We start from the raw sequence: 66,299 nt of genomic DNA, 5'->3' as shown, positions 1-66,299 counted from the left end.
TGCAGTAGGCTAATTTAAAGCCATTGAACGTCTCTTGCTTAGTGTTAGCAATAAATTCTGCCATTTAGGTGCTCCTTAATTAACATGGGAAAAATAAAACAACCCATTGCTGTCTAAAGGAAATCTTTGAGGTAACTTAAGTAGACTGAAAGAACTTTTCTAGGACAAAAGATTTTTTAACAGCTACAGATCTAATTAATCCTTTTGTATTATCCTTCTCATTTACTTGTTGCTTGTTGCTAGGGGAATGGGCAGGGAAAAGGCTGGCAAGGGGCTGTGCGTTCATGCTGCTAATGGCCTGGTGTGTCTGTATTGGCGGTGTCCTGCTCAGCGTTACTGCTGGAATCGATCCCCTGCAGCTGATAGAGGTTACTGCTGGTCCTATCCTCTCTTCTTGAGGTCTCCCTGGGTCCGCCTGGGAGAGGAATACGAGCTCCAGGGACAGTCCTTCTTCATGCAAGACAGAACAGATGGAGACCACATGAAAGAATTACAATCTGCCTAGGACCCAGCACGTCCTTACACAGACGAGTACAATAAATCCCTGTGTAGTGCCTACATGCACAAGAAAGGCTGTCAGATCATGTTTACGCTTTGAAGAGATCCTAAAACCAGCAACCAGCAGAATTTGCATTTTAGGCTTTGTTTTGATGCAGAAAATGTGCATCCAAGCATCTGGTTAGTCACCAGACCTTTCTGTGAGCTCCACAGGATGAAGGAGGGAAAAAGAAGCACGGGATCCATTAAAAGCAAATGATGGGAGAAAAGCAGTCAGTTGCGGTATTAATAAAGCATTGCTTGCCATCAAAGCTGGATTATTTCAACATCTAATCAGCTTCATAGCATAAAGAGACTCTGGAGCAAGCATGATTGATGACTCAGATTCTACTAGAGCTGTTGTAATGAGAGGAGAAATGTGTAATCCTTTCTGTGGCATTATCCTAAAACTCAGAGGCACTGGAACAAGCTTGGGCATAGAATAAGTGTAAGTCTGAGCAACAACTTTCTCTGCATACATAGGGATCCAGTACCTGTGATGTTCAGAAATCCTGCCCACAAGTCTACCATAATGTCACCTGGCAGTTATCCTGCCTCACTTCAGACAGCTGTGGCTTAAATATCTCATCTAAGCCAGCTCTCTAGCAGCCTTCCCCAGCAGCTAATAAAGATGAAAGTCCCCTGGAGGTGACCCAGACCACCAGCCATGGACACCATCTCAGGAGTCAGGGACTTGCAGATCCACACTGCACAGCACCTGATTTTACTGCATGGGAGTTGGAGCCTGGAGGCAGAGGATAGAGAAAAATGTGATGGGGAAAGGGAGGCACCAAAAAGTTGGAGTAAAAGCTGTTTCCAAACTTTGGTCCCTCTAAATCATTGCATATCCTAATATATCTTGGTTGACTGTATCTTCTTTGCAGCTTTTAATGCCCGTTTCTTTCTACTTACGAGTTTTTTGTCATATTTGCATTTGAGTCACTTAAATGTTTCCTTTTATCTATTGTGTATAAATTTCCTTATGGACGTCACAGAACGGTAGCTATACTCAAAGTAGAAGGACACAAAGAAAAGCATCAGAAGGCACAGATAAAGCCACTCGCTGATGTATTCAAGCTGATTTATTACCCATTGTCAGATTTAGAGGTTCAAAATTATGTTAAAACAATTTACAGTGACACTTAGAGCTGCAAAAGAGAAATCAAGGATGCTCTGCCAAATCTGTGTGCCATCGTCTATCATTTATCAGTCTGATCCAGTCAATCATCTAACTTAATTCACCATCTTTGTAAAGGCAACTATTATCTTAAGGTCTAAATGCCACATCTGTATAGACTCGAAACCCATATTTCAAAGTTTGTCTGGCATGGATAAGTAATTGCATGCTAGAAGGACTGGCTTCTCCACTGGTTTTACCGGGAGTTTATCATTTTCCATCAGGTTTTCATCTGAACTAACTGTAAATAAATTAGATCAGTATACATAATATTTAGAGAAGGAGTGTGAGGCTGGAAGGCACTGCAAATTAAGCAAAATACATACCAAGCTAGAAAGTGCTTTTATAGGCAGCCTAGCGGGAGATAATGCATACACATATTAATTAATTGTGACTGTAGGCACCGAGCAATAACACAAGTGCTGGAATAGCTCAAGGCATTCACAGCTACGCTTCCTGGGGCACAGAGATTCCACTCCTCACTGAAGTTTTGACAGGGAGGAAAGGGGAAGCATCTAATTTTATACAAACGGGGGCTCTGAAGTATTTCAGTGGTGTTTGTTGTTTCATTACCGTGGATATATAGCAAAGCATTGTCAAATCCAGGCCTCTTAAAATCGAGATTTAAACCGGTCTTCCTTCTTGCACTGTTATGGTTCCTGGGAACCTCATCAAAAAGCAGGACCCTTGTGCTCAGCGCTGGCCAAGCCCTAGCGGTTTGTTGCAGACACAATATCAGATCTCACTGAGATATTAGATTTGATGCACAGATTTCCTGAAGAGATCCAGGTGAGTGCTAGGAATTGAATGCATACATGGCAAATCAATCCTTTCTCTGTCTAAATTAAGAAGAGAAAGAAGGAAACATAGAAAACATGTCCCAAAGGGACAGTGAATTAGCAGAATCAGTACCAAACCAAACCTAAACAAGCCTACATTCAAAATACACCTGCCCCTTAAAGCACGCCTCTTCCATTCCCTCACATATGTCTCCATCCATAGCGACAAGGCAAGCCTATTTTACCTGACATTTGTAAGAAGTATTTTCTTACATATTTTTTTGCCAAATGCTAGATCTGCTTATAGAGATAAAAATGCCAACTGTTTTCAAAGGACTGGATTTGCTCTTCCCATCCAAAAGCCGAAAAAGCCATGGTGCAAACAAGTATTACCTGGATTTCTTGGCAACCCTGAAGGCAGAATATGACATTCTTAATGAGACTCCTTATGCTCTGCCATCCCACCAAGCCCAAAATGAGGGCTCATGTTTATTCCTTGGGTGTTTGCTGCAAAGGCTCCATTCCAGCTCCTATTACAATCTCAGGAAGGACGAGGAATGCAGAAGGGAATTGTACCAGGTCTTGCAAGAGTAATGCTGCCATTGTACTCCTGCAGAAGGAGAAAATACACAATAGTTCACCAGCGTCTTCCACCTGTTCATTTTATCTTGACTGGCTTTGAGATCTTGCCAGGTATGCATTAACCAACTAGAGGAGGCTACCTTGCAATAGTGTCTTTACATCTCTTTGGATGTTAGAGGAAATAGCTAGAGATGCTGGAGCAAATAGCATGAATTAATTCAAATCTATTTTGCAACAGGCTCTGGCACGAGCTTTGGGGCACCAAAGGAAAGCTGAGCTCATACACTAACTAGTATTTGTAAAGTGTGTATCTATGACTTTCACACATGTCCTATACAGATATACAGCATTCATTTTAAAAGGATTCAGATTTTCTGGAAGATTTCCAAAAATTGCATGTCAGCCAAGTAGGTGTTTCATTGAAGTTAAAGCACAGTCTTGGTAGGTGCATTTTTTTCCCTCCCTCATTGCCCAGAGTGGCCTTGTCTAGTATTTCACCATCCCTGAATGCAAAGACTGGGATGGACTGACTGTGGGATCTTTCAGGAATAAAGGATAAGGAGCAAAAACTTACACTTTAAGATTTCTGGAAAAAGCCATATACAGCAGGGCTATATTACTTAATGTCCAGAAATTAAAAAAAAAAGAAAATGCAGAAAAAGCCCATAGTGTAATAGAGATAGCTCCGACCAAGCAAAAAAAGAGACCTACCTAAGTAACCAGTCATCCCCTTTTTGTCCCAAGATAGAAAGGGGACCAACATTTGCAGCCTGTAACCTTTGGTTCCTCAGACACAATCCTGTGAACACCTTTCTATCATGATGCTTTAAAAATATGATAATTATTGAGGAATACCTTGCCTATTATTTCCATACATTGTTATTGTCTGTGCATTAATTAGCATAGTTCCACTAGAGCAATTCTCAAATGTCCAAAAGCCAGCAAAGCTATTATTGAATTTAATGCAAATTAAAACAATTCTATATAATAATAATAATATGTTTTATTTACTGAAAATCCTGCATAGCACAGCTGATGTCCAGGTTTTGCATCAAACGACTCCCCTCCATCCTGCTGTAACTGTTAGCATTGCTGAGTATCTGGCAACCATCTTCTTCCGTAGCATCCACTCTTTTGTGTTGTTACTTATTGAATTAGACATCCTGAAGTGAGACTGCTGTGTCAGATGCACCCAGGACGCCGGGTGAGTGCTGGGATGGATGTCATACTCACTAAGATGACTAAATTACCTTGTCGGGGAACATTACGGATAAGGTTGAAGTCACTTCTTAGGAAATGCAGGATGCTTTGTAATGCACTTCTGCAGGGCTAAAATTCCTTGTGTGCATGTCTTCATGCTCTCAGTTTGCACTTTCCTACAACCCAAAAGCCCTCTGGACAGGCGGATTGCGAGGTGATGGCGAAGCCAGCTGCAAGCTGGAGGTACAGCAGGGCTGTATGTTTGCACAGGTGGTTAAACCCCAGAACTGAGACAGAAGGACTCGGTGTGCTCTCATGGTTGAGCTGATCTGATACTTCATTGCTGCCGCTGGAAGCTCTCATCTTCCTCCTGTGTCTGCCCTGGTGCTCATGAGCCTGTTCATCAAGGTGGTTTAGCTCAATGACCTGGCAGAAAAACTTGACTGGTGTTTCCAGTGAAGCCTCTGAATCGTAGGGAAGGCAGGAGCCTGCAGGCAGCACTGGGGAAGGGGAATGGGGGCAGTGGGGGAAGCAGGATCACCCCATTCAACAACGGGGAGTCCTGAGACCACTTCAATAGTATAGCTCAGCCAAACCCCAGTTTCTTGGCTGAAGAAACTAGCTCAATGACCTGGAAGCCTTTAAATGCACGTCAGAAACCATGTGAAATAGCTGAGTGTACTTGTCACTGAGTCACATCTGTGCACTTACATATGCAGGAGGGTTTCCCCCCTAATAACGCAGGGAGCTCATTTGCATATGCTGCTGGTTATGTCTCTAAAATATAATGAGGGTAAGAAAAGCAAAAGTCCTGCCTGGAATTTTAAGCAAATAGTTATGTGTCTCTCCTGTAACCTGCATAAGCTTTCCTCATTTGGGCAGGATTAAATCTACACCACTTAAGGAATCTCTGAAGGTAAATGGATCCGAAAGTAATAGTAATAGACATTTATTTCCCAGCAGATGATAGTTCTCCCCCCCAGCAGTGACAGCCGGTGATTTGTGGTAGAGATCACACCCTGCTCCCTGCAAGTGGTGGCGAACAACATGATGTTGTGTTACTGCCCTCCTGCAATAATGCAAGGACATGTCTAAATTGATCTCTGCTCGCTCCCATTTGGGAAAGTGCTTGAGCCAGTCCTGCAGCAGCCAGCGAGGCTGTCTGACTGTGGACTGACATGTTCCCAGTAAAAGAATTTATGCTGTAGACATGAATGCATTTTGCTAATGGAGATTATCCTTGGGCATGGGTAAAATCGCAGCAGATCTGAGCGTGGGTCAGCTTGTACAGCCGTCACTGACTGAGCTGTTTGGGGGAATTCACTCATCGTGTGCCTCTTCAGAGCACTTTACCAGGTTACCTCTGTTAGCAGTGGTCTATAGCACTTAATTCGTGAGCAGAATTAGATTTATGAGAGGTGTGCCAGAGACAAATTGGAGACTGTGCTGTCTGGCCAGGCATCGGCGGCCAGCCGGTATCAGACAGCAAAATAGTTGAGAGTGTCTGGAGGATGAAAACAGCCTCCCAAAACCCAGCTCGGCAGTCTCGCAGGCAGAGGAGGGGATGCCCCCGGTGCCGTTCCTCACCAGGGTTCCTCTGGCTGCCCTGTGACCCCCCCAGCACTGCTGCAGCCCAGGGCCCAGCTCCAGTCCCCAACCAGCCGAGTGATTTTTTGTTTTGTTTTGTTTTTATGCGTGTGTGTGCCCTCAGTTACTGCAACATGTGGGCTCTGGGCTTCAGTTGGATAAACAAACACGTGTTTCAGTTTTAGCAGCTTGCAGTGGATAACACTGGCAGGATCAGAAATAGAGGAGCACATAACGACCCAAAGTGCTGCCTCTCCTCTGAGCATGAAGCCTGGGACCAGCACAACGTGTGTAAACCGGCCACAACAGAGCTGGATTTCATAGGTTTCATGAAATTTCTGTGCCAAGGATCAGACAGCGGTAAATTAGACCCAGGCACTGATGTAGTGACATGCAGCAAAATCCAAGATAGCTTACTGTGGTCTCAAAAGAAAGAAAACAAAAGCCAAACTTTGTTTCCTTTCCTACCCATCCCAAGAAACAAGCAAAAAAAGGACTTTACGTGTCATAAAATTAATCATTTTCAAAATAATAAATTGAGGAACTATTTATGTTTAATTATCCATCCTGGAGGATAGAAAAGATCTGACAAGTTCTTAATGCTTCCACTACATGCTTTGGTAGACAGCGGGTGCTTTGGGGTGTACAGGGAGCATCTCTGTGCTTGTTTTGCAATGAGCCTCCCTTCTTGCGTCTGTCCCATCTTGCCAGCATTTCATTGTGCACTTCTCACGGCAGGGGACCTGCTGATTACTCTCCTCTAATTGAGTTTGGGTAATGAAAGTCACTGAAAATGTCTTTCATGTTGTATGTTGTCATATATCTCATTAAACCATTAGATTTGTTCTAGACCCCTTTAAAAAGAGGCCGGAGGGGAAAAAAGAGCAATTTGCTAATATTTTTCACATGTTTCCAGAGAAACTGCACAGCATAATTACAGCTGCTTTTGCATTATTTAACCTGCCTACACACCCTTGGGCTTTGAAGAGAGAAAGTCAGACAAGATACTGACGACCTGTTTTGTCACATACAGTTGTGTGAAGGATGAGGTTACTGAGGGGGACAGAGATTTTAGGAATATTCACAAATGCAAGTTTTCTTGGGTTAGTTGAAGATTGTCTGGATAGAGGAGAGGGCATAATGTGTTAATGCCAAGATCAGACCAGACTGGGACCCCTCCAAAGGAATGTTGTATCTAGCTCTCCCTTAGCACTTCACTGCTTGCTTTCACTAGCTCACCTTTTCATGCACAATTTACATCTTTCTGTGCTTGTATTTCATTTGTAACAATGCTATCTGCTAGAAAAGCTGCTACAGCAGCTGAAAGAACTCCCTGTTTTTTAAGGAGAAGACACTACAGCTCCCTACTGTCCACAGCCCAGCACAGCCAGCCCTCTGAGGTATTCCCTGCCGCTTGGCACTGCCTTTCCCTCACTGGGGAATGGCTCAGCAGGTGTCTGTCCCTAGTTGGTGAACTGCTTTAGGTGCTGGTGCTCAGCTCCAGCACTGGGCTCAGCACACCTCACATATCCAGCACCACAGCAAAATTATTAGCAGCTGAGATCGTGCCTGAGACCTGCATCCTGAATCCCTTCTGAGCCTGGCTTTGCTAGCTGCAAAGTAGCCGAGTGATTCATCGCCAGCCAGAAAAGGTTTTCACAAGCTGACGGCCAAGGCTGGCCCTTTGCTTTGGAAAGATCCCATCGACGGGGGTGTTGCGGTGCCCTGCTCCAACAAACCCCAGAGACACGGTGTGAATGCACAGCGATGCTCCTGGCACCCAGAACCCCAGCAGGTAGAAGCAGGAGCTCAAGTATGTGGAATTTAACTTTCCCTAATATCACCCCATTTGCTTTATGTCAGACTGTGTTTATCTTCCACTGCTCACATTTAAATGTCAGAGTATCGGCATGTCTAAATTCCTCTTCTCACAGATGGAAACTGTCGATTTTTAAACACAAAAGGCACCGGGGAATGTGATATACATATTACCCTGGCACAGAGTTTAACCTTTAAAGCCTGTTCTTTAAGAACCTGCTTTAGGATAAAGCCAATCACTTCAATAAAATGATAATTTGCTCCTATATAGCTCCTGGATCTTAAAGAAACTGTAAGTACTTTGCAAAATATAAAAGCAGCATAAAGCTGGATCTTAATAATATTAATTAATGTGCAAGATAATGGAGGAATAAAAGTTTATGCTTCCTTTGTGCTTTGGGGTCTTCCTGGCAGTGGCACTGCAAGGCAATAAACTGCAGGAGGGCTCAGGCAGCGCCTGGGCAGGTGACCCTTGGCACTCCTGATTTTCTCAAAATATGAAAAATATATATACATATAAAATAAAAATCAAAAATAACTGTGAACCCACTTGCTGGAATTTGAGCTCCTCACTCTGACTCTCTGGCTTGCTGCCCCTTGCATCTGCCGTGCACTTGGAGTCTCTCAGGCTGGAAGAACCACCAGAAGTTCCATGTCAGACTCCAACCAATGCAAGAACTGAACTTGACCACTTATTTTCAGAGTATTTCTATTTATTTATTTATTAATTTATTTATTTAACTCCAGCTGGGCACACCATAACTGAAAAATAAAATAAAGCTCAGTAAATGAGCAGATACTTTAGAAAAATCCGTTTGCTTTGGGATTTTTGTGAAAGTTGAAAGCAATTTTGCCATGATTGTCTCCCAAAAGCTCATGTGCCTTTTGGGTGATTGTGGCTGGTTCCTAAAGCAAGTCAATCTGAGTGACTGGGGGGACAAGGGAGCTGAGGGACAGTATTTTAAAAGACAAAATGCATTTAGTTGGATATTCTCTGCTTGTTTGGCTCATCACTTTACAGGGTGTGGGACATAAAAACAGTGCTTGCCACTTCAGTGTGACCTGAGGCAAAGCTAGGTAAGGTGTAAGCAGGATAGCTGGGATGGGGAAATTGTTCCCATGTATTTTGGACCCTTGCTACACATCCATCCTTGCCAAGAAACAAATACCAGGGATGTTTTACTACCACAATCTCAGGGCCATTAAAAGCCACCACTCAAAGGAACAAGATTTCACTGGCTTGGACATCAGGTAGAAATCTATATGGATTCCTTTAATTTGGGTAATACCTCTCTCTCTTCTTTAGAGAAATACGCCTCTATTTCGTGGTGGGAAAATCTCTCTCTTGCTTTCACTGATGGAGCCCAAGAGATATCTCTACCAATTACCATGTTATTAGCTCTTTTAAAGGACAAAAACAAATGGGCAATTGAGGTTTGATTGCATTACAGAATGGTCTTTTTTCCCTCTGTTTATTTTTGTCAGCTGGGTCTAGGTAATATATTCCAGGAAATGAGACAGTGGTGCTGTCTGGGGGCAAGTTTAGCTCAGATGGGTCTGCACTGGCTTTTTGTCTCAGCTCTGCTGAGACCCTCCAGAGTTTCATCCTCAGCCCTGCCGTGGCTGCCTGACTCGCCCTCGCTTTCATCTCTGCCAGCTTTGTTGTGAAGCTGTATTGAGAAAATGCAATTTCTCAAGGTATGGGAAAAGGGTTGCTCACATGCAGGAGTGGAAACAAGGTCTGGGATCAGTCCCAAGCTCTCTGCATTATGATGGGCAAGCAGCTTCAGAGACTCTCTGAGCACTGTGGCTCACATGCTGGCTGGTCCTGTACACCTGTGGACCCCAAGCAGCCTAGGGAAAGGGCATTGCATCCCCCTCTGCTGCTCCTCTAGGGGGCTCTGAGATGTTACACAGAGAGGAAGGAGGCAGATTCTGCTAAGGCTCATGCAAACCAGCAGGTATTAAAGGAAGGACCGACACGGTTCATCCCTTGCAGAGTTGGGTGTGAATTCAATGTGCTGCCTTTCCCACTGATCCCTGAAAAGCATTCCTGTAACTGCTCGCTGATGTCTGAGTGGCACAAGTAACCGCTCAATTAAAGCACAATGAAATGCTTCTTTGATACCCTTCATTAGAACAAAGCTATTTGGCAGGAAAAGGTGAAGAACGGGTAAAATAGTCTACTAATTGCATTATATTTCATCCTCCAGCACTGTAGCCTCCTCCTTTATAATTATAGTAACTCCGAGGTAGAGATTTCCTGAGATGAGCGGGACGAGTAGCGGCATGCGGTGCTGCTGAGGAAGCAGGAAGTTTTTGTGCTGGTGCTAGTAGCAGAAGGGCTGGGTGGGACAAATGCCCAGGGTGGCACGGCGTGGCTGAAATGCGGCTGTCAGCACAAGTGCAGAGCTCTGCCGGCACACAGCTGCGGCGGCCAGATGCTATGTAAGCTGATTTGCTGGGTAATTTTATGGATCGTCTCTAAAATATGGCTGTTGGGCAGTGATAAGCCTGCGACTTTATCTGCAAAACAGGGTTGTTATTTATCTAGATTGATTGGATTAGAAAGTCAAGACCTTTAATTAAAGAGTCCCGTAATCCAAAATCAAAATAATACAAGTTGCTGCCCAGCACAGGGACTGGGTCTTCCTTAAAGCAGCTGGGCCCTGTCTGCCCCCATGGGCCCGTTCATGCTCTTAATGCTTTCTGTCCAACTCCACGCACCGACTGGATTTTTAATAAAATCTCTGATATTGAATTCACCAGCTCACAACAGTGTACGCTCTGCAGACGGCTTTCTGAAGAGGTGATCACAGCTATTGCACGATTTCCAAGCATCCAGGTGGAAGTCACCCCCAAAAATGGATCCCTCCTGCCAAGTGCTTTAATGTACAGTGTGGTGGGAGCTGCATCTGCTCGTGTCCCAGCAGTGGCTGCTCTGAAGGGTGCAAGGTAACGGAGCAAAATGGACCTGTGCCTGCAAAGATTGCTCCAGCCCCTCGCGGAGCCGTCTGCCAGCACCTCCCTCTCTTCCCCAGCACAGGCAAATTCCACAGGGGAAAAAGAGCAAATCCTTGACCCCCTTAGAGCTAACACCGGGATTCGAAATCTGTCCTGTTAGCGTTCACAGCAAAGCACACTACTGCCTTGCTTTTAAAATGAGGACGGTGATGATTTTTTTACCCTTTCTTCCCTTTCTTTGAGCAGCTGGAATATTTTAGCCTGTCCCTTTATATATATATATATATTCGAGTGTTTTGGAGGAAATTTCAAGCTGATTACTTAGAGTCTGGTAAAGCAATAAAGTGGCTGAGAACAAAGTATGAGAGCAGAATTCCCAGCCCGGCGGCGGCTGTGAGGCTGCTGAAGCGCTCTGAGGTCCCCGGCCGGGCGGGAGCTCGCAGTGCCCTTGGCTGAGCTGGCAGGAAAAGGTCAGGGACTTCGCTGCGGAGGCGGGTTGCAATTCAGGCTGAGGTCACTGCAAGAAGCTTTAGCTTCCCCTGAGCACTGAGCAACGCAAAAAGCCAGCAGTGAGTGTGCACAAAGCCCAGCTGATCCTGGCAGAAGAAATAAAGCCCCAAACCTCTTTTGCAAGACGAAAGCACGATGCAGCCAGGGACTGCAGATGAGCTGCTGCTTTCACTATCTGCAATCCTTCCCTCTCCCCCCATTCTTCTTCGGTTTCAGCCCTCCCCTCCTCAGCCCTGAGATTTGTTTGTTTTTCCTTCTCTTCACTTTTTCGTGGGTCCAGGCCTAGGCGGAGGGTGTGCTGGCTTCCAGATGCGAACACAGATTACTGGATTAACTCCTCCACTGGCTCTTGGGCCTCGCAGAGGCTGGAGGTCGGGGACGTTATTAATTCACAGCCTTCTCCATTTGCTCACCGTGAAGGGGCTGGAGCTATTGACTTAGAAGATTCAGCGGGATCTTGCAGCCATATTACAGAGCGCCGTTCTGTAGGCAATAAATCAATATACATCTTTTGATGTCTCTTGTTATCAAACGAAAAAGAAGCATATGCCACACTTACAGATATGTACATGCGCCAAGGGGAAAAATGCAGTGTGTGTGAGATGCTCAAGCCTTTCCAGCAGCAGCGTGCCAGCTCTGGGACTCCTGCCCATGGGCCAGGTGAGCACGGTGTCGGCAGCGATGGAGATCAGCCCTTGGCCGTGTGGGACACTCTGCTCCCTGCAGGGGATGAGGCCCCGAACCGGGCCCAGGAAGCTCAAATACCAGGGAACACTTTGGATCACACAAGGTGATGGTAGTTTGATTACAACCTAGTGCTGGCAAAGCAAGAAAACTGTGTGGTTTTACACCGCGTTGCCTCCTCTAGAGGAGAGAGAAAAGATACCCGCTCGAATGTGTCTTTGTGCAATACCATTCTCCAGCATTTCTAACTGACAGTACTTATGCCATTGCTAGGAAACACTAACAAATAACTACCTTTTCATAGCTCCACATAGACGTATTCTAGTGGAAGGCAGATCCTTTTGAAGTTGAAATACTTTCAGATGTAGTCTTTTGGCTTTCAAGTGATGGGATGGACAATATCTCCTGGACGCGATAGAAAGAGTTTCTGTGCATCTGGAATTTGGCTGTAACATGAACTTATTGTTGTTCAATCCAGAGCAGAGGAGCTGATCTCTATTCTGACAAGAATATGAATAAAAAAGGCTGCACCAGCGACAACGTCTGTCCTCTCAAAGTCAAAGCACTCAGCAGAAAAAGGCCCAGATACCTTTGGATGAAATCAGTGGTTTTCTGATTTCTACTCATACTACAAAGAACAGTGACATGATGGAAATTGGGTGCCTTGCAGCTGTGAGTGCAGGTGACTGTGCTGACCGGGACATGGCTTGGTTTCATAAAGTAACATCTATATAGGCTGCTCAGCTGCTCTTAAAATGTAAATTCCTATGAACAAAATATGCCATCATATGCTTAGTTAACAATAAGAATATGCATTTTCTACTTGTTCTCTGTCCTCAGTCTAGACAGATTGTTAAATATCATTTTTTATTTTTGTATTTCTAGTATACTTATGTGGCAACATGAATCAACTGGCTATAAATAAGTTAAGATGGAAATCAGAAATGTAATTCTAGCAATCAAAGGCGCAAGGTTCAGGAACAGCCTCTCAGTGTGATTAATGAAGCAAAAATCTAACTAGTTTGAACAGGGAAGTTGATAAATACCAAAGAGCTATGTAACACACTTGCATATGGAGTATCCTGGGAGTTTCCTTTTGAGACGGTGCTGCTTTGTAATCAATAAATACAGAAATTGTGTTATATGTTCAGGGAAGCCATTCGTTACAGCTCCTTTTAAGGGAATTCTACACAAAAGCATAAAAAAATATGCAGTGGAGAGCAACGCTTGTTCTGGCCCAGGGCTCTGGCAAAACAAATGAGCTCGAGGAGTCAACCAAATGGGTTCGGGGCAACTGGTCATCCCCTGGAAAATGACTGATGCATTTTGTGTGGGTGTTTGTGCTGTTCTGCTTCTTCCTCGCCCTCCTACAACTGAGACATCTCATGAAAATTACTGCTTTAAGGTCTGGCCAAGAATGGACAAAGTCTGGGTAATATGAGCTGCCTTGGGCACCCCTTGGAAAACCTTGTCTATCAGCAATCCTCACGTAACAGGTTTTGGCCAGCGAGCTAATCCCTAATAAGGATTTAAGATTGCAAACTGAGTTGGTGCATCCCTACAGAACTGGTCTCTTCTTGGTGCTGCTTGTCAGCACAGAGCTTTTTTCCTCAAAGGCACCAAAGGTGTAGAAGGATCTAATAACATTTTGGATTCACTATCCAATTTTGCAAAGCTGTACTTTGCCCATGAACATCCATAAACTACGATTGCAGCCAGGAGCACAACACGTGAAACCTCCAGACCTCTTGCCAACTGTGGGGTTGTTGCAGGAGAAGCAGCCTCCGCGGAGCTGTTGGCAGTGGCAGCAGCAGCAGGAGGAGAAAACAGCTCGTCAGCAGCCCAGCAGAATTGAGAGAGTCCGTGCAAGCCCCTCTGTGTGCCAAAGCAGAGACAGACAAAGAAAACAGGGAATGCCCGGGTCCCAGATGCTGGCAGAGGCAGCAGGCAGCTTTTGGTTTGCATCTTCAGGTCTAAAGGAATGGTGCTGAGTACCCAATGAAAATGATAAATTGTGTGTCTAAAGAGTTAAAAAAAATGTCTTTTTCACATGCACCTGACAAATAGAATAAAATTTCCAACTCAGAGATGATCCAAGACCATTTTCCAATAAGAAGTAAACCCAGGGCTTAGAAAATGCACACACACAAAGCAGATGAAACTTAAAAGCATTTTCCCAGCACTGCAGTTAAAAAAAAAAGGTGACCTTTAAAGAAAGCCAGTGAGAGTTCATTTGCAGTAAAAAATAAATAAAATAAAAAATCTGCCGGGTTAATGCAAAAAGCCCTACCTCACAGACACTCTGGTTTAGTTCTGTTTTTAATAGCTGTTTCAGCATTAGGATTTAATACATATATATATATTTTGTAAGTGCTGGAATAAATGTCAGTCAAGGGATAAAACATCCTCTCCCTTTCTATTCTCCCCTCCCAATGAAGCGTAGCCGGAGGTTGCAGCTGCTCTCTGTCCTTTCCTTGCCACCACTTTCACCCAGATGAAGTTTAAGCTTTCATCGGATTTAGGGTGGTACCAGGGAAGCGGTGGAACATCTCCCTCTCTTCACTCCTCCAAAGGTCAGCTCTGGAGATGGGAAAAGGGACTAAAACTCCCGTGCACTGCCTGCTGGCATGTCTGCTGGTAAGGCCTGACAAAGGAACCTGGAATAATCCTGGTGTGGCCCAGGGAATGACTGCAGGGAAACCCAGTACCACTAGACAGGGAGAGCATGTGCTCTGAGCACTACTGGCCACCGCAGCCTGCACATGCTTTAAATGTGATCACCCTTGGTGTCTGTTAGAAGTTTTATTAATTTTAAAAGCCTTCTGATCTCTTCCAGTTAAGCTTTAATTACTGTTCATCATTTCTAGCCCATAGAAAGATCAAACCCAGTTTAGAGGCTTTTTATTCCTTACCAACCCTGCCCCCTGTCTTTGCTGGGGATTACGTTTCTTCTCTCTGCACACCCGTGAGATCATTGAGCATGAAGCGGCAGTCAGCTAGCAGCATTGACGGACCCAAGCTCCCAGTGCCCGTGGCAGGGTGCCAAACTCAGGAAATATGACCGCAGGGTTGTGCAGTTGGTCCTGCGAGCTTTCGAGTTCCTAACGGGAGGGAAGAAAAAAAAAAAAAAAAAAAAAAGAGGGAGAGACCAGCTGGTTCAATTACTCTTGTTTTAATTTGCCAGTTATGCAACAGGCAGGTACATGAGTACACTTCTGACCCGTCCTGATTGGTGTGAAGGCCACTGCCACCTTGGGCTCACAACAGCAAGAAATGGCAAAAGGATGGCACAGGCTGGGGAGCTCATGGGTTGCTTCGTTTGAAATGCGGAATTGCTTTTAAGAGCCAGGTTTCTCCCATCAGTGCCCAGTGGCTCTGACACTTTATCACTACACCTCCTTACAACCATGTGTGTGTTCAGCAGCCCCCCAGAAGCTCTGGAGGTGGGCTGATACCTGGTTTTCTGACCCAACCTGCCAAGCTCAGCTTCAGTTCTGGTCACAGTGGTTAAAGCCAGGGGCCTAAGTACTAAACCTACAACCTCCCAGCTTCCTTCAGAGGCCAATTGCTGACCGAGGGACTGGGGAACTGAGGTGCTGCCACCCTTCTGCAGCACTGGTTCTGAAGGGACTGGCCCACCAGCTCTCCCAGTACTCACCAGTGACTTGCCCACCTCTACCAAAGGGCAACAGTTCCAACTATCTGCACACATAAATCTGGGAAATAGGATTTATAAGTGTAAAAGGCTCAATTTACACCGATTTCCATGAGAGTGAGGTACCTAGCTACTTTTAAGTCAGATTCGTGCTACCTTTACTGGGAACTAACTGGTATTGTCTGTAACGGGATATAGTCAGGGATGCTGGGGGCTCTTACATCGGGTTTCAGACATGAACAGGCCCCTGCTGGAGGACCAGTGGATCTCCATCACTCCTCCTCCTTCCTCACAGAGGTTGGAAAGTAAAATATGCACGGCAAGAGCTGCTGCTCACAAGTGTGATTTCTACAGCGACTTGTCTGGGATGCACAAATCTTCTGCTCTGTTCTACAGCTGCCAGAAGATATCTTGACATGGAGTCACAGCTCTCTCTTCGAGCTTTCACCTCAGTCCAACAACAACTGCAATAAGGGGAAAAACAAATAAGCTGAGAAGTGTGCTGAGCAGCCAGTGAGCGAATGTGGGGGAAATATTTTTTACAGAAAGCCTAAGCAGTTTTGCAGAGCTCTTTTCAAGTGCATTTACTGAAATTTCCCCAGAGCCTTCCTAATGTAAGTACCGTTGGAAAGATCCTAACTAAGAGAAACAGCTCCTGCTGAGTGATAGTCTGTAGCTTTATTAGTGGAGATCAAAGAGAATAAAACAATTACTGTAATTTCCAAGGAACTGTTTTTCCAGGGGCACAGGAGATGAAGGTTATGAAAATGGGTCCTTGTGTGCTTAAGTAATGGGTAGGCATTTTGGTCTGTTATATTTTTACTGTCAGAGGGAGTCACCTCCATCATAAAATTCACTGGTCCAATTTGGGGATGTACTAATGAAAATGTGAGGTAACATTTTGGGCTTTTGTGGAGTGCCCCAGGTTTCAGAGCTGTGTGCATGTGAGCACCGGGTGACCCCGTGGCTCTTATGATGGACCAGAGGATGTGGGACACAGCATCCACAGCCTGGCAGCAGCACTCATGTACCTTACAGCTTCGTGGGGACAGGGCACCTGACATGTCCCTGGATCAGGTCTGCTTCAGTCTTGTGCTCATTTATGGGATCCTTATGGAGACAAATCCTGGGGAATCAAACGCTACCACGGGTCAATTTGCTGGGTGAGAGCTGTGGCTGACACTATAGCTGGTCTGTGCATAGAAGTTTCTCTCCAGCAAAACAATTGTCCTTTATCCTATTATATCGTAACATGTGATTTAGAGATGATTCATCCCTTTTATTTGAGCCTGGACTTTGCTATTATCTCGTGTTTCAGCCAAATATTATTAGGAATGTTGATGTGCCTGCACAGGGACATTTTCTGCAAAATTAATCTAAGAACTTTTAAAATGAATGAGCATACATAAAATATTTCTTTGGAACAAAAATGGCCTTAATTTGGTTTATCTTAATGCATTTTGGAGGCAAATCACAACAAACCAAATAAAGGTTTCTGTAATTCTGTCCACATAGACGCCGAATGCAGCTGAATGAAACCACTTTAAATTCAAGCCTTTAGTTAGGCCAGGGTAATTTTTTCCAATTTTCCATGTAAACAAGCAATAAATTAAAAAATTGAAAAAGGAGAAACAGCCCCCAGCTCAGTTAGGGCAGTATGACTGGCAGCTCTGAAACGTGCAGACCGTGGAGGCTGTGTCCCACGCAGAGATGTTTAGGTTGTTGCTCATGGTGCTGGGCATGTCCAAGGAGCGGGGAGTGCTCCCAGGCACGGCCAGGCTCTCACTTCCACTTCACCCACTTCAGAGCAGCTCAAAACCAAGAGCAGTGGCAAAGCTGGCAGGTCTGTCACACAGAAATCTTCCTGAGGCTCCAAGTGTTGGAAGATGCGAGTATTAAAACGAAATTGGAGAAGGGGCACAGCCTGGAGATGTTAACTGCGTGATGCAACGGTGACATGCACCAGGAGTGAAGCAGGAAACCCCCTTCCTTCCTGGGAGCAAGGGGAGAAAGATGAAACCAATCTGACAGCAGCACTGACTAACAGCAACAGCAAATTAACTACCAGTGTTAATGAGGGGAAAAAAATGCCAAAGATTCTGGCTATGAAATGGGTCCCCATGTATAGCTGTGGCCACAGGAAAAGTGTTAATTTGGCACATGTCCACTCAATTGAGAAAATCTTGTAATGAAATTCTAGCTAGCGGTCATGGGTGCCACTTAGAGAAGCTCAGCACTGCTGGAACAGGGAAGGCACCTCGGAAAGCTGCTGCTGGCCAGCACAGGGGTGAGTGGATCCAAGGATGCTCCTGACTGGTACGTGTCATCCAGAAAAGCAGCTGTGGTGTCTTTACTCACTAAGCAAAGGATAAAGGATCTCCAAACATGTCAGTCTTCTGTTGCAGAAGGGAAAAATCTCATGGAAAGCACTGGCTGTCCCCCAGATGTCACTTGTTATAGGAGAATCAAGATACAAAGGAAGAATTTGTATTATGGTTAGCAAAGAAACACTGGCGTTACCAGTAACTGAAGACCTTAAAATCATGTTGTGCAGTATTTTTTAAAGAATTATAATTTACTTGTTTACTTTGTTTGCAATTAATTTCCATTACATTTTAATTTCCCTTGTATTGCCATTTACTGAACCATTCTTGTGCAGTTTGCTGTAGGAGTAGGAGTCTCCTTCAGCCATTTCCAGGAAGAACATTCATTATTTGGCTGAATGAACTGAAAAACCAAGACGCCACACCATGGCCATGGCCACGAGGCAGGGCAGGAACCCAGCCGGGAGCAGATCCAAGCTGCGGTCCCGGCGTCTGATCCCGCCGCAGGGACAGGATCTTCCCTTGAAAGCAAAAGGGGAAATGAAAGTGATTGTAGGACACTCTCCAGGGCACAATCACAGGATAAATAGGCTTTGTTTATGTAGACGGCTTTCTAAAAGTCAAACCATTGATAATGGGGGATCTTAATATCACGCTGTTGTCTGGGATAACCACAGCCGACTCGCTGGGGACTGTTCTTGGAGGGCGTACAGCATGCTGTATTTACACGGATACTCCAGCAGTCAAGATCTGAAGCAGTTTTGGACTCAGTCCTAGGAAAGGAGCCAGGTATGATAAATAAGATATATTCTGGGGAATATGTAGGGCCAGTGAATTACAGTGGCAGCCTTGCTATCAGGGCTGTCTTGCACTGGGAGCACAGTCTGCACATCCCGCAGGAGCACACTGGCCTCTCCAGAGCATCCAAGGCTTGCGTCCCTTTTCTCTGCCACCTAAAGCAGCTTTCTAGGCGGGTGAGCCAACTCGAGACAGAGCTGTGTGTCGTTAGCAGAGAGATAGCAAATAGCATCCTTCTGGGTTAGGTCATATATGCATGACTTGCTGTTTGAAAAAGGAGACCTTGAGCTTTGCTGAACCCAATGTACTTGTCTTTAATTTTCACTTTCCCAGCAGAGATACACCCACATTTCTCTGAAGAATTATAGCTAGTTTGGTCCAGGCATTTGATGAATAACCTCACTTCTCACTGCCTTTGCTTTAGAGCGTCTGAGAGAATAAGCCGATCTGGAAACATACCACTTTTTGTTTGCTCTTTCCTAAGGGAACATTATATTATTAATTTTTTGTCATGAGCATTTGGAAGTTACAGAAAATGTTCACTATCTTCTGCATTCAGGGCTTCTAGAACCAAAGTTTTATCACCCCAAACAATGTGCCAGAAAGTCAACTGCTGAGCTGGTGTCCACCAGGGAACAGGAAGCAGAGACAGTGATGACAATTTAGGGGACTGATCAGGCACCAAGAATAATAATAGAAAGATATTATGAACAATGATTCATGCGAAAAGAAATAAGCTGAACTGTCCTGATGTTGTTAAATAAATATTTACCAACGATTAATAGCTTTGCAGATCTTTTAATGTCACATTTGCTAATAGTAAGAACAGGGTAATGTATACCGTGCATATTATTCAAATGTACAAATTTGATTACATTCCCTCCTAAGATAACGATATTACTTTTCAATTTTTCCTCGCAGTTTATGAAGATTTACTCAATGACTGAGATGAGAAGCTTCTTAGAACAGAACAGAACCACACTCCAGAAATTTTAAGCTGTTGTCATCGAGCCCAAACACACCTCAGCTTCAGCTGTATGTAGTATGCGCTCACCTTCCTCACCTCCCAGACAGTGGTCTGCTGGAGCTGGAGCCTGGCCAGCCAAATATAATTAGCCACCCACAAAAGACAGAAAAAAAAAAAATACTGCTGATCACTCAAAAACCTGACATAAATGTCATTTTCATTAAAGCTCTTCCACTTAGTGACTATGAAAGCCCAGCCATACCCCTGTGAATTTCCATACTAAATACCTCCTAGCAAGGGAAGTGCACCCCAAAGTAACAGAGAGCAGTAATTCTCAGCTCCCTAAAAGGAAACCTTGTTTGAGAGTTTTTCTATGTATTTAAGAAAATCACTTTCAGCTTCCCCTTTGTATTCACATTCTGGCTTTTAATTTCTAATTCCCCATCACTCTTCTCTCTGCCTAGGCCTAGCTTTCCAGAAAACGTCTGAGGGTTTCATTCCCCATACTTGTAAATGTTATGGGGCTTTTTTTTTTTTTTTTTTCTTTTCTTTTCAAAACAGGAGAGTAACATTTAAGAACTCACAAGGCTGAATCATATAGGGCAGCTGTTTTGGTTAGCCTGACTCCTGAATTCTGGAAAAAGCACTGGCCATATCCTACTGAGCCTGTCTGTACAACCCACTAGTTTCCAGTACATCCCCACGACAGTGCCCTGAGCCATGCTCCCGGGTGACCCCAAAGACTCCCTTGCAGGTGCCCAGCTCAGCTCCCCCCTGCTCACAGCTCCCTGTCCATGCAGGATCTGAGTGTTGAACACTTTTGATAGGAAAAAACGCCCCGGTAAGGTGCAACCACGCAGCAAAAGCCATTTGTAGGTGACTCACTGCAGGGCCGCGGGAGGCGAGAACTCGCGTGGTGTGGATTATCGCCCTGCTCCCTGCTGCCTAATTCGCTGGTATGATGAGAAATTCTCAGACCACGTTGTGCTTTTGATTAGCACTGCCTGAGCTGTGCAAAGCAGCAACATGTCCAGGCTCTGGTGGGAGATAGCAAAGGCACAAAGCTACAGAAACAACATGCAGCGAGAGTGGTCCTGCCTCCAGTAACAAAATTCATCTTGGGCTTGTCCATCCTTGCTCAGCCACAGCCTTAGCCCTGTCCCAGCAAGGACACTCTCTCTTTACGACATTTTCCCCTAAACATATTTGTGTCCAAACTGAAGCTCTCACTCCTTGTGCAGGTGACCTTCCATGGCTTTGCACAGAAGCTCAGGAAGCCCAGAACACGGGCTGGCTTGCCCAGGTGGGAGACTGCTTTAGGATGCTTTTGAGGAGAATGGAATGGAAAAGACCTTCCAAACTGCTGTGTGCTGAAATTCCTACACCAGCCCAAGTCACTGCTTTTGAAGAGTTTTGCTCTTTGTTCCCCCAAACAGAAAACAACGTGAACAGCATGGAGTGCAACCTCAGCTCAAGTTCAAAACAGAAACATTTTTCTACTTACAGTTGCAAAGATCTAGAATCTAGATCTGTCTAGATCAAGACAGAATCCCGAACAGGCCTGAGCTTGCTCAGACAAAATTCCTGCTTTCTGCTTTGCCTGCAGACGTACTTTTCGGCTGCGGAAAGAGAAGGAAGCTGAAGAGGAGACTTTGTTTTCAACTACGGAGTTGGAAAAAGCTGGGAAAATGAAGCTGACTCAAACTGATGGCCTACCATTCCAAACCACAGCAAACCTCCAGGCTCCACACAGGGAAAGCAGCAGCCCTTGGTGATAAATTGATTGTTTTCCTGTTAGCTGTGGAATTTCTTAGTGCTGTAAAACTGCTGTCCATGCTGAGGACTCCTCCTGTTATTCTCTTGAACCAAGAGTACAGCAAAAGGCTTTGCTGGGAATTCTGTACATCTCCATTTTAAACAGATGGCTGCTGAACTCCGTAAGTTCAGCACTATGTGGTCTGATTATCACCACGTGTTTCCTTTAAGCAGAATAAATTAGAAAAAGGAAAAACAAAACCAAAGACAAACCACCAAAAAGACAGCCCAGAATTTGCTTTCTGCAGAAATGCTTGGATTTTAATCATGCACAGATTTCAATTTTGAAGAATTGCAGGACAGACTTCTTGCACTTCCTGGACTGATAGCAGTGGTTGGAAAGCAAAATAATGCATGTGAGTTATTGTTTTTTTCAGGTTTAGGGCACGGAGCACCATATCCCTGATGGAGGATGGCTGTTTGTTGAAGAAGACTCAACAAACTCAGCAGACTTGGTCATGATTCAGTGCTGTGCTCCCACACCACACACTTACCAACCAGACCCACACTCACATGCCAGGTGTTTGGTGTGGAAGGAAGCCATGCTCTAAAAACAGATGTCAGGATGGTGTTTGGATGAGCACAAGGGAATCTAATGCAATAGAAAACAGCAAAGTAGAATCTGAAAGTTAAAAGCGGACAAGTTTCTAAAGAGAGAGTGTCTGGTCTTGCTGTCAGTATGAGATTAGATTTTCTGCTGGTGTAATTTCATTCCTCTACCATAACTAAGCCAGTTTACACCAGTGAAGGTCTGAACAACCAGTCTGCTTTCTCTTTTTAAATAACGCAGTGGCTCTCTCCACCCGAGCTAGGAGGGGGGTGGGCAGCAGCAGGAGGGACCCAGCGGTGTTGGGTCATGCATGCATGCATGATGTGTCCCCACGATAAGAACTGCCAGTGTGACATCCCTGTCATGGTATATGCAGAAATATCCTCACTTTTCTCGGTCCTGGCTTGCCACCACCAGCAAGACGGTCACGCCAGGGGGACATGCGGGTGGGACAAACTCTGCTTACCCTTTTAATCAAGCTTTCTGCAGAAGTGCTATGCATTTGAAATCATTCAAATGATTTGTCTAATGCTGCCCTATCAAGATGGATTTCAAAAAGGAGAAAGTGCAAACTCCCAGAGCTGGTGGAAAATGCAAATAAAAACAGCATTGTTCTGGCATGGATGGCTGTCACTCAGCCTCTAATCAAACATAGGCTGCCTAAAACATAGAAGGCAGGGAAATGAAACTTTAAATGGTGTTTTCATCCATATTGGAATGGCTCAATTTGTGTTTGTTTTTTTTTTTGTTTGTTTTTTTTTTTTTGTTTGTTTGTTTGTTTGTTTTGTGTGTGTGTGTGAAATAACTGCATTTTATAAAGAAATGCTAATACTGCTACAAATAATTAATGTTATCTGAAATTATCATATTCTAGGAGAGAGTGATTAGATTCAAAACAGCAGAGACAATTCTAATCTCAGCGATAAGAGATTATATAAAACCAATGCCTATGTTCTTAGATAACCTTTGGTCTCAGCCTTTTGGTGAACATCAGTGCTCCTGAGGCTAGTGCATGTTTATTTCTTAAGCTGAAATGTAACATTTTGCCCATATGTTGATATTAAAACAAAAAATTCACTTCTGAACTCTTTAATCTTTTTATTCATGTGTTCTGTTGCTCTCAGGCAGGGATTGTGAGTACCAGACGCTGCCTTATGTAAAATAATTGACTATATTTTCTCTCCTCTGAACTAATTCACCACATTTTCTCCCTATCTATCATCTAAATGAATGTACAGTGTTTTCTATCCATCACCCTGCTAAGGTACTCATCACTGGGGGATGCAGCCAGTAGATAAAAAGTATAATGATGCTATATTAAATAAAGAAAATCGATGTTCCACTCACATTCAAACTGAGTCAAATTGTGACAAGTGGGTTGCCACGAGGAGAATTTGGCCCTCTGTCTCAAGCAGAGGACTCTTCTGAAGCAGTTCTTGCAGCTCATGCTATTTATAGGCCCTGCCTTGCTATGCTGGGAAAGCTTCTCCCATCCTCCCTCTGCCCCAGCCCTCCTCGCTGGTGCCCAGAACTTCTTGTCCTGGTCAGTGTGGACACAGAGAAGCAGGTGCCCGAGATGACTCAAGAAACTGGAGCATTCAAACAGCAGAAAATGTGACAAGACTACGTAAATTGAAGAGGTTTTGTGAATGTCTGCCTGATTCACACAGGTAAGAAAAGCAAGCCAGGGTCCTTGGCTGCAGCATTTCTGGTATATAAGGGTCCTCAGCGTGAATTTTGATGCCATGGCCGTACCAATTTATACTGCAGGACTCTGCTCTGGGATCCAACAGGCAGTGAAAGCAACCCCTGGTTGATCTGCAGACAATTCAACATGAGACTGTCCCTTGTGAACAAAAAAAGGGAGGCCAATTTTTAAAGCAAGTCCGGCCTGGGCAGCTCAGGCCAATGCCCCTCTAATGTACCATATAAACTTTAATGTACTACCAGTCCACTTCAGCTATGCTTTATTTATTTATTTATTTATTTTCCCTCATTGCAAAATGCTGAATTACAGTTAAATGCTAGACGGTATTTCCTGGCTGTGTGGCTGATTGCTTGCCTTTTTGCATGGCTGGTTATTTGTTAGTACTGAGTGCTTCAAAGCTGACCAGTCTGTCCATCCTCCCAGGGAAGCAGCTCAGCTCTCTTTGCCCACCCGATTACATTAGCTGAGAGGGAGGAAACATCTTCTGGCACTTCACAACAGAGATACAAAAGTGACAGAACTGCTTTTGATGCAGAGGCACCACATCTCCTTGCCAGCCTGCACATTCAGGTTTTCTCTCCATGGAAATTGGGACAGAGCTGGGAGGGGATCCACAACTCCTGCATGGAGCAAGGCTCTGACTCAGCTGGTGCATGCAGTTGGCCTGGGTGCTGTGAACAGAGAGCCCATCCCCAAGACAAAGGATGCACTCGCAGGCAGCACAGTGCCTCTGCTGCCTCCCCGAAGCCTCCAAATGAAGGCTCTGCAACCCAAACGCTGTTTACCCCACAGATAGAAAATCACTCTTTTTTGCCTCTGCAGCAATTTCCCTTTAGTTCTTTTATCTGTCCAGGCAGAGCAGCACACACAGCTTTGCAGCAACTCAGGTTTTGCTTCCACATCTCCCAGCAAATTATGATTATGCCATGTGAATAATCTGTAGCTTATTTACAGTAGACTTCTTTATACCTGGCAACCTAAAGGTTTGGGATGTACACTCCATGTTAGCGAGATTTCCCTACATTAGACATGAGAACAAAGCTCCTTCTTCCAAGAAAATATACTTCAAGTACTTCTTTGCTGTGGAGAAGAAATGGTCCTCTCTGCTACCGGGATGTGAGAGGAAACCTTTCCCTTCTCCAAGCACAAGATCTATTCTCCATTTATGCTAATTTAAAAAATCAAAAATCAAACAGAAGACAGCAAAAAGAAACAGCAGCAATGAAAAAAACCATAGGCACCTGACATAAACAGGAGCATTTGATATGGGAAGGGGAACTAGTTTCTGTAAAAAGGATTCCAGCCAAGAGAAATCTTAATCTATTGCATGTCAAAAGATTTGAGCTGGAAAACATTTGTGTTCTTTTCTTCCAGTATGTTTTGTCATCGTGTACTCTGGAAACATCTTGGATGGCTGTTAATAATTTATGTGGTACAGTGGCATACTAAATCACTTGGCTGTTGGAAGAGCTTTGAAACACAGGGTCCCTGGGTCTGCCCTGGATAATGAAGGGAACTCCTGAATCTGCCAGGTGCCAATAGGTTTTGCTTTTATTTCTTGCAGCAATGTGATGTACAGCCTGTTAAGACAAGATGCATCTGTTAACACTTGAAAGCAGACTTGGACCGACAAAAACAAAGCAAAACAAAACAAAAAACAGCCTGATGGCAAAACTCTCCAAAATCTGTTCCTTGGAAGCAATGTCCAGTTGGGATAACAACAATAAAGCTGCTCATTGAAGTAACACTTGCATTGGTTCAGGAAGAATTTACAAATTTTTCGTGCCGTGTTTCCCTCTTGGAGAAGACTATAATTTATTAGTCACATTTAGGACCAGCGACTCAGCCCAGCCTGCTGCTATGTTTGCAACCTCAGACACATCCCATCGTGGCCCTAACAGACCTTTCTGCAAAACTGCCTGGGTGATACTGACTGGGCTGTGATAAGATGCCACTAATAAGGGCTCTTTGGAACCCCCGAAGAGAAAATGCTATTTAATAGCAAATCTTTGCTGCTCTTATTTTCAAAAATGTATTTTCCATACCAAGAACTTTCAGTATCTCAGCAGGGCTTCTCCTGTAGACTTACTGTACTTTAAAAATGCAACATTTGCATAGATCACCATGCTGAGAAGGCTACTAGCAGAGGAAAGATGCAGGCTGAGGGCAACTTAAGGAAAGGAACAGATGGGACAGTTAGAGGAAAGATGCTTGAAAAAAAGAGAGAGAAACAGAAGTAAGTCCAAAGGGAAAGCAAAGGGCACAGTGACTTCAACAGTGCAAAGAGCTCATCCAATGGTGCTGTTTAATTAAAGGGCCAGTTATATCACAGTGTTTGCAAAAGGGAAGAGGCAGGATTTCTCATCTCTGCTGGGATTCAGCCTTCTTTTTCAACATTGCCCCTGTGGAAGGGAAGTTTTGCTGGGGCTGTGCTGCCAGCCGCGGCACAGCGCATCTTTCGAATGCAAGCGCTCTGTCAGCAGCAACCAAGGATCTCTCCAAGGAGTGCAAAGCCCTGTAGGACCATTGACTTTCTGTGGGTTTAGAGCGAACTGATCTAAACCAAAGGATTTTAAGCAGCAGTTTGGGTGACACCTCCCAGCAGCCGGGGCGCACACCTGGACACCGCTCCCCTCAGCACCCAAGGAGCCCCTTAGCCTGCATGTTACCGGGCGGGCGGCAGAGCACGTGGCTTCTTCTTCCTATTTTCTACTTAAAAAGGACTTTGAAGAGAGACTGCCGCAGCGCAAGGACGACAGTGCCCTCTGTTGTCCCCGTGCTTGCAGCACCCACCGCTGCGCTCCAGGCCTCGCCTTCCAGCCCAGCACTGGCAACCCCCCAAAAATAACCATAAAGCCCAGCCCACGCTGTCGGTGTCCCCCAGGGGCCAACGAAGGGGCTGCGGCCCCAGCCGGCTGCCACAGGCACACGCAGCGGCCGGGGGGTCGACGTTCAGAACGGGCCCTGTCAGGATCCTCCCCGTTCCCAGACAATGAAGGGCAAATGCGATGGCGGGGGGGGGGAAGGGAAGACGCTGAGCACAAGGAAGAGGCAAAACGCAGTAAGAATTATCTCTTTATTCCTTTATTCCCACCCGCGCACTCGCACGGAGGAGTCACAACGGTTACAGCGCGAGGGAAACCCGCCCGGCGCCGCCATGACAGAAGCCGCCATGACACCACCACGGCGCCGCCATGACACCGCCAGCCCGCCACGGCCCCCCGCTCCCTCCCCATTGGTTCTCCTCGTTGCCACGGCAACAGCGACCCCACCTCGGGGCGCGCCGGCGCTCTGATTGGTGGCTGCCGTTGCCGCTTTCCCTGCTCCTCGGGGAAGGCTGCGGTTGCTGATTGGCTGCTGCCGTTGCCTAGGCGACGGCAGGACGCGGCGAGGCCTAGCGCAGCCATGGCGGGGCCCGAGGCGCCCGCCCGGCCCCTGCTGACCGCCGAGCCCCCGCCGCCGCCGGTGCCCATCTCCGCGCTGCCCCCCAGGGTGTACGAGGCGGCGCTGAAAACCGGGCCCGACTCCTCCAGCGGCCTGGCGACGGCCGGCTTCCGCAGCGCCAAGTACCTGCCCCCCGAGTGGCACCAGAGCAACTACTGCCAGTACCACCGGGCCTTTGCCAGCTGCCAGGAGGCCGAGCGCAACCGGGATGAGGCCAAGGAGCTGTGCGAGCGCACTGCTGCCGCTGCTCAGCGCGCCCAGCAGGATTCCACAGCCGCCCTGGGCCAGCGGCTGCAGGACATTCACTTCTGGAAGGGCGAGCTCCAGAAGGAGATCGAGGACCTGGATGCGGAGACCGGGCTGCTGGCAGCCCAGAAGCTGCGTCTGGAAAGGGCGCTTGACGCCACTGAGGTGCCCTACAGCATCGCCACCGATAACCTGCAGTGTCGGGAGCGCAGGCAGCCCCCGGACCTGGTCTGTGATGAGGTGGAGAGGGAGCTGCTGAAGGTGAGCGGGGCGGTAGGATGGGCAGGGCTGTTGGCAGCCCTCGCAGAGTGCTACCCCCTCTCCAAAATGCTGAGAGGCTTGGTCAGCAGGTGATAACTGCAGCATAAAGGTACCTTCTGGCAGAACGCAGAGGTTTGTTTCCCCTTCCTGGCAGCCTGGACTCTGTTGATCCTAAATGCAGGAGGGATTATTTTAAATCCTTCCTTTGTTTAAAAAATGTTTAAAATCACGAGTACAATCAGAGGAGACCAGATCCGTACGAAATCAAAGCAGAGGTTTCCTGTACCAAGCTGAGCATCGCACTCTGGCATTAAACTCTTTCCAGACTCTGCTTGGATTAAAGTCCCCTCATCTCTGCAGGTTACACTTTAAAAATGCAGTACCCCATGAGCAGACTGTGTAGAGGGACTGAACCTACAGTTAACAACTATTCAGGACATGTGAAACGTTGCCTGTTTCCATGTTCAAGAGAGCAGTCTCTGCCTTTTACTACCAGTTCTGATGCTGCAGTCTTGCCAAGGTTCTCAACAAGGTAATCTAACATGGCACTGTTGTGTCTCAGCCCAAGCCATCATTTTAATTGTACGGCAGGACAGCAGCATGGCTCTCTCCAATCAGTGCAATGTAGCCGTGTGACACCTGCGGGAGATGACAGCTCCAGACACACGGGGGGCCCAGACAGATGGTATTTCTGACAGTGTGACTTCAACAAACCTGATGCTCTCCTGAAATCTGCTCGATCATTTTCCTCCCAAAGAGGACTTTACTCTAGCTGACACTTTGTTATCTGTCACTGCGATCCAGCACAGCATGTAGATTGCCTTCAAAGCTGATGTAATTATTGTGGTTGCATTATGATACAGAGAACAGATTCTGGGTCATCTTTCATTCTTGAATGATACATATCCTACTGTCCCACAGATAAATTAATGAACATTGGCCTGCAGCTTCCAATATATTGGAAAGCTGATTCATGATAAGTTACTGATTAACCCAGATGATTAATATTTGTTGTTAGAAAAATACTTAAGAGAATTACAGAGTTGATGGAGTGCTAGTATTTAGCAATATTTTTAATAGGAGTAATGCTCTATTGTAATCATTACCTAAGAAGCTGTTCTAGTGAAAAATGCAAAAATGGGAGGATTAGTGTATGGAGTATTTCAGTGGTGTGCCAGACTGATTTTTGAATTGTTATAAAATACACAGTACAGAAACTACCTTCATCAGCTGCTGCTGTTTTAGAGAAAGATGTGAAATACAAGATTTACCCCTCAAAAAAATCAATTTTCTGGCATTTCTCTCCTCCTGATATCTGTTTCAAAGGATAGTTTGTTCATTGCTAAGAAGTCCGTCTGCTGCTGCTAATTCTTCACCTGAAATTGTGATTCTTTGCGTGTGACGACAGACCATCAACAGCCAAGTGGGACGTCATCAAAAAAGAATGATGTGAGTTCAGCTGAGGCGTGTATACCAGCAGCAGATGGACTCCTGAGAAATGAAGATTTTGTTGCCATGCCAATGACCTTTGCAGTACAGAAGGAAGAGGAGTATATAATATGAGAGGAAACCCTTCCCATTTTCACAGAGGGATAGATTTTATGGCATGAATGTTTGCAAATAGATTCTTATAATGTGCCCTCTGTGGCTCTGCCAGCTTTTTAAGCTGCAGCTATACTCTGTACCTCTTTTGCTGCAAGAAATCGAACAGAACCTTGTATTTCTTACTCTCTCTAAAAGTGAGTAATAATTCTTCACACTCAGAGTTGCTCTTCCATGAATTCTGACTGTTCATTGCACAGATTTCAGAGTTAATGGCCCAGTTCCCTGATGGCTGTGTGTTCATTTGCTTACTTGGAGGAGCTATGCACATTTTATTACTAAAGTACTGACATACTTTTTATGAATGTTGCATACTTGTCCAGTCACTTTCTAATCTCAACTCTCCTAAGAAATGGTAACGCAAGGGAGACCAGGAGTAATTTATTCTCTTCAAAAATCTTCATCTCTTCTGCAAAAACTGAGAAATAGAAGAAATATTTTTCCAAAAGTCAGCGGTGTGAGGAAAGGGACATTCTTTTCTTTGCACAAGTAGTTTTAACTGTATATGCATAGAACTGCATAGCTAATTTATGTTCTGGGAATAAGGGATTAAGGTATTTAAGTGAAAGCTCCTCACACGCATAGTAAAATCAGCTGTTACACAGAACTTCATAGGCTCCACTTAGCAGCATATTAATCTTTTCTTAATGCAGTTGTTAAAAAAAAAAAAAAAAGCTGAAGAACACAATTATTTTCCCTATGAAAATGATCTTTGATGACTAAAAAGATAGTCTCTTAAGTAGAATCATTTTATTTGTTTGGGCTGCTGCACTGTAAACACCTAAATTCAGAAAAAGCAGTGCATGCATCTATCTTCTATGAGTTTTCTTGTTACTTTCATAGCACATATGAAATCTCCTCTGAATCCACCTTGTATCTGTTTAATGACAGTTTAGTATGTTTATGTGCTAGCATTTAATATTGAAGATGTAATCACTAGTACAGGACTTGCCACATAGCAGTATACTGTCAGTTAATCACGTTTCACCTGCGTTTATTCTGCATTTCAAGGTTATTTCTGCATATCCAGTATCCAGATTCATTAACTGAGTGCCAGATCGACTGTGTTCTAAGCAGATGTATTTACATTTAAGTCATTTTTTTTTACCCAAGAACTGTATTTGACTCAGAGTGTTGACTTGTTGTGCATTTGCTTCAACAATGATGTCAGCCCCAGTATTCCCTGATGCTGGAGACAAAGGCATTAGCCAAGATCCTGTCACCAGTATAAAATTAAAAAAGTAGAGAGGGGATACAGTTGTGTGTATTCCTGCCAAATGCAATAATGGGGAGAGGAATCCAGCAGAAAACCCTTTCCAAACACTGATCTGTAGCTTTGCCAAGTGAACCAGTGCACAATAGGACAGTCCTGTACACAGACAACTCTGTTAAAAGCATAGCACCTAGTTCAACATCTTCAGACCATGGATTTTGAAGCGACTCGAGGAGAGCAGATATTTATGCAGTATTGATCTATGGCCCTTCTCCTGCTGCGATCCCATGAGTGAGCCACAGCTCCGCTTTGTCAGCGGCTGGATCGCGCTGCGATGTCTGACAGTGTGGTCAGGACTGTGTGACCTAGATCAGAGGATCTTCATCTTCAGCATGGTGCCACAGCTCCTCCCAGGCACGCACTCTGACTTCTGAACTGTTTTAAAAGCTAGGATAAATCATTTATTAGATAATTATTGAAAATACATTGCCTTATACATCTACTTATTCACTCTAAGTAGCCTTAGACTGCCATTAATTAGGAGAACCCTATCTTCAGTTTTAAATGTTGTATTTGAATGCCTATCTCCTCAAAAGGGAAACAAGTTTTTAATTTTATTTTAGGTCATTCAACAAGGGAGTTCTTCATTTTTGCACTAGTTCACTTTTTCCACGTGTGACACTTTATCTGCTAAAGGAAGGCTTTTCTCATTTAGGATTGTGCACATTACTCACATGAAAATGATTGCCTCTCTTTTTACATGGAGACTGACTACCCAGCACAAAATAATAACAATTACTATAAAAGTAATTTCAAGTACTGTCTCTTTTTAACACTAAAATTATTTTAATTTTTTGACAACTCAGCCGTTGCAGTATTTCCTTTTTGCAGAAAGTGAATCCTGGTGTTTTCACAGTTTGTAAAGTGTTACCTTCAGCTATGTATTTATTTTAATTGTGCTCATTTTAAGTCTTAAAAATAATATTTTTTTTCCAGTCAAGATTGTCCTTTTCCATTTAGAATAAAATGATATTTTTTTACACTCCCTGATGGTTTCTTATAATGGAGAAACTGACACCGCAGGGATGTATGCGCTCATTTATTTGTCAAGAACAGTTCAAGGATCAGTGAGTGCCAGCAACATTCTGAGTATGAAGTCTATTAGTAAGAATATACTCCCTTAGTTGTCATTGGATGACTGTCATTGATGCACAACAGCAAAATTAATTAGAAGCTCTGCGGTTACAAAAGCTCTTTTCAAAATCTGAGCCTCAAATATTAAATTCCTTTAAATAATAAAAAAGAAAATGCATGTTGGGTAGGCCTTTATATAACAGCTTATAATCACCAGGCCAGTAAATCACTTCATAGAGCGTGGATAGTTAATCCCTAAAGCAACTTTATTACAGACAAAAATGAACACCAGGTACTTTTTGTTCAGTAAGAGTCTTTTAGAAAGTATGGTCATTTTTGTTTTGATCATGTTTGTGCTGAAATGGATGTTCTTGCTAAAAACAGATTGAACTGAAACTTCAGACACTGGATCTGTTATCAAGGTGAGGCAAAGCTTTGTGACTGTGAGCAGTCGCATCTTGCAGCCAAGAGGAAATTAACTTCTCAAACAACACTGCATATCTGAGATAATTCTGAAGTCCTTGGTACTAACCATCACCAGAGGCAAAACAAATTCTGGAACAAATGGGTCTGATAAAAGTAAAGCTACAAGTGTCGTCGGGTTTATCTTGGGATGGCTGTCCTATACCTGCTGAAGCAGACTGACTGTTTAAATCGTAGAGCAGTAACTTCTATTTTTAGTTAATATAGAGCATTCAAAGGAAGCAGGCCAACCAGAAGTGTGATACTCCTTTATGTTAAGTAGCTCCTTATCACCATACTTCAGACAAACTTTATTTTTGGAGATCTGCAGGAATCTGCTGGCAGCCTTTGCCTTGCATGCAGTTAAAACACTTGTTACAGAGCAAGGCAGCATGCTCTGAAGGTGTCTGCAAGGACTCAGCAGATTCTGACTGCCAATGTCTTGCCAGAGAAGCTGATCTGCTGCATCACATCCCAGTGCAAGGCAGCAGCCCCTGACATCTGAGTTTGTGCTTGCAGAGGAGAAAGAGTCCTGCCCAGCTTTGTGCAAGGCAGCAACTCCGGTCTCCTGCTGAGGACGGTGCTGTTACCTTATTCTTTCTCTACTTCAAAGCTGTGCAAGTAATTCAGGTATTCTGTTTAATCTGGCAGAACACACTCTTTTTCATAGAATACACATGCAATATGAAAGTAATGAATCCCCAGGCTTTAGAAGTATTTATGTATTGCTGCCTTCATAGACTTATAGCTGAGTTACCTCAGTATTTGCTAACTCCAGAGAAGATCTTATCTTGTAATAATAAGGTAAGAGTGGGTAATGAATGGAAGATTTGAGAGTATATCCACAGCGATTGAAATCAAATTGCTCTGCAGGATGGTATGTACTGCACCGAATATCATAGAAGTCTCAATGTTTTTATCTAGGAAGCTGAACTTATAAGAAATATCCAGGAGCTTTTGAAAAGAACTTTGATGCAAGCTAGTAACCAGATGCGGTAAGGTGTTTTTCTCAATACCTCAGTGGTTAATTTATATATAGGCAAATAATTCCTGGCACACCGGGGTACAACACCCAGTGGATAAAGTTCATACCAATGTGTTTATGAGCTGTGTGAATTCCATTTAAACCTGAAAAGATGTACTCACTGATGAAACTTTAGGATTAGCAAGGAAGGTAAGGCAAGGTGGGAGCCATGCCCTTTCATAATTTCCAGTATATTGCTTCATATTTTCAGTCCTAATTTCTAGTATGTGTATTCAGTTGTCCAGTTTTCCAACGCTAAACCAGAATTTAATAAAATATTATCTGGATATTACTCTCTCTTTTTGCACCTTGTGATATATTGAAACTGTAAATCTTTTACAATAATTTGTCTGATCAAAGGACCTTTTCAAGATGAGTTTTTTGCCGCCAGATGTCACTATGAACTTACAATGTGGAATTTAACTCAACCTTCCATATCAGTTCATTGCACTTCAAAGGGAATATTTGTTTTTAATTTATATCAAACCCTTTCAAAAGAAGATGTTAGCCAAATCCTCAGGTGCATCAATATGATGGGGTTAACGCTGGAAACACTGGTATTTTACTTTAAATTTATTTTTTCATCTGGTTCAATTTTCGCTATTCTACCAGATAAAATGAAATTTTATTTTTAAAAATAATGTTTTTAAATGTAGAATAATTTACAGTAGTTCTATTATATCAGTTATCGTATCAAAGTAATCTACTGAGTTTAGGCTTCTCTTTTTATAAATGTTTTAAGATCATTTTTGGATCAGCAGCATCACTGGGCGGCAGAATCTTTTTAATTCCTTAGGTAAGAGTGACATCTGGTGTTAACAGTTGATAAAGACTCACTGTCTTCTGTAATCTGAAGTCGTTCTAATTAACTGGTTGATGTTTGACTCATTTAAATGACAACAAAGCAGCAGTTTCAACTCTTAACAAAAAGGAAAGTTTACCTTCTCAATTTTCTGTGACAAAGACACAGCCTATCTTCTTAAACATCTACAGTTACGTTGAATTGTATTGTTTTCTATTAACCATGTGTGATAATAATGATGGCCTTTTCAGATTAAATCGAGACCACAAAGAGATTTGTGAGATGGACTGGTCAGACAAAGTTGAAACGTACAACATTGATGATAAATGTGGAAGATACAATAACCAGAGCACCAACATCCAGTTTCATCCTAGCTCGGTGAAGTTTGAAGAGAGGTGAGCAGTTCTCATCATTATCCTCCACAAAAACCCTGGTAAGATATGATACATCCTTTGCATCAGTGAAAGCTATAATGCTGCTCTGAATTAAAGGTGTTATTGCTGCTTTGCACATGTGATGTCATTGCTTTAAAACAGCTACATGGATAGCAGTGGTAGTGCTACCATTTCAGCATGCCACACCACTTATGACGAAGTAGATTCCTTGTATGCAGACTGGTTTTGTTGAAGTTTTTCTTCGAAACAGTTGGCTTTACCCTATTTTATTTTTCTTCTTGCAGTGCATCAACACCAGAGACATGGGCCAAGTTCAGTCACGACAACATCTATAAGGCAGAACGAGAAAAACAAGCTTCAATTAATCTTCGTGCTTTAATTGATAATATTCTTCATGACGTATCTGAGGACCTGAGGATGCAGTGTGCTGCTGTTAATGAGGCTTTTGCCAAACATCTTGAGGAGCTAGATGATACAAAACATAAACTAGAGCATCATTTGAAAAAAGTAAGTGTTATTTTTGAAATGCGGGTTACAGGCATGATAGCATCGTTTGAGAAGATCATGGTAAAATTATCCTCTAGAAAAAATAAAATCTAAAACACTATTTTGTGTCAGTTTAGTATCTGATAAGAGTCTTCAGTGCTGGATTATGGCTCCAGTTCAGCTTGTTCTGCTGTCTGCTGTGCTGCTTCCGTAGCAGCAGCAGTTCCTGGCAAATTATAAGAGGTGTCTTCAGACTCTGCTCCTTCTCCAGTGTTGAAAAGCTCCTATTTCTGTGTTAGGCTATTGGGAGGTATGGAAAAAACAAGTCATTCCTTAGCACCTGTGCAGTAATGACAGCTGGGCAGACTCTATTTTCTTCATGTGTGTCAGTAGTTATGAAAGAGAAGGAATTCAGAATTTCCTGTCTTTTTCTTCACTAATGCTAGAAAACCATACAATTCCAAGCTGACCAGCAGTTCGTAATCCTATTCAAAATAACTTGAGCTTTTCTTGGATAATTTACAGTTAAAGATTTACAATTAAAAGCAATTCATGGAAGTGGGATGTGTTGTGAGGAGATGTGAAGAGTTTTTGAACAGGTTACAGCATATTTTCCGCTGCTTTTCAACACAGAGATCAGATTCTCAATGTAGGAGTAGAAATAAAGATGTCAAAAACACTTTTGTGCTTCTATTTCTTTTATATTCTGGCCAAATAGGAGGTCAAAACTGTAAGTGACTCATTGGGACCATGATGAAATGTATAGCATGCTCAGAGACGAGTTTTTCTAAACAGTTCTTTTTCTTGGGTATCCTTTTCAGACCCTCAAGGAGATTGGAGATCAAGAAGCTAACATTGCTGCTCTCAAGCAAGCTATCAAAGACAAAGAAGCTCCAATGAAAGTTGCCCAAACGAGGCTGTATGACAGATCTTTTAGGCCCAATGTTGAGCTCTGCAGAGATGCAGCACAATTCAGGTAAACACTATTAAACAAGTCCTCCAAGATGTTCATTCTATCCAGAGGTGATGTTAGATAGTGTGTGCACTTTTTAGTGGCAACACAGGGCCTTTAGCTTTTATCGTGAGGTTTGATCTGATATATGAGAAATAATTCAATTGACTAAAATCACTGCAAAGAAAACATTATTTTAACCTAATATATCGACAAACAGAAAATGTATAGACACCACTCTGATGTTTGCTTCTATGCTTTTTTCTCTGAACTGCGTAGTTTCTTTTTGATTTAAATGATCCAAAAAATCTGGCTACGTGTGGATAGTTAGCCATTCTTTAGCTGTTAGCAAAAGTTCACCACAAGGTGGACCATGTGCTGAAAGAATTATGTTTGAAGTATTGAGAATGTAAATGGGCTGCGCATATCCACAGTCTGAGACATGTCCTTAGTACTCCAAAGAATTGGGCTGGTGGCATTTGATTTTCAGTAATAATCCGTTTTAAAACTAGAGGTCAATAAATCCTTTCAAATTAAAGGTCCGAACGTCACATTTGTCACTTTTGATCTCATTATAAGCCTTGTAATTGATTCTCATCCTTTACATTTTCCTGCCCTTAGGAAAAGTGGGGGATCAGCTTTTGCAGGCTTACAATTTACTTGTAGCAAAGATGTCTTCCATTCAAAGCCAATATGCTGTTCTTTACACAACAAGGAAGAAGTTATAATTAATCCAAATGCTTTATGCCACTGCAGGCACACTCATTTAGGTCCTGATTCAGCAAATCATTCTTGTGCAAGCTTTACAGTATGTATGTTTTCTTTAATGGGATCTAAGGACATATTCAAGTCCTTTGCTGAATGGGCATGTGTTTAATTGCCATGCTTATTCTGTTTGTATTTACTCAGTTCCCATAGCATACAGGATTTTTGTTTTCCCAGGAAGTAAATATGTGCAGACAGAGATTGCAGTAAAGCACCTAACCTACACTTACTTTCAGCTGAAGTGATGTGCTTTTTAAAAATTGTATTTTTTTTTTTTTTTAATGCCGTGCTGCTGCTTCTTAAAAAACCTACATGCATTTTAAGCAAAGACTGTTTTCTGATGCGTGGTACAAATATCATCTTTAATACTTGAGTTTTATACCAGTGAATAGATACCAAAAAACAGGCTTAAAGAAATGCAGATACAGTTAAACTGGGTAACTCACTGAACAATTTCTGTTTTAAAATTATTAATACAAGTGTCCTGCACAGTGGGAGAAGGTAAAGATGAATAGTTCCACTGTTCTTAGTGGCAAAAGGCATGCTTAATGCTATCTAAATCATGGGAGATTTCAGTAAAAAACTGAAAGTGAACTGGTTTTCGCTAGGTGTGTAGGATCTCAAAGAGGTCCTACAGGTCTAAGTCCTGTATCCCAAAGTCTCAGGTACCCTTTGATGCATTGGGATCAATCCCTCCTGTCTTTGTTGATGAGTGTTATGCTTCTGCAGCTGTTGATCTTTATTCCTGTTACAGTTCATATATCCTTGGGAACACAGACTAGATTCTGCCCATTTTTATATTACTTATGTAATTCTGTTCAGGTTGATCAATGAAGTTGAAGAACTAACGGAGTCCATTGAATCTCTGAAGAAAAAACTGCTAGAAGCTGAACAGTCTCTGAGGAACCTGGAAGACACACGGATGAATTTAGAAAAAGAAATAGCTGTGAAAACAAATAGTATTTTTATTGATAGGCAAAAGTGCCTGGCTCATCGCACACGCTACCCTTCTACTCTTAAATTAGCAGGTTACCAGTAGTAATCTCTGTACTAACTATGCAAAGTCTGGAAGAAAAGTATAATTTAGAGTCTTTCATAGAAAACACACGGGTAATATTATACACAGAAGTACTGTTATTTTCCTTATTTGTATTAAAATGCACTAGTATAACACATCTGGCTTTGAGTCCTGCCTTTAAAAAATTGGTCTGAGTGCAAGTCTGTATAATCAGTTTAAAATACAGTTTAAAGGCAATTCACTGTGTCTAGAAATTATCTATACCCTATTTGCATAACTTGCACAGTATGTGGTATTTGGGGTTTTCACCCTAATAAATGAATATGTTGGGTGAGTATTTAATAATGTACACAGGTGTGGACATACAAAGTTTATAGCTTTCTAGCATTTTCAGGCAGACTGAAATGAGAGCAATAAAACTGCTTGCCTGACAGAAGATCACATGAGCAGCAAGGAAATAGAGGATAGACTTTTAAGCTGTTCAAACATTATTAGTAAAAAAAAGTTTGCACAGGTTAGATGACAACATGACTATTGGCAAAAACACTCCCAGTCTGTGACACCTGCTTATCTAATCTGAAAATGAGTTCAAGGATTTTTAACTTTCAAGTCCATTCAATCTGGCTTTTTTTTCAGGAAAAGAAAAAAATAAAAAAAAAAAAAAAAAGAACTAAACAGCTTGTGAATAGCAATCGTGCCTTTCAACTTAACCACTTGGATGTTGAATTGAGCTCTTGATCTTTTCCGCCTTTTCCCTGGAAGCAAGGCATGTGTTTGAACTATTATCCATAATGGAGAACGCATCAGATTCATCTACTCTAGTAGAGCAATGTAACAAATGTCATTCATCCATTAGCTTAGTAGGCCACTTGGTTGAAAATGTGACATGTGTCAAAAAAGGGAAATGATGACACAGAACAGAATTCCATTATGGTTTCCTGTATTACAGGTTTTTACTTTTAAAAAGCAGCTGACCAAAGAGAAAAAAAAAATCAACCTTCCCTTCCCCCCCCCCCAGCACACACATAAACCTAGCCAATGTACATCTCTGAATAGCCCTGCTCTGTTAACCAGAGCAGGAGAGGCCATTAGCCTATCTGTTTTGCTCACAGACAGCTATTTGTATTATCTTAACTCAGGATGTGCAGAGCAGTATTCAGCAATTGCCCTCCTGCTAAAAGCTACTACCATTTATTTCTTTGAAAACCAGCTGCATCAGTGAGGGTGTTTGACCCAAGCCTCTATTTTGCAGGTTTTGTGTTCCAAGAGTTTTGTTTTGCATTTTTAAATAATTTCTTCTTTGTGATTATATTTTCATAGTCGAGACGCTGAATCCTTGTTAGACAGAAATGGCATGTGGATTAAAAGGAAGTCAAAAGTCACTCTGCTATGCATTTCTGGGTTATTCACAGAAACCTTTCAGAAAGTACAGAAAGGAGCAACATTTTCAAATTGACCTTTCTCACCCACTAAAGAAAAACCAAACTTGCTAGAGTTCCTTTCTTCCCACTAAGATTCGGACTCCTGACACCTCGGCTTTCCTCCTTTCCCCCAACACACCCTTTCTCCCCAACTCCTTCCATCTCCAAGTCAGTACAATTTATCTGATGGTTTGCTTTCAGCTGGCAGCACTGGAGCAGAGGTAACCCGAGGTGTAGGCCAAATGGCAAAAAGGTCTATCTCCATTTCCCTTCTTTATGATGACCAGATTATCTCAAAAATCTCAATCTTGGAGAAAAATACCGGAGGTGGGAACCATTTCCATTTCTTCAGTCCAACATCTATTACAGCAGAAGAAAAGTGATCTAAATCTCAGGTAGTAGAAAACTGAAGCAGTTGGGGTCAGAGTGGAATTTGGGTTACAGTTATGGCAGATGGGACCATGGGACTATGCAAGGCCCCAGAACTATTATTTTGATTCAAGAGTTTTTCATGAGAGAGAAGAAGAGTGCTGTCATCTTCTCTGAGACCATGTTGAGTACAAATAACCTTTTGCCCCATACAGGTTTGTAAATGGATCTTTCCCTAATTAAAGCCTATCAGTTTAATTTACCTTTGTGAACTAAATTACTCTGCCCTTGCTTTAGGCCAATCAAGGAAAATTTTGCTCTGGGAAACCTAATACATTGACAGGGTGTAATCATTGCCCTATTCAAATGGTAATAGATGAATACAAGCAAGTTGTAAGGTTTTGAATCAGATACAGGAGCTTCAAGTTTCTGTAATTATTTTTTATTTAATTGCTGATTTTTAAAAATTCATAATTGAAGCCACCACTGTAGCATGTAAACAAGTTTTTATATTATTATTTTTTTTCACAATGCATTTTAAGCTGAGGATTTACCAGGAAGGATTAAAAAGATGTTTTAGCTGGTTCTCACATGAATTAGTGTCATGGGTGAGCTATAGCTTCCCCATGTATGAAAAGTATGAACATTTTGAACTTCATTAGGATTATATATATATTTTTAAATATATTGTTATTGTTTGTTATCCTGAAAGATTTCTGGTCATGAAGACGAGATCTAGTTTCTGGAAAGTCTTGGAGTTTCTGCTTACAGATGGAGGAAGAAATTGCTGGTGTGATAAATGGTACTTCCACAATGCTTGGTACAGGACCCTTAGAAAACAAAAACAAGAACAAAAACCAGGAGTGAAGACCCACTAAACATATATTTGTTACTTACAAAGAGATGAATCTGCGAGGAGAGGAAAGGTTACAAACAGGAGATAATACTTGCATAGTATTTTTTATCACAGATAGTTGATTTTCTCTAAGACTGAAGCTTAGAACAACTGTCTCATAATTTCAGCCTCGTACCATTTCACAGGTCAGTAAAAATTTAATACCAAAGAGGCAGACACCAGCACTGAGATGTTCAGGTAGGATTCTTCAGAAGTATCTTTCTCCTCTTTGGGCCCTTGACACTTGACACAAACAGAGCCTACTTAAAATACTGATTTTTAAGAGTCTGTGTAGTAAAAAGCCACAAGGACAGCCAGTAACACCAGATGTGTTCTAAAGAAGTGATCTGAACACAACAAGTTTTCTTCTATTGTTCTCCAAGATTCTGTTTGAGGCAATTTGCAGTGTAATTGCAAAGATAACCTGCAGGGAAGAGGAAATTATTTTAAAATCTTTTCCTGAGCACTTTTTTCCAGTAATTTCTAAGTAGTCTCTTAGATCTGCTGGCCACTCTAAGCAAATTGCATCCCAACATCAGTCTTGGCAGTAATAAAAGTCACGGTAACGACTTTATGGCCATGCACGGCGCTCATTAGTGCCCTGCGCTGTGCATGGGATGTAGCTGGTAGCCAGGCCGCACTCTGGCTCCACAGGCTCCTTGCTACCTGCCGTGACAGTCTGAAATGCTCTTCTCAGCTGCTGAGCTCTCATGAGGAGGACAAGCAGGATGTGGTGGGCCCTGGGCACGGCGGGCTGGGCAGTGGTCCTGGAGGGGAGCCCACAAAGTCCTTCCCCCGGCCTGGCACAAGCCTTGGCAGGCTCTGGAACACAGCACTCAGCACACCCCAGGCCCTATTCCCATCTGTTACACCCCATATTCCACATCCAAAGTGGCAGCAGGGTCTTTGTATCATTGAGAAACAAATCCCAGGTGAACGAGCATGAGGAGAATTGTCTGAATAGGGAAAGGTCAATGCAGCTAATAAGTCCATGAACAAACAGCTTGAGCTGGGCTTGACATTAATAGCATCATTGGATATTATTTATTAACTAACTAACATTCAGTGAACTTAATCATCTTGAAATTTTCTTACAATATATTTGGAAAATAGCCACCCTCTATTTGTCATTTGTTCTTCTCCTGTTCATAATCAACATTCATGAAGTTAATGGATGGAAAATACTTCATGTGCCCAGGTACCTATCTAGATTGTGAACAAACTGTACTGTGATGCGTTGTCATTCAAGCTATTAAATCAACACTCAAGACCACAATTAAACAGAGGGGAGCAGTGAGGAAGGCTGCCTTCAGCACACAGCCCTGCAGCGTCTGCTTGCTCCACGCTCTGTTAGTACAGGCTTTGTGCTCTCCCTTCCCTGGGAACACGCTCCTCACCAAACAGATGACTATTACAGTTTCTCATTGAATGATTTTGCGTTGGTTCCTTCGAAGAAAGATTTCCTGAAGAAAGGCTGCCCTGGGCCTGCCACGCTTGGCCTGCTCAGAGGAGCAGGCTTTGTGCCTTGTAATGTCTTCACTGAGACCAAAACACAGTGCATGGGAAAAGGAGCTCATCCTCCGAGATGTTGAGTGCCTTTAGTTCCCAAAAGTGCCTGTTGTCTCAAAAGGAGTGGCAGGCCCCTCAGGTTTGCATCCTGCCTGCCTCCATCCTTGAACAGGGACCCCCAGCCTGGTTTTACTGCTCTCTGGTGATGAATGCAGTTGTTTCTATGACAACCTCACTACAGCATCCTTGTTTCAAAAAGTCATGGGTACTGGGGGTGTTCTGCTTTGTACCACATGCCAGTGACATGCACCTTGGTCCTACAAGACCCTCTTCAGCTTTCTTAGAAGGAAAAAAAAAAAAAAGGAGAATTGGAAGATAGAGCAGGTGGGTACCTCTTGAGAATTTAGGAGGCCTAGACAGTAAAAAAACCCTGTCTGAAGCAAGCCCAAGTTGACAAGTGTATTGGGGCACCTGGCTCCTAGGTCAATATTTGAATCCCAAGGGTTTTGATAGGAATTAGGAAAATTATACTTTATCATCATCCAAGACATTACTGTTATGTCGTGAGCAAAATCAACTGCTGCAGTAATGCCCTGCTGCAGAGGTGGATTTTACCCCAAATGCTTAGGAGGATGACAGCTCCAAACTGGGGTATGGATGGGGGCGGTTTGCTGCAGTGTCAGCTGCTTTTTGACTGCAGTGTCACCAAGACTGGGCACTCCAAGCGTGCAACAGCAGCAGGAGAGGATGAAATCCTCAGGAAAAGTGCCATTGAGGGTAAAGAAATTGTTTCTCTTTAAAAGCAATAGGAAGATTAAGTATTTTATTACTGTTTCTTGGAGGATTTATATAAAAATAATGACAGAGGAGAAAAAGTGAATGACCTTTTCACATAGTCATGCAGTTAATCAGGAAAACTGAAACGTTTGCCATGGAGTAATTCAGGAGATTTGTAAAAAAAAATCTAGAAAGGAAATAACTCTGAAGATGGGTAGAAATTCCAGACTTATTTCTTAGAAACCTTCATTGTTTTATCCTTTAAAAATTCAAAATTCTGCCAGTGACCTTCCACGCTATGGGACAGAGATCTCTTTCAAATCAAGGGGTTTTATTTTGTTTAAACCAAAGCAGCACCAAGACAACTGAGATATGTCCAGAAAGAGACAGGATGTGGGCTCTCTTCAGCCAGTTCCTGGCATTTTGTGACACCAGCTTTATCCCAAGGATAAAATCAAGCTGCAAAACTGAGGGAGGAATCAGAAAGCTTTGTAGCTCCCCTCCACATGAATCAGGCACAGGCTATAGCCGTGAAAATGCTCTCAGGCTTCTGTTTTTGTATTTCAAGAGCTGTAAACAAAATGCATTGTGCCAGCAAAACAACCCCGATCTGCAAATCATGCATTGCTCTTGGCTTCATTGCCAAAGGATGGGTTGATGGAGCAGAGAGCAGCAAAGAGGTGGAAAATTGTTACCCTTCAGCTTCCTGGGTGGAAGCCAGGGCCCCCAGAGGACTGGAAGTTGTCAGTGCCTCTGGCAGAAAGTCCCCATTTGCCGGTCTGGGCTTTTTTAGGGGAGAGCAGACAGGCAGGGTGGCAGAGCCACAAAACAGCCCCAAGCGTTGAGAGCAGCTTGTAAAGGGGTGGATGAACTTCCCATTGTTTGTTCTGAGTGTTCAGGATGGTTGAAGATGTCTCCACAAAGCAGGGGGTGCCTCCAGGAGGGTAGTGGCTGCTCCTCTCTGTCTGCCTGCCAGGATGAGGCTTCCCGGCAGCCCAGGGAAAACAACGCAGTCATGGGGCTGTAATCAGCTCTTTCTTAGCTGTAGCTGTGCGGATGTGGGCTGGAGCTTTCCTTGTTGTGTAGACATTTCCCCAAACCCTCCTGGACTTGCAGAGAGCATGGTGCAACCACACGGGGCACTTGAGTCAGCAGGACTCTGGTGGAGCTCAGTGCTGGCTGCCGGTTGTGGCAGCAATGTCTGGACCATGAATAGCTGCCCAAGTGATTCATGTCATGTCCATTTCAGAGAGAAAATGGAAAAGAGGGGTAACAGGGCAGTTCTTCTTCAAAATACCGTGCAGATTGTTTAAACCATGTTCAGAGATTGAGCAAAACACAATGGGGTTTGTCCCAGACATGGAATGGCAGAAGGTGACAAAATCGTGGAGACTGAATGTAAGAGCTTCTCTTTATTTTTAAATGTGTGTAGTTTTTCCTCCCTTAACCAACTCCTTTTGAGAGCCTGTTAACTGGTGAATCATTGCTAGAGGGAATTGACCCAGCCAGCGCTGAGTCAAGGCTGCTCAGCGGCCGGGGGGGAGGCAGGATGGGCAGAGCAGCAGGGCGAGGCTGCACATTGCATCCTAGCTGCCTTCCCTGAAGAAAAAGGCTGGTCAGAGACTTCTGTAAGTGATGCAGGAATCTGGAGGGTTTGTGTTTTGGGGCTGTTTCATTTGCTAGGCAAGAAAATGATCTGCAGCAGCATGAGCCCACCAGCGCACCAAGCTGCCTGCTGCAGCCTCCAGCACGCCCAGGTGGCAGCGTCCACAGGGCTGAGAACTGCAGAGCAGGATCACACGGGATAAATTGAAATCCACCCAAGTCCTTGGCTGTATTTCCATTTCATACACTTAGCCTGTAATGATGGAGTGCCTTGCTCAGATACGGGCTCATGATTAAGCATTGCCTTTGGGCCTTGCAAATAGAAGATCATTTTTATGATTGCTGCAGTGTATGAGCTCTTCATAGGAGAGGCTTTTAAAATCCGAATGGGTTCAAGCGTGCAAGAGATTAATGTGGGGCTGCATGCATCTATCTCAGTCTGCAAAGTCCAATTTATTTTTGCGAAGGCCATTTGGGTTGTAAAACGGCGCTGTGCTTTCTGCGAAAGTCTGGGAGACTTTTTCTGCATGGTGGTCACTTGTCTGGAAACCTGGCAGTGGGTGACCATTAAAAGCTGATCCAAGTCTTTTGCCAAAAAACAGAGAGCCGGCAGGTCTGCTGCAGCGCTCACACAGCAAGCAGCTTTTTTACACTTCCAGCAGAGGATGCTTTGCTCGCTGCCTCTGGCACAGGGAGCAGTGCTGGCCCGGTGGAGGTGCAGGGCTGTGGGCTTCACATCAAGTGCTGGACCGAGGCACCAGTTGCTGAGAATATTCTCAGCGCAACTTAATGAGTGCTTCATAGAAAAACCTATAAAGCCTTGTGTAAGCCTCTACTGGCTTCCATAAACCAGGAAGGAAGAGCTTTGCCTTCATAGCCCAGCTTACTCTGAGTGATGGTAAAGCTGAGCGAGCGAGCTCATATGTTTAATTAATTTCAGATTATTGCTTCCTGCCTCATGAGTCTAGAATGGAAACTTCTCCAGGATCTGTGCTCCCTCCCCTAAAACCTGTGCTGGGAAGGATTAAACCCCTCCATCCTCCCACACTCTTTGCACCCCTCTGAGGTGGCTGTGCCAACACGATCTGGTCACTGGAGCTGTTACATGCTCAGTTTGCTTTACAGGCAAGAAAGACTTTTACAAGGTCTCCGTGTCTCCAGAGCTGATGATGCAAGCCCATACGCAGCTGTCTCCTTCAATAAAATAAAGACTTAAAGTAGGCAAATCTGACGCTTTCCCCAGCCGATGACTGTGGCAGAGCTGGCAGGCACCCAGCCAACGCAGTGCAAATCCATGCCACTGATGCTGCACCCTGACCTCCCGGAACCTTGTCCTGGCCAGCCCCAGCACCCAGCACCCCCAGCCCTGGCACCCAGTGCCCCCAGCCCTGGCACCCAGTGCCCCCAGCCCCGGCAGCATCCCCAAGTCAGCACCGACACCATGAGAGCTGGTGTGCCTTGTGTGAGCTCAGTCCTGAAGCATGAGGAGCCAGACTCGTTTCGGTTTGCAATCCCAATAATGTGAGCAAATCTGTGGCATTACGTGGCCTTATTGCCCGTGTACTTCAAATATGGGCTCATTTCTCCCCAAGTCCCACCAAAATCCCTGGGAAGTGAGTACCTGAATGGTGGATCCAGTGCCAGTTGGCACAGGGAGGTGCAGCCCCAGTGCAGTAATACGGGATTATTTCAGTGTCTTTCTTCTAATGCTGTTCCTGCAATGTGACAATGGTGGCAATAACCCACATGCACCAAGGAAGTAGAAACACTTGGGAGTAACTTCATTTGGCAATGAAATTACATTTCCCAAGACTATTCTTATTTTTAAAGAAGTGGCCAAACAGAACGGCCTGATGAGCACAGCCCGGGATGCACAGGCACATCTATGAGGCAGAAAATGAGAGGATTTTTGTTCTAAATTCACCTTGGTGTGCCACAACTGTCACCTCCTCCCGATACCCTAGCCCTGCCCCATGGCAGTACGTGGGTGCTGAAGGAGGGGAAAGTGTTGCAGTGCGTGTGAGGGAGCATCCTGCAGGAACATGAGCATCAAGCCTTTGTGATTATACACACAGCCTCCTAATTCCCAGTTTGTGTCACAGCACAAGATGTGTGTATGCACTCGGAGGTAAATACATTCCATAGCTTTTCCCCTAAACCAGCATTTAAATAAAAAAAAATAGGCCTCCCACCACTAAACAGCCTATGTTTAAATGCTTTGCATCTGCTCCAAAATTCCAGCTGACAGTTTAATCAAACCTCTTACAAATATATTTCCCGCTGCTGGTTGCCAGCTCTGATTACTGTCATGTTCTTCTTGTAGCTTGTCACACGCTGCAACGAGCTGAAAGTTTGGTGGGAAACATCTGCTTTGGTCCCTGTTCGCTGCCCTGTGATGCTCAGCCTGATGCAGACCCCCTGTGACAGTAAGGGAAGCCGGGCTAATGACGGGAGGGCTCTGGAGCTCAGTATGGAGTGAGGCGATAGAGCAAACAAACAGACCACTCATGCTAATGGCCTCATTAGGTGTCTCTTTGGAATAGAAAGATGCTAGGTGTAAGAATGTGTAAGAATGCTTTTTTTTTCTTTTCTTTCTTTTTTTTTTCTTTTTCCTGAAATGTGTGAAAAATCAAGCCAAAAATGCCAAAAGGACCGTCTCTTGAATATTGTTCGCATTGCCATAGAACTGCAAATATGTCCTGAAGGTCAGGTACAATAAAAGGATGTTTTACAGCAAAGAAACTGGCTGGCAACCAGGGACTGAGTGCAGGCTGCAATTATTTTAGGTGACCTTGTCTGACCAGCTGCTGTGAGACTGATTGAGCATCTTCCAGCCATGGAGGAAGAAATAAACTGAGGGGGAACCAAAAAAATTAAGGAGAAACATGAAAACACCTGAAAACCTGCGAGGAACATGCTGCCTCCTGCTTGCAGCCCTTTCTGCTCGTCGTGCAGCCCTCTGACCTTCTGCAGGTGCTGGCTGGAGCTGAAGGCACTGCTCGTCCCAAGCTCCTGCAATGCCTGGTGCTGCCCTTGCACCAGCTTCAGCCTCGGGCTGCAGAAATCCCACCTGAAGGGACCTGGCTCCATCATTAACGCTTTGTCCTTTAAAATGGTACTCTAAAATATATATATTTAAAAATTTATTTTTAAATTTTATATTTATATTTTATTTAAATATATATATATATTTAATGATCAGCTCTTGCCACTGTGGAAGACCCTGCCCTGGGGGGCTGCAGAAGATGGGGAGTCTCATGAGGGATCACCCTGGTGTCCCCCATCTTCTGCGAAAACCCAGGGAAGTGTAATTTACAGTGTAAAAAAGCCATAATCAATAAGCGTGAGACCTTAGCCACAGCAGTGAAGGAAGATCTATTGAGCTGTTGGAGGCTAAAACCTTTTTCTTCTGCCACACATTGTATTTAGTAGATCAAAATGCTCAGTGTGTTGAAAGCAGATTAAGGAAATTAATGAAAAGGGAAAAGCAGCCCAAACCAATCTTTCCCTTTTCAGAGAAAGCAGATAGTCACGGTGCTGCTTTCATTAACATTAATGTCAGTTAATGCTTTTAATTGTTCTCTTCTGACATTTCAATTATATGTTTTACGTAAATAAATGTCAGCTTTGGGATTGTCCAGGATAGGATTTTTGCAGAGGCTGTCTGCAAATCCCCATTAGTTGCCGTGCTGATGTAGCAGCTCTCTTTCCATCTCTGTGCCCTGAGAGTTGGGTTTTACCGGAGGGAGGGAGGCCGTCTTTTCCTTCAAGGTTCAAAACACTCCATTTGAAAGGAAAAAGAAGCCTTTTTTTAAAAATCAAGACCACACTTTTCATAGATTGACATGGTAAGTGCATGAAAGCTAAGAATCATCGTGCTGATGCAAGTGTGTTTTGAATAAACAATATTTTTCCTTGGAAAATGGCTTCATGGGAAACAAAGAAAGCTGGAGCTGGACTGTTACCCCAAGTCTGAACCAAATAATTCTTGCGGCTCTGGGAAATTTAAACTCTAAAATGGGAGCAGTGCTTCCCGAGGTGTTTGACCCTTGCTCCCTGCCCTGCTGCCTAATGGCTGGCTGAAATGAGGGATTCAGAAATCACTTTTTATGGTGATGAATGCTCAGCTCCATTTATGCCTAAAATAATTGCTGTCCCAACTCGGGGAGACGCAGCAGCAGAGATGTGACTTCTCCCCTGTCACTTGGCCTGCTCTTTGGACACCTTTCAGGGCTGGTACCACCTGAGGGCAGTCTCCAGAGGAAGATTTCTGGGCATTTCGCTGAGATTTGAGGCCACTTGGATGTCTGCTGGGGCACCGCCAGCCCCAGCTGGTGCTCCTGTGCAGGTAAGAATTAAACAGGAGCTCACCAAAATCTCCCCATCACTTGCACTCCTGGGATGAGATTGGCCCAAAACTGGGAGTGAGACACCTGCTGCACAAGGCTGTTCGCTCACATTTCAACCATTCTGCATCAGTATCTCCCCGCTTGTCCTGAGGGGCCGGGTCGGATGCATCCTGCTCTCAGCCCTGCTCGCAGCCCGGCTGGCACACAGGAGGAGCTTTGCTGTGGTCACCCTCACAGAAAGCTCTGCCGAAGCAAAAAATCCACCTGCAAACATAAACCTGTGCACAGTCAAGCCCCAAGGATGTCTTGGTCCTCTGGTGCTCCCTCAAGGGATGCCGAAGAGCTGCAATGTGAACAGCATTCACCCTGCCCAGGACAAAGCTGTTCCTGAATTAGCCCTCCTTAAAAACACCCTGTTTAGCAATAGCTGTTCGGGAGCAGAGAAACCAGCATCCACCGACATGTCCTGTGGCAATGGCTCCAGTTTTCTACTTTAATCCCTGAATTGCCACACTGAAATCCACTCAACTCACCCACAGTGCTTGGGTTAAGAAAAAAAAAAAAACACTAAACTTGATGAAGGGGAAAGAAAAGCCCACAAGCTGTTTTAATGCAGGAAAAGGAATATGATCTGTCAGAAAGATTATTTTTACAAATTGTTTGTCTGGTTATGACGCTGAACAAGAGTTACATTTTTCTCCCTGACAGCTCATCACGCAGCGAGCGCTGAGCCGAGGAGCTCATCACCGGCACGGAGCAGCTGTGATGCCGTTATCCTGCTTTACCCACTCATCTTGCACACAGTCCTGCTGGATGAAGAGGTGTTAAGTTGAAGGAAAAACAAACCCAAGAACCACTTGCAAGTCCAGCTATGTTTTTTCTTCCTGTGCATTTTTTATACATAAAGAAAAGAGCAACCTTACAGCTTGAAAAGACACCAGGATATTTTGATTATTATTATTTTTGTTATTTTTTTTTTCAATGAGCACTCTCCAATATTCTTCTGGGTTGAAACAGGGAAAACATACAAAATTTTGCCCCACCTGTTCTGGGATATGCAAAGCTCCAGCCCTGTCCCATGTCTCCTGCTGCCAGCAGAGGGATGGTGGGACCATGGAGTGGGAAATTGGGTCCTTTAATTAATAATGAGGAGAGGGAGGAGGAAAAATGGGAAGGGGAAAAAGCCATCCAAGCACATTTATCATCCTTTGCTGTTATGAGACTTTTTTTATGGTGTATTTGCCTAAATGAAATGAAAGTCTGGGGAGGAAATATATTGCTCTACAAGTCAAGCAAGACATACTGTGGGGCCTGCGCTGAAACGCTCAGTTTTGTTTACTGATCCTGATCCTTTCTGACCCCCCTACTTAAAAAGTAATGCCTGGTAATTTTCAAGATGGAAATATTTCCTCTGGAAAAAGTCAGACCAAGACCTCCAGACTTCCCTCAGTGTTTCCTCTGCACTCACTCGCAGCTCTCTGCCTGCCTGGGGAGCTGCAGCCCTCTTCAAATTAGCAGAAATTACCCAACCTCCCTATCTCGGCTCCCCAGACCATCCTTTGGTTCAAGAAACAGGTGGATTTTCTTATCACTGGTTAAAAAGGCCCCTGGGTGCATTAGCAGAGGAATAGCACTGGGAACGTCTCCGTTTTTTTTTTCCCCCTGGCTTTTTTACAGGTCTGGCAGTGGCCCTGGAGTGGATCAAATGAAGTCTCCCCCTGGATGTTGATGGGGACTGATGTGAGCGCAGCCTCCAGAGCTGTATTGGGCCCTCAGGACTCAGGGTCTCAGGGACGTTTAGCAGCAGTGAGCGAAGTGATGACTGGTGCTGGCTCCCCCCCTAGCCCCCAGCTCCCAGGTTCATGCCCCAGGGCCAGCAGCAGTCCCAAAGCCCTGCAGCCCCTGCTCCCATGGGAGTTGCCTTCGACCCCAAGCTCAGAAGTAAGGATTTATCTAAATGTGTTGTTGGTTTTTTTTTGGAAAAAAAAAAAAAAAAAAAAAAAAAAGAATAAAGAAAAAGAAAAAGACATAGGCTTGCAAACATCTCTGAATGGCATAATGGTATGTAATTTGCCAGAGTTTTCAAAGCAGTGTTACAATGCCTATCTTAATTGTGAAAAATTACTTCAAAATGAGTGGGTGTGAAAGGAATTGATTGAAACAGCACAGCATTGCCACTTTCCAAATGTCTTTTAATCAGGGACTTTTTTCTCTAAAGTTTTGGGTCTTGTGAGGTTTTCCCTCCACAGACTGTCCCCTGGAGTTTCTTTCCTCTTCTGTTCCCATTCACAGGTGAGCAGCCACTCACAGGGCATGGGTTCCTCTGCACACTTCTGGGCTCAGCCCTCCTACTTGGGGCAAAAATCCCCAGAACTACACAGTTCCCCAGGTGATGAAGCTGCCTGCCACCCAATTTGCCATCCCACAGTGTTTTTACTGATTTTAGTTGAAGATCGTTCCAATCTGTCCCTAAAACCTGAGCCTCTCCTACCATTCTGCAGCATTTTGAGATGAAACGAAGCGCATCAAAGCACTGACGCCTGCTACCAGCAAACCTCGTGGATCATCTCCCGAGGGCTGTGGGCCAGCAGAGCGTGGCCAGGTTGATCAGGACATCTGATCTGCTCTGGGCAGGTGGCCGAGCAAAGATTGCATCCTGCCCAGCCGAATCTGGCCACGAGAGCTTCCAGGAGACAGGGCAGAGTGGCAGCATCCTTCAAACTGAAACAGCCAGATCCAGTAGGCACCATCTGTAATAAGGTTTTGTCCAGTGACATGCACTAAATGAAGCTATCAGGCCACAGCACTTTGCTTTCTGGAGTAAAGTGGAGAATTGTTTTTTCTTAACTGCCCAGGTGCCAATTTTCACTGAACTTAAGACTTTCCAACCGTGTTTTATGGAATGATTAGGAAGCCAAACCACACACAGGCTTGCAGGCTGTGCTCTTGGAGCCAGTACCAGCACAATGCCTTTGGGACTTGCAGCCCCTGCAGGTGATGGGCACTGCAGCGACTTCCCCATCCCAAGGTTCCTCTCAGCCCTGTTTGCAAGCTTCCAGCCACATATACATAAATATTCTGACTTCTGGAGCCTTGCAATATGCTGGCATTTCTGCAAGCCCGTCAGTGGCAAGAGGTTAACTCCCTGGCTGGAAAGATGCTCATAACAAGGCAGTGATGATCCGAAGGAGCCTAAGGAGCATCACAGTGTTGGTGTGTGGCCCAAAGGGAGGTGTTTGCCTCTTTTCAGCTTTTCTCACCAAACTGTTTCTGTTCCCTCCCTGTCGGAGGTGACAGTTGCTTTCCCAGCCATCCACCCGGGGAGCTGCGGTGTCAAACCCTCTGATTGAATTAGCGTGGGTAATTTATATGGAGGTAAAATGGAATGAAAAGTAAAGTAACCAGAAATGAGATTATTTTTCAAGGTACATTTAACTTACTGTGACATTTGAGAGCATGAACCTTTAACAGAAACAAGCAAGGCCCATTTGTCTGAGAGTTTAAATATTTAATTCCCAGGAAGACAGGCGCAATTTTTCAGATTGTAATAATTATTTTAGACTTGATCAGCAAGAGAGAGAGGCTTTGAGCTGGCATAATAAAAAAGTCTAACAGGACAAGTAATGACAAATTGGCCGTGTGCTGGAAAGCCCTGCACAACCACAGGGCAAGCAGCTCCAGGGGGTGGCCGGGATGGGGCTCTGGGGACCGGGGCTCTCCTGCTCCTTCTGCTGATCACCAGTTTCACAGCCACAGGCAAATCAGGACATCTGGTTGCTTCCCTTTCCTGCTTTCCTTTCATTCAGGGCATGAATTCTTTGCAGCAAAGTCTGCAAAGCCTGCAGGAGCCCTTTCCCATGCATCAGAGCCATCTTTGAGCCCTTCATTCAACCTCTGGTTTCCCAGTGTAGCAAAGCCAGGCACCCAGGGGCAAAGCATTTAATCTAATTGATTTTAATTGCCCTGTACCGGCCAGCTTAAGTCTGAAGTGGGTGCATGCAGACTTCCCCTTCTAATCCCTAACCCTTTGATGATGCTGCCACAGTGCAACCCAAGGGTGTTCAGCACAGCTCTGTCTTCCTCTTTGTCACCCCCCACGCTTCTTCAAGGGAGATTTATATAGATAATATTACTTTGAGTAATTAGGAATAGGAATTAAGTTTGAATAAATGAACTGTCTGCAGTTATTCTCCCTGCTCTCACACCGAGCCTGAATGCTAATCGGAACATGATTTTTCTTCCTCATAATGAAAAGAAAAAATGTTTTCTTATTGCAATGCCTTAATCCAGATTTCTGGGTCTGCACATCGCTGAGCAGAGCTTGTTGCACAGGGTCTACTGACATGCAGCTTTGTGTCTGAGCATCACAGGGAACAGATCCGAAGTACACAGCAGACACCCAACTGGAGAAAAAGAGAAGGGAAGGAGACAGCAGAACAGAGGAATTTTAGAGCTTCTGAGGAAAGAGAAAGTGCATTAATAAATTAAGGTTAAACACCATGAATGAATGAGTGTGTTTTCTTTGGATAAAAACAGTCATTTTATCTCTACATCTATCACATAGAATCAATTGTTCCTTCCACACTAAATGTGATCCTACTCAACTTCACTTTGTCCTTTGATCAGTTAAACCCAGGAGCTAAATTAAACCACTGAATTGCACAAGGGAAATTTTAGGACTCATTTAAAAAATACTCGGTGTGGGTTTAACTGTGGCCACTACTCCTCCTGGCTTCCCTGGTGTGCTCCTGTGTGAGCACAACTTCAGAATGAATCGCTCCCTCCTCTATCAACACCCAGCTATGGGGAACACAGAGCCTACACCCAACAGATCTGCCTGTGGGGTTTTGCACTACAATGTGGAAAACCCAAAGGGGCTGGGGTGGGAGAATCAGCACCACAGGTTGCTGCTGCCCCAGGAAAATATTTTTACCAACCCCCTGGGTTTGCAAGAAGATCTGAACCAAATGGTATTGTCAGGGACCTAAGCCGGACAGCCCTTTGAGGCAGTAATAATTATTATGACCTGCTTAAATAGGGCCATCTCTTACGCATATAGAACAGGACACCTGCAGCAGTTGGAAAGTAATTGTAGCTTTTTTCCTTGACAGGCAGCTAGAATTAATTCCGCTGCAACAGCAACGACAGCAATCTGAATATGTATACAAAATAATCCATTCCATCAGACAAATGATTAGAGCAAAGGCCACCATGTTTTTCACTTTCTAAAATGTTAATAAAACTCACTTAGCAGGAAGATCATCTTTATGTTTTATTAATTGCCACCTCTTAATTATTTTACTTCTAATTTCTTTCTTGAATAGTCCAGAGAAGTGTTATTTAACGCGCTGAGTTTATTTGTGGTTTCTTTGTGAGCATTTCCAGGCAGCTGCTGAAAAACAAGTACACTGAATAGAGTGAGCAAAAGGGTCAGTCAAATATAAAGAACAATAGAACAGAGAAGTGAAGAGAATCAAAAATCCAGGGAAATTTTAGTCCATATGCAATAATGAGGGTTTCTGTTTTAACATGATAAAACAACTCTTTTTGGGGGTTAACACTGGGACTTCAGTCCAAAAATCATACATCCAGCAGTAGCTAGCAAGAGCTCTGTGTTGGGAAAGGACAGTTGAAACCAAAACACAGAAGTTTCTGTTGGGAAACATCAGCAGCCCTTGTCAGCAAGGGGATCCCAGCAGATCTGTCTCAGGGTTGAGCTGTTGGTGCTTTGGGCTCAGCCCCTCAGATGCAGGGCACAGACAGGGGTCACAATGCAGAAATAGGGGTGGAAAACCCCAGGAGCTTTCTTTCTGGTGTACAAATCTGGCATCTTCCAGCCCCATACCCCCCAGACCAGACAGCTCAGGTATGGGCTGTGCAGGATACACTGGAAACTGGAAGGGAGACAGAAAATTCATTTCTTGGGCTTTTCTAGGAGTGGAGACAAGCGGTGTCTTTATGACACCCACATGCTTATTGGTACTGCACATCTCCAGCCCCATCACTCCACCATGTACCAGCTATCCGTTACAAGATCGCTCAGTTATTCGCATCCTATTTGATTTATGACCCACTGAAGTCAAGGGAAAGACCTGCCTTCGATTTTAGTGATTTTAGGATAAGCTCCTAATTTCACGCTTTGTCCGAGAAGCAGATAAAATAGATTTGAGAAAGGCTTTTTCCTTTGAAAATTAATCTTCTTTAAACTACTTCAAGACGCAGAATTATTTCTAAAATGTCCCATAATAGAAATAACTGGTATACTTGAAATAAATAGATTTTACAATAATCAAATTCTTCAGCCTGGCTTTTTATCCTGTTTATTGCCCTGTGAACTCCTCCATCATAAACAGCAGCTCTTACAAATACAGAAATAAGTCACTGTCAGCGAGCTCAGAGGAGCTGAAAGATTTGCTGTAATCATACAACCAGTGCTTAGCGTCCCCTGAATATCACTGTATCTTCCATGTATTTATCTGATTCAATTACAAGGTGTACCGAGGAATTGAAAATATCTTCCAAACATATTTGTGTGAGAGTGCCAAAATGCTCAGTAGTCCCCTGTTCTCCTGAAAGGCCGGGGTACAGAGACACCATGGAGGTGGGGTGAGTTCCACATCTGCCAGGTATCCTGTGGCATTTGAATGGGTTTATTTAAAAAAATAAAATAAAATGTAATAATAATTAATAGTTCTTTGTCATCACATGCAATTTGCCAAGAGAGAATGCATGGTGGGAAGAAGCAGTGTCCAGACATCCCATCTTGAAAAACTCCCAAGAGAGAAAATGTGACTGACCTGCCAAGCAGCCAGCCTAGTACCTGGGGAAAGAGGCTCTTTGGGTTGTATGTTTTTCTTGCTGAATTCAATTTCCATTGTGAAATAGAAGTAATTTTCTGGGGAAATAAAAATAAAAGTTGATATCAACACAGCATGAGCATGTAAGCCAAAGCCAAACCAAAACTAGAAAGTTTGGTGATTCCATTTCATAAAAACTTAAGATAATTCATGTTTATCCTCTCTCAGGTGTCAGGTAGGAAATCACCTAGAAATACTAAAAGATCCTTGGGGAAATAGGAAATCTACTTTCCTTTCTCTGGTAGCTACAAGCTTTACTCTCTGGTTGAGTTTTACATAGTGAAGATGACAGTGCAGGGTGAAGTAGGCTCTGCAGAATGGTTATAGCCTCGACTAGCTGCAGTGTGGTCTCTTTCCCCATTTTTTGACTCATCCTGATGCAGGATTATGGCTCTGAGCTGTGCTTTGCTGCGGCCTTGCCAGTTCCCCACTGCTCTGCCTTTGCACAGGAAGCCACTGCCCTCCTCAGTGCAAAGTCCATCTGGTTTTCACGTCTTCCACCTGAAAATGTCAATGACACTTTATTTTTCTCCACCCACTTTTTTTTTTTTTTTAATTTACTCTTTATTTAATGTATCTAGTTTATTACACCCATTCAGGAAACAGAAGTAATATTGCATGATAGGTGTGCTAATGAAAAACTGGAATTCATTAAGTGGACGGCAATACATTCAGCAAACATGTTTGTGAACAACCCAGAGATTGAAGTGTGTTTGCCAAAAAGATCTATCGAACAGTTACGGACAAACAAATGAGTAAAAATCTAAAACCAGATCTCGCATGTTAATGATAGAAGGAAACGCTGTAATCCCATCAATAAGCCATTAGCCGCAGTGACCTGCCCAGTGTCTCAGCTCATTTTTTTTTTCCTCTGCTGCTCATGTTGTTGCCCCGGGCCAGCCTGTATGCTGGATGGTTTGGGGTCCCCAGGGGATCCCAAAGCCTCGGTGGCCACCAAACTCCTTGTGCTGCCAGGCACTGGGACACCTTCCCCTGGCATTGCCCTGCATAGGAGATGAGGAAACCACCCCACACTGAAACGTCCACATCTCACCCTCCCAGAGGGGAATCAATGAATTTATTTATTTGCGATTGTTTTTAGATGAAATGGTCTTGTTCTATGCACCTATATCTTATGAAGCGTGAAGTTCATATAAAGCTTTGCATTTGAGCCCCAGAATTTCTTTCTGTGTAGTAAGTACCTTGCTGCTTCAGAATGAAAAGGAAATGGGGGAAACCTTTCTGTGTGGGCGAGTCCAACTCCTGGCCAAGTCCAAAGTGTGCAGACAGATACAATGTGATTTGCAGAGGCTTTGACACTCTCATAACGAGAGCTGTATTAATCCCTAAAAATGATTGATTTCAGGAAAAGATTCAAGATATTCACTGGTGTGAATCCATCATCTGTAATGGAGATTTTCTTCAGTTAATAATGTGACCCAAAATGGCACCAGTCTCTCTACTCAGTGTCCTGAGCAACACAGATATAATAAAATCCTGTCCTGGAGTTAGTAAAAGACTAGCTGCACTAATGAGGTAAAGTTCTGTACTCTCTAGGGCAACAGAGAAATTGCATTTAATTACAAGAAAAGAGCATCTCTACTCATTGAATACAGTGCATCGCAGATGAGAATGATTCACTTTGCTCGACTGCCCTGAATACCGAGCAGAGCCGCCCCAGTTGTTATCCCAAGGCGCAGGAGAGAAATGCTCACTCATCCCAAGGCAGGTGCCAGTTACATGCCTCATCCACACACAAAACAGTTTGCGAAGAGATCTGAATACAAAAGGATGTGAAAGGGGTCTTAAATCTCTTTCCAGGAAACCCAGTCATGCCCATGGGCTGAGACGAAAATTCATGAGATGATAGGCTTAAAATAAATTCTGGTTTTCAGTCTTTTACCAATGGTTCTCCGAGATGCAGCTCAGAAATGTCTCAGAGACTCCTCAGAAGACACAGCAGAGAGTGATGCTCAATTTACCTGGTGCTCAGATGGGTGCATCCCCACCCCTAAGCCAAATGAAGGAGTTTTTATCCCAGCCCTGCCTGGAACCACATTGCCCTGGGCACATCCTGCATCTGCATTCGCTGTGCTCTGACTTCTTGCTCTGAATAAATAAATACACCCCTACCTGTGGTAAGGGGGAGGCTCGGCCCCACTAATAAATCCTCAGTGCCCATTCATCAGTGGTGCACGGGGAGGACGTCGTGCTGGGAGTATTAAGCTGCTGAATTGCATGCCTGTGTCATGGAAGGGGAAGAAAACAGAACTGACAGCAGCTCTGCTCTCAGAGAGGCAATGAGGCTACCCTAATTAGAGCTAATTGTGGCTTTCCATCACATTAAATTGCAATGCAGAATGGTTCTGTTTAGTCCATGGGTGAGTTGCACTGGCTGTCTCCAATCTCCCTCCCCAAAACCTTCTATGGCACATTTGTTTTTCTTCCTGTACAATACTCAGAAAGCACTGCTCACAGGTAGCAGCACGGATGGGACACCCTGAGGTCTGAAATGGGCAGCAGCTCGTCAGAAGCCCATTGCAGGTGGTAAACAGCCCCGTTAGTGCTGAGCCAGGGCTTCTCCTCCTGTGCAGTGCAGAACAGAAAGGAAGACTCATTCCCCTGCTATCCACCAAAACCTTCCCAGGAAGAGCTGAAGACACCCTACTGCTGGACACACCAAAAGGTTTTCTACTCACAGCCCATCTCCAGCTGGTTCTAACACCTACGTGCTTCATGGTGGGACCTGAATATGCAGGGCCACAGAGCATCAAAGCGCTGCTATTTATAAGACAGTATCTTTTTCAGGCATGCAGGCAATGTAATTTAAGACCAGACAAACATCTGTTTGTTGGCAATTGCTGCTCAGGCCAGCAGGTCTGCTCTGGCTCAGCCTGTGCTGCGTGCTATGCTGCTGGCAGACACTTTGTCCTCTTTGTGCTTCCCCATCAGTGCTCGCTGCCCTGAGACATGAACCCAGCCTACTGCCACTAAGATCAGTTGTAGGATTTGCTTCCTGGCAGGATGGCCAGACGAATGGACAGCTCTGTCTTCATCCTATGCATTTGGTCTGTGGCCAAAAGTGAAATGTCAAAACAGGGAGAGATGATTTTTACTTAACAAAGGAAGATGTAGGCTCAGCACAAAAGCATCTTGCCTTAATTGCCCATTTGATCCATGGTGGCTGTGCAGGAATAGGATTTTAAAATGTCCTTAAAATCAGTCCTTGGGAGGCCTTTGACTGCAATAACATTGGTGACCGTTGCCAGCAGCTTTGCTCTTATGTTACTGACAAGGAGAAAATGAAATCAACCCCAATGATTGCCACATTGACCCCATTCGAACCAGCCTGGGTGTCATTAACCTGACGGATCCCGAATGGTGGTCCTGGTCACTCCCAAAAACATTTCATGGGACTGATTTCCCACCAAAGGCCAACTTCTCAATGTCAAGATGTCCAAATAAAACCCTTTTCTTTCCTTCTTCTCAGTTCCCCAGCTATTAATAGCCTTCGTCAGAGGCCACTGGGAACAGACGAGCTCCAGCTCAGTGCCCTCTGCCAAAAACTTGACAGATTCTGCATTTTGTTCAGACCTCTCTGCAGCATTTCCCTGCCAGCCCCATGGGGATGAAAACCTAGGGCTGCTTCTAGGGTTGCTCCATGGGTGTAAATGCAGTGGGGGCTGTCGAGCTCAGGCAGCTTTGCACCCTGGCACTGGGAGGCACCGAAGCCCTTTGCCCATTCTGATCCACAGGGGTGTGCTGAGGCTGTGTTAGCCCAACAGATCTGGACTCTAATGGCCCCAATTCAGTCAAACTTGACCTCTGAGCATTTGTACCTTGGAGACTTGAAGTGCTGCTTAAATTAGTCTTTTCCTGGAAAAAAAAAAAAAAAAAAAAAAAAAAAAAAAAAAAAAAAAGTGGTGCAGGTTCTGCTCAGCAATGAGAAGAGGTTCAGATTTGGTACATGTGTGTCTCTTGTCTCTTTGAAGTGTCACCTCTTACCTTGGACTGCTCTGAAATTGCTGCTACTGTGCACAGAAGTTATTCCAAGTCTCAGACTACAGTGTCTTTTGGAAGTACAGTGCTGAGAGGCATTTGATGATGGATGAGAGCAGCACTGGACAAGCTGGGAAGGGCACTGGGAATGCCACTGCCACCAAGATGATGCATTGCCTGCCTTATTTGCAAAAGTGTCTCCATTCAACCTCCTAAAGAGCAGCAGAAGTGGCAGCAAGCCCTTGAACCAGTGCCGGCCTGCTGTCAGCCTCCGAGGCAACAGTGGGAGGTGGGGGAGATCCTGAGATTTATTCCCAGATCCGCTGCAGTCGTGCTGCGCAGACGGGAAGAAATCATTTAACCTTTCTGTGCCTTCACTCTGCCGTCATAAAACGATTACCCGTAGACTGATGTTGCAGGAGTGGTTTCGGGTGTCACGATGTGGCCAAGAAAAAGTGCGCTCGGATGCTAAAAATACTCCTGATATATGTCAATGTCAAGCACTCCCGCTGATCACTGCTACATGCTGCTCTTCCCCCTCTTTTTGTCTGGATGCTGGAGGAAAAATGATGCTTTTGGCCACTGCCAGCTGTGGATAGAGGGTGCAGTGCTGAGTTCCTTGGTCTGGTAGCCAGCAGGCAAAGCACATCTGTGTGGTTGTCCCTAGGGCTGGCCTGCCTGAGCAGACTGCTCTTGCTCTTCCAGAGCTCTTCTTCGAGGTCTTACCATACTGACAACATTGCATCTGCTTAAAAATGAGACCCAAAACAGCAGGCAAAAGAGTAATCTCCAAGATTATACCAGACCAACCAAAACCACCGCTCCCTGCTGCCAAAATCATGTGCATCACTGTCTGATGCATTCATGCATTCATTCATGAGTGGTGGGGCTGTGGAGGGGAACAGGCTGTCAGGGTGATCCCTCCTGCCTTGGCAAGGAGGAAGGATCATCAGCAATAACCAAAACACCAGGGAAAGAGATTCAAACCTGTGTACTTTGCAAATGATGTGAGCCAGGAGCATGCAGACATCACTGCAGTATTGGCTGGTGTCTGAGCAGGATGCGTGCAGGGACATCTCGCACTCTGCCTGGCCTGTCCCAGCTCTCTGTGCCCATCTTTGCCACTGTCTGCCTGCAGACTTCCCTTTCTCTGCTTCCTTCGTTTACAAGGTTCTCAAAGCAAAGACTTTCTTCTTGGGATTTGTGGCAAACCAGGAGTGGTGACACGAGGGCAGAGAAAGTTTTGGCATCAAAGTTGTTTACAAAGCTTATTTTGTATTTTTTTTTTTTTAAATTTATATATCAAACTGCCTTATTGCTGTTTTCCACACACAGATGAGTGATTCCTGCTTCCACTTTTAAATCACAGATCCTTGTTCGTGGAAAAATCCCCCAAAATACCCAGGCTGGGTATTTAAATGTTAAGAGCAGACAGAACCAGCAGATGCCCTACCATGCATGGGGAGAGGCAGCGTGGTGTCCCACAGCCCAGCAAGCCAACCAGCAAATACCACTTTAAAGGTGAAAACTAGTGACTCCAAAACAAAGCTGGGAAGAAAAACACCGTCCATCATTTCTACTCCGTTGTCCACAGCCTGTCTCTCCCTCAGGAGTTTTAACTTTTTAAAGATTATTCTGCGAACATGCATGCGGGCTCTGTGGAAAATAGCAATTATTATGTGCTACGGGGCTCTACCCATCATTACTTCTGTATAAGTAGGCATGGTAAAGCTATTTCATTCAGCCTAGCAAATTAAATGAGCCCAGTTGCTGGAACGCAGAGCAGCAGCGTGATGAATGACATACCAGGTGAACCCTACCAAGGGATTAAAGCAAACTTCCAAGTCATTTACAAAAAGGTAGAGCGTCATTTATTTGCTCGGCACCATATAATTACAAGTAATCTAAAAACTGGGAAAGAAATTAAAGTGAAAAATCAAAAGTCTCTTTTGTTCTGGAAACAAAACAACAAAGAGAAATATTTTCCTTCTCAGCTCATTTTGGTTTCTGAACAAATACAGTCAGTGTGACGAACCTATCTGAGCACTGAACACTGGTGCTACGTCAAGGACTCCCTTCTGGGCTCAGCTATTTGGATTTGGGTCTGTCACCGGCTCAGGTTTTTAAGTAACACGTCTCTAAGTGTACTCCTAATTTCCTCATCCAGTTTCCAGAACTGCCTAGGAAACGTGGATAACGGAGCAGCCATTTCGTCTCATCAATGTCAACTGCAAAAAAATCTGTCAGTTATAGCCAAACACCCGACCACCCATGTACTTATGTCGGAGCCTGTCTCAGGCAGCTGGGGAAGGAGATTTGAGCTTTGTGGACACGCGCTGCTGCTGGCGAGGCTGGGCACTGGGTGTAATCCAGCCCTCCATTCGGTGGCCAGCAGGTCAGCAGCTAGCCAGACACTCTGGACTTCCAAGGAGATGCTAGCCAGTAACAACCAGTCAGCCTCTTTAAAAACATTCTGTAATGGGAGTAAATATTTTTTCCTCTGCTACCCATGACCACCTGGCCAGAGACAGCCTGGGCAAGGTCTAGGCTCCTGCTCGCAGCTGCTTCCAGTGCAGGAGGCATGGCTTGGTGTTTGAGGCTTGTCCCCTTCCAGCATGGTTTGTGCTGAGGAGCTGAAGGAAATGATTGCACTTCTTGTGTGCAGGTAAAGAGCAGGCGTAGGTGATGGCCTTGCTGATAATAGACAGTTTGTGGTGGTGCTGGTGGGTGCTGTTCTGCCCACAGTGACATTCCCCCTGCCTCCCCACACAACGCCCAGCAGACATGGATGGAGGTTAAGGACAGGAGTGCAACCTGAGTGGAAGCTGCAGGGTCTGAATAGTAGGATTAGGGCTCATTGCCTAATATTACTCTAAATAATCAACTTTTAGAGAAATTTCACAGAACAAGGAAAGCCACCTTCTATGTTCCATGTGGAACTTCCATGGTGTGTGCAACAGACCTGAGCAAACACACTTCCTACCACCAGCCAGAAGCTATGAGAGCAGTCCCCAAACCTGTGCTGCTGTCCTCAAAGGTAAAGCCCATGCAGGGGTTGGGCAGCATTCGTAGCACGTACCTAAAGCCCTGTAAGATTAGCTAATGCTAATCACACTAACACCATGGTTTAAAATGAATCTATGCCCTAAGTCCTGTCTAAGAGGTTATTCAGCCAAACTAAGCTGCTTTTTATGCAAAAGAAAGATGGATGCAAAGGGAGATGGATGTGCTATTTATGACCACTGAGAAGTCCCATTTCTGTTTAACAAAGGCTTGCCTCAAAATTGAGATTCAAACCTTTCAAGCTTTCCAAAGTCGGATTTCAGGCCTGAAATGTCTACAGCTTGACAGCTTGCAGATGAGCTTTAATGATGAATCAATGTCGCAGCTCAGAGCAGCTGTGGTGAATTTTAAGAACATCACTTGGTTATTCAGCAGGTTCCCGGCAAGGCTGACCCGGTTCATCGTGATCAGGCCTCATTATGTCGTGCCTCGTTAGTCCTGGCAGCGGGACAGCTCGTCCCTCCTCATCACCCTGCTGCAAACCTGCTCGCCGGCCTCTCTGTGCCAGCCTGCGTTAGCATCACGTTTGTTTTTTAATTAAAAGGCTACAACCAGTGTTTTTCCAAAGTCTGTGTACCTGCACTGAGTAAACTTGCAATATAGGCAGGCGATGAGGTCTGGGGGCTCTCTTCCCCACCAGTCCTGCCTGATCAGCCTTGGCCGCGTTGCCCTCCGTTAGCTCTTCATTAGAGACTGTCATCAGTCCTGTTCCTTTGACAGGTTCACCTGAAGGCTGATTAACCTGCAGTTCTCCAGGTCATCTTGTTTCCCCTTGGCAAATCCTGCTCTGCGTGAGCAGCTCCAGCAGCCTGGGGCAAGCCACCCACTTCTCCCCGGCACCTATTGTGTTCAGCATTTCTTCCCAGCCAGAAAGCTTTTTGTTCCCCTTAGAAGCGGGCTTTAACTGTAAATATTTTCTCGCTCTGTTGTGAAATCATAGCTTTCATGTTATTTAGCAAATTATTCTTAAGCAGTTCCCAATTATCATTCGCATGCTGCTGTTTAAATTCCAATTTGCTCGTAATTATTTTTGGCTTTGTACAATTGGCCGCTTGAAAGCCCCGCACATCCACGCACGCACATATATGTACTTTATTCTATTAAATCATGTTACTGGTTGGGGACTGCTATATTAGAGGCCTTGAAAACTCTTCCCTGGCTGACACGGCAGGGCACAGAGACCTGCTCTTTACTTTTTCCGCTTCAGTTTCGGAGTTAGCCCAGTCGAGGCATTAATCCCACCTCTGCATGCAGCCTGCTGCCTCCCTCTGTGCTTGTTGCTGGCACTGGGGAGCGCCGTTTTGTGAGGGCCAGGGCACTGCTGGGCTCCAGCATCACACCCCAGCAGAAAGCCAGAAGGAAACGTAGTTTAATATTTAATGTTTCCATAGGAATCAGCTGTGTGTGTCCGCCACGTGATGCAGATGTTGTCATGGCACAGAGCCCCAGCCTAGGGCGGGAGGAGAGAGCACACAGCCGTCCCTCTCACTGAGTTCAGCGTTATGGAAAAATCCATATAAAACATGCCTTTTTGTTTAAGGAGCTGGTTACAACTCAAGAACTTGAGCCATTCTATAGTGTGCATTGGAAAGGTCTCGAAAAAAAAAAAAAAAAAGAAGCTGTGCCTTCACTTGGAGAACAGTGAGCGGGTCCCCAGTGCCCTCCGGGCTGCTGCTATGTGGGCAGAGCAGCCAGGGCCTGGCAGGTAGGATGGTGTTTGTAGGGCTCGTGGTGGGTTCAGCAAAGGGTCAGGACCATCAGCTACCTGGAGTGAAGGTTGTATGTGCATGTGCCAGAGCTGCATCCTCTCCCAGCCGCTCAGTACAGTGCATTTGCTGGGGTGTGCCTGGAACAGATGGACGACCATGACCCCCAGAGCAACTGAAACACCACAAAACCCAGGGGTCCCGCAGGACCTTTATGAGCTTCCCTGGTGCTCCAACCCTTCCCAGCAGTGTAAAGAGCACTGGCAACATCACTGGGAAGGGAGAAAGGGAGCACCTCAAGCACAGGCAGAGCTCCTGCAGCACAATGCTAGAACCCTCACCGAAACCTCAGCACTTTGTGGGCTAAGTGACTAGAAACATCCACTTCCCCATACACCAGACCTATTTTAACATGCTGAGGCTGCAAAGAAAACCAAGGCTTTGCCAGCTGATGTTTTGAGGCCCTTAAATTCACCGTAGGCACATGCATTTCCATGCAGAGTGTTGTTTCATCTCCTCCTGCACCCCTCAAGGCAGGTCCCGTGCTCGCTAGCAGGGAGCAGGAGCTGTGCCCGCTGTGCCCTGACCTCGCTGCTGCATCGCACGCCGACTTTCTTATTAATTTGCTGCAAACTGGCTGGCTGGCTTTTTTCCCTTGCTCCCTGCATGCACAAAAGCCAAGCTTTATAAATCAAGTGTGTAAACAGAAATATCCTTCTTCCTTGAATACGATTACTATTTAGAAAAAGGAGGCTGTTGGTTTAAGAGCAGAAAACCTGTTTAATCTGGAGAGACTGGCTCTGATGCCAGACGCCGGTTACCATAACAGTTTTCTTCTGTCCAAAGTTTCAGAGTAAAAATTAAAGTATCTCATATAAACTGGTTTTGTACAGTTTTTCCCCGGCTAAAATCATTTTCAGAGCCCTAGACACCCTTTCTATCAAGTGACATCTATAAACTATTTTTATAGCCACGCAAATAAGCTCAGAGGCTGCCTCACACCCTCCTGTGAAAGCAGAGCTCTGCCCAGTTGCACTCCAGTTATACATTTTTTATTTATTTTTTTGTCCTGAAGAAACCTAAAAACAGGAACGAAGCCTGGGAGGCGAGACGTGGCACCTTGGGGCCACGGGACCTTCCCAGCACCCTGCAGCAGCAGAGCCAGGAGCCAGGACAACCACCTGCAGGGCTCCGTCCCTCTGCCTGGAGCACCTCAGCATGGTCTTTTGCACTTCTCTTTGCACTGGTTCTGGTTGCAATGCTATACCTGATGCAAAGCCGCTCCCACGTTGCAGCAGGGCTAACAGATATTATTTATTAATTACGTACTATTCATAAATACTTGCCAGATGACAAATGAAAGAAAGACGGGGAGGAAACTCGCTGCAGCACGTTTCTGGGAGGCAGATAGACCCAAAGCCTGATGAGGCATCAGTGTCAGCCACATGGTGCGTCTACACTGACATTGATGGCAAATATTTGCAACTGGACTCTGTGTGATTCTGTGGGACTAAGCAAGAGGGGAGAGGTCAGCAACCGCCCCTAGGTGTGGGGCTGTGGGGTGTCACATCGAGGTGCAGGCACAGAAAGCAGACCCACTAACACAGCCCAATGGAGCTGTAAGCTCCCTCCTGGGATAATTTCGGAGTCAGTTCCTAAAAGAAAAATAAGGAAAAAGAAACTCTGTGTTACAGTTACCAATCTGCCAAATAAAATAAAATAAATAAATAAATAAAACAAAATTAAAAAAAATAAAAGTAAGCTCTTGGTTGGTGTTTGTGAGGCAAAGTCATTTATTTTCTTAGAAGCTGTTTAAGGTCCCTCCAAAAAAAAAGGGTGAGTAAGAATTTTCTTTTCCTGGCTGCTTTTGAAAGTCTGCAGCCACGTGCACGCCTCCGTGTGCCTGTTTCCCATCGGCTTGTACCCGGCACTGCCTGCTCCTGCCCTGTGTGCAGGGCTGGGCTGGGAAATGCTGCGGGTGGAAGGGGATGGGGATGGGGATGGGGATGGGGATGGGGATGGGGATGGGGACAGGGACGGGGATGGGGATGGGGATGGGGATGGACAGGAGGAGGGGGTGCTCCGGGAAGCCTGGGCTGGAGGAGCCCAGCTCTGCAGGGTGACTCATGGAGAGCTGGACGCTGCTCAGGGTCACGCTGGGACAGCAGCGAACCTCTGCTAGCAGAGCCTCTGAGCACAGTGCCAGTGGCATGTGTAAATCTTCCCCTTGGTACAGGGGCAGCCCTCGTTCCCCGATAGCCCCTGGCCCTCCCTTGCCAACCCTCTGGCT

At 44.5% G+C, this 66,299-nt stretch overlaps 1 protein-coding gene across 1 annotated transcript; it reads left to right on the top strand.

Annotated features, from left to right (window-relative positions):
• Positions 1–27,060: 27,060 nt before the first annotated feature.
• TEKT4 (tektin 4) lies at positions 27,061–37,614 on the top strand (the record flags this gene model as incomplete). The annotated part of the gene is made up of 6 exons (XM_084536995.1): positions 27,061–27,606; positions 32,942–33,012; positions 34,095–34,238; positions 34,523–34,745; positions 35,546–35,700; positions 37,264–37,614. The coding sequence occupies 6 exons, from the start codon at positions 27,061–27,063 to the stop codon at positions 37,478–37,480; spliced, it is 1,356 nt and encodes a 451-aa protein (XP_084393121.1). The 3' UTR covers positions 37,481–37,614.
• Positions 37,615–66,299: the final 28,685 nt, after the last annotated feature.

The sequence above is a fragment of the Aythya ferina genome (assembly GCF_964211825.1).
Source record: "Aythya ferina genome assembly, chromosome: 15".
NCBI lineage: Eukaryota > Metazoa > Chordata > Aves > Anseriformes > Anatidae > Aythya > Aythya ferina.
The sequence above is the reverse complement of the archived record's forward strand: the minus strand, read 5'-3'. Positions and strand labels throughout refer to the sequence as shown.